The sequence below is a fragment of the Ranitomeya imitator genome, chromosome 5 (genome assembly GCF_032444005.1).
Source record: "Ranitomeya imitator isolate aRanImi1 chromosome 5, aRanImi1.pri, whole genome shotgun sequence".
NCBI lineage: Eukaryota > Metazoa > Chordata > Amphibia > Anura > Dendrobatidae > Ranitomeya > Ranitomeya imitator.
In genome coordinates this window covers 360,016,681-360,088,769 of record NC_091286.1, presented here as the reverse complement: position 1 = coordinate 360,088,769, position 72,089 = coordinate 360,016,681, and the positions used below count along the sequence as shown (strand labels likewise).

Sequence of the window (72,089 nt, the reverse complement as noted above, 5' to 3'; positions counted from 1 at the left end):
GGAGGTCCTCACGCCATCTTTGGTACCCAGACCACATATGAACCTTATCATTGACACATGTAGAATTGCTGGCAGCATACAGCTCCTTGGAAGTCTATGGACGTTATGTAGCTTGGCACTGGTCAGTGACTGCTTTAGACTTTAAAACACACATATAGATCGCCACTTCTACATACCTTTTTGATGTTTCAAAGGAGGAGAAGGCCTCAGTTTTGTGCCCTATATGACCTTCCTATAATCAAGACATGGCATCCATCACCTCCAGCAGTTTATGGTAATGTTCTGGTATTATCCAAATGCCTTTAGGTTCTCTATGGTAGTTTGTAAAGACCTATTTTGGGGCTTGTGCCACAGTATACAAGCCTGTAATATATTATATCTTCTTCTTTCTTCATTATTTTTTTTATGTAGTGCTAACATACAGGGGTTGGACCAAATAATGGAAACACCTGGAAACATCAACAAAAGTTAGTTTAATATGGTGTAGGTCCACCTTTTGCGGTAATTACAGCCTTAATTCTCCGAGGTATGGATTCATACAAGGTGTTAATTGTTTCCAAAGGAATTTTAGCCCATTCTGCAATTAAAACACCCTCCAGTTTTTGAGCGATGATGGTGGCGGAAATCGACGTCTAACTTGAATCTCTAAAATTGACCATAAATGCTCAATAATGTTGAGGTCTGGGGATTGTGGGGGCCAAATGAGATGCCCAACTTCATTAGAATGTTCCTCGTGCCATGCTTTAACGATTCTAGCTGTATGAATTGGTGCATTATCATCCTAAAAGATGGCGTTCCCCTCCGGGAACAGTGCTTGAACAATTGGTTGCACTTGGTCGCCCCAAAATGCCTAAATAATCTTGGCTGTTAATTCTTCCATGAAGGGATAGCATTGGCCCAGCGGATCTCCATAGCACCCCAGATCATCACAGAACCTCCGTCATGTTTACGGTTAGGAGAAGGCAGTCTGGATGGAATGCTTCTTTCGGCTGTCTCCAAACGTACACTCGGCCGGAGGTTTCCACTGCTCGAGGGACCAATTCTGGAGGTTTCTTTACCACTCTAAACGCTTGGAAACATTAGTCATTGAGAGCAGTGGTTTTCTAATTGCAGCTCTTCCGTGGAGTCCAGATTTGTGCAGCTCCTGATGAACAGTTTTCGTGGCAACTGGGTTCTGTAGGTGTTCATTGAGCTCGGCAGTGATTTTCGGAGCCGTGGTCTTGCGATCCTCTCTCACAAGTCGCTTTAGAGTCCGACGGTCTCTCTCAGTCGACTTCGACTTTCGGCTGGACCTGTGCTTTGCCGCGGACGTTTTTCCTTCTCTTTCAAACGTAGTCATTACTTTGGAGACAGTACCTCTTGACACGCCAAGCATTCGTGCACTTTGTGTTACACTAGTGCCTGCCATACGAGCACCAACAATTTGGCTTCTTTGAAAATCCGAGAGGTCTGCCATTGGTATCAGGTTCTCATCAATGTTCTTACAATTATGCAAAACAAACAGTTAATTTACATACACATATGACAAAACACAAATAATCAACTACAAGACATTACCATATGTCACGGTTTGCATGTTTATCACATATTCGAAGATTATGATGCCAAAACGTTAGGTGTTTCCATTATTTTGTCCAACCCCTGTATTCCGCAGTGCTTTACAGTTTGCACGCATTATCATCGCTGTCCCCGATGGGGCTCACAATCCCTAGAATCCCTATCAGTATGTTTTAGCTCTTTCTTCAGCTATTCTCCATTCCAAAACTAGGGAGCAGATGTGGATGTTTCCAAACACCTTGACCCAGTCTTGAATATATGAGCAATAGTATAATTTATTACATTATACATCTATTAATAGATATTATTTGATATATTCCCAAGGCTGATGACTACATTCAACTCCAGTTGTATTTGCATTGAGTACCACATAGGATGCTACAATACATGGTTTCACTGCAGGAAGCATAAAGACAAAAGTGACTGGTGGTGGACAAAAGAAACTTCTGCCTGACACTTTGTGTGCCATTGTACTTGCTGTAAGGTGTCCAGCACCAGTTTCAGCTGTCACAGGGCTGGACTTCACACCGCAGCGGGTTTAAAAGGCAGCAAGTCTGAAGATGCTTCACTTTAACATTTTGGGATTAAGGGGACACAGTGTACTTGGCATTGTGCAGTAAAGGTCAGGATGGATCTGTTACAGCTTCCCACGCTGAGACTTTCTGTCCTCCTGTCCATATTTATGGTTATCTGTGATGGCAGGTAGGTCTAAATAGTATTCTGCAATTGTATTTTTCAGTATTGTTTTGTTTTGAGCTATTTCATGACTGGAAACAGTTATTAGTAACAATCCAAATGTCTGTCTGTCTATCTATCCATTCATATATATTGGTATTAGATACAAAAATGGTATAGGCATGTTTGATAAGTAATAGGTTTAGGGTTCCTTCAGAGGAAGAAACGCCTTGTCATGGCTGATGGGCTCTCTTGCATTGGCCTATTTGTGCAGGAAGTACCTTCATTTTATAAGAATATTCTATATAGCAGTAATTATTTGTATCTATCTTCTATCTATCTATCTATCTATCTATCTATCTATCTATCTATCTATCTATCTATCTATCTATCTAATATCTATCTATCTATTATCTATCTATCTATCTATCTATCTATCTATCTATCTATCTATCTATCTAATATCTATCTATCTATCTATCTATCCCATATCTATCTATCTATTTATCTATCTATTTATCTATCTTTCTATCTATCTTTCTATCTATCTATCTATCTATCTATCTATCTATCTATCTATCTATCTATCTATCTATCTATCTATCTATCTATCCATATCAATAATTCATCTATGTATCATCTGAACATCCATCCCCCCACACACACTTTAAAACTAAAGGCAACCATCTATTGCTCTATAGCTGATTACTGTACATTTGGGAATATACTGTAGCACAGTGTGACTGTTATTAAAGCCACATTTACTTGTCACAATTGATTAATTCACTGCCAATCAACTGTTTGAAAAATTTGTACAAGAATTGCTTCTCATCTTCTATAGAAATTAACATTTCAATTTAATATTTTCTTAAATAATAATGATTTATCTGTATGAATTCTAATGTTGAACTGATAATTGTATACAATAGCTTTTGTTGTTGTTTGTTGTTCTTACACTGACCAGAAGAATCATGACATCAATCACTGCACATGAATCCACCTTAGGCTACGTTCACATTAGCGTTGTGCGCCGCTGCGTCGGCGACGCAACACACAACGCACGCAAAAACGCACCAGAACGCACGCAAAAACGCTGCGTTTTGCGACGCATGCGTCGTTTTTTGCCGAAATTTGGACGTAAGAAAAATGCAACTTGTTGCGTTTTCTTGGTCCGACGCTTGCGGCAAAAAAGACGCATGCGTCGCACAACGCAACAAACAAAAACGCATGCGTCCCCCATGTTAAATATAGGGGCGCATGACGCATGCGTCGCCGCTGCGTCGCCCGACGCAAACCCGACGCAAACTAGCATAACGCTAGTGTGAACGTAGCCTAAGTGGTAATCCTCCCCAAAAATCAGCACTCAGCTTTAACCATCCAACCTACCCCTACTGTTTTCTTTAACAGAGAGGGGAAGGAGGGCCACATATACAGTATGTACTCCAAGGCCCTCAGTCACCTGTGAGCTTAGACCAATTACTCAGATGCTAGTTCGTACCTCTTCTCATTAAATCCTAGAATGGGGTCCACAGTCAAGAATATTTTGGATAATTGAAAGTTGTCAGTACAAAGCTCATTTCAAACAGGGTAACTGTGAGTCTGTAATTATGCATGTGATAATGGAAGTTCATGATCAATTAGAATAATTTTCATCTTTGCCTTACAGACCATCGTATTACATTACAGCACCAAGTTACATTATCCCCGGTGAGAACACAACATTGGCGGTCCACTGGTTTGGGGGCAAGTATTCTGAAATGATAGTGTCTGCAGGAATTATGACCACTACTACTATATTGGTGAATGTAAGCAAAGAATTCCACAATGGTGAGTGTAAAACAGATTCTGATTTCACATCATGTATTTTATTCACAGACATAATTGTTTTATGCTGTGTGACTGACTTGGATATTTTTTACCTTTATTTAGATGATATTGGAACAATCAGCATACCCGCTGTAAGTACAAGATATGCTATGTAACTAATGCAATTTGCATTTGTAAGTAATTATATATATATAGAGAGAGTAGTGTCCATAGTATAAAAAAGACTGAACTTATCTTAGGCCATGTTCACACGTTTAGTTTTTGATCCTTATTTGGTCAGTATTTTACCTCAGTATTTGTAAGCCAAAACCAGGAGTGGAACAGTCAGAGGAAAAGTATAATAGAAACATATGCCCCACTTCTGTATTTCTCACCACTCCTGGATTTGGCTTACAAAAACTGAGGTAAAATACTGACCAAATACCCAATGTGTAACTGTTGCCTTACTGCTTGATTACTGTCATCATTTTGCCCTAATATGGCTGCCGTCACACTAGCAGTATTTGGTCAGTATTTTACCTCAGTATTTGTAAGCCAAAACCAGGAGTAGAAGAGTCAGAGGAAAAGTATAATAGAAACACGTCACCACTTCTGTATTGCTCACCACTTCTGGATTTGGCTTACCAAAACTGAGGTAAAATACCGACCAAATACTGAATGTTTGACTGTTGCCTTATTGTCATCATTTTGCCCTAATATGAGAGTACTTCTGCCCAAGACAGACTGCATAGAGGTATTATTGGAGTTATTTTAGGCTTAATATGGATATAATATTCCTAAAACATCACTTCCTGTCTAGTTGCATACTAACTCCAAATCATGGTCTGAAATGGTCAAAATATAACAGGATATATTTGTACTTACTTTGTGATGACCTGTTCAGTATTCAACACAATTCAGACTATATGCTAGGGAGTTAAGTATTACATGGTCATGGTCCCAATGTAGGCTGTGCGATGGATGACCTTTGGCAAGGTTACAGAGAGTGTAGAGCATGCGCTGTGTGATTCTCCCCACACTATGTCCTGGCCTAGCACCTGAGTACTATGGTGGTAATTTGTAGGTGCCTCTGAAGACTGAGCTCATAGCGCCTACAAATTGGAAGTAGAGTACATAGGCACTGTAAGCACTCATGTGCAGGATTTTGGAAGCCTAGACATACTGACGAGGGGACCAGGGCCGGCTTGAAGGACCAAACATGGGTGTAGATGGACATGCATCTCAGCAATTTATTAGCATATGCAGGACGAGGAGACAAGCAGCATATATTCGGTGGACTACTTAGAGCTGTGTCGCGCACTAGCTTTCACAAGCTTATCAGGTACAAAAGCGCAACAATAAAAATTACATTTACAGAAAAAGCTTACTAAGCCCTATTTCAGGAATACATTACTCGGATCATCAAAAATAAACCTCACATTACCTTAAATTAAAACAAGGGTGAGAAAGAATCAGGATAGAAATTAGAAGTATAACCTAAAGCTATGAGTTATGAGAAGAGTTTCATATGAGGATTTAACATATGAAACCCAATATTACCTTTTGGGCAGATACCAGCAGACCCTTCGACCACTTCCTATACACTGGCTGTGATTGGCTGCGGTGACAATACATTAGCATTTTCTCAGCGAATACAAGTGAAGATGCAGATGAAGAACACATCGATATTCATACAAACGGACAAAGCTAGGTACAAACCTGGAGAAAGCGTCAGAATCCGAGTCATCTCTGTAAATCCTCACCTGAGACCCCATACAGGAGACGTGGACATTATCATCGAGGTACGTCTTATTGTTTCCCAAGCAGAAAGCACAGATAACGTGATTTTGGAATCAGTGTGAATGTTTCTGTTGTTTTAAGAGGAAGATTTAACCCCTTCATAAGTGGGCGAGTTTACATTTCGTGCACTTTCGTTTTTTCCGCCCATTCTCCCAAGAGCCAAGACTTTTACATTTTTTTCTCCGACATAGACACATGAAGGGCTTGAAATTTGTGGGACGAGTTGTAGTTTTGAATTCTTCATTCATTTTACCATAGAATGTATTGGAGAATGGAAAAAATGACAAAAAGGGTAGGTTTATTATGTGGCAAAAATGACCTGGAAACATGATTCTTCAGGAACAATGACAGAAATAACAATGTTGTAAACTTTTTATATAAGTAGTAGAAAATTCAGTAATTTGTGAAAAAGAAAATTGGTTTGCGTCACCAATTTCTGAGACCCATAACATTTTATGTTTTCCCATCGATAGAGCTATTTGAAGCTCATTTTTCACGAGGTGAGCTGATGCTTTTATTGCTACAATTTTGGGAACCATATAATAGTTTTATCTCTTTTTATTGCATTTTTGTGTAGCAGAAACTACAAATGGCAATTCTTGACGTTTGCTTTGTTTACTATTCAGTATTTACATTATGTTATGTTTATTTTTTTCCATTGTATTATATCTTTATCGAAAGGATCCACAAAATAATATTGTGAAGCAGTGGCTAAAAGTGAAGCCAGTCTTGGGAATTATTTCAAAAGTTTTCTTGCTGTCGGACAAAGTTTTACTAGGTGACTGGAAGATACAAACTTTGTCAAATGTAAGTAAAAATATGAATTAACCCAGTCATGCTATAGATGAGTAATTAAAAATATCACATAAACTTGTCCTTAAAGGGGTGGTCCCCTTTCAGAATTTTTTTTGCTTCAGCTCTGTTAGTGGTAAAAAAAACATGTTATTTACTCCCCTTTCCCCAGGCCCAGCACTGAGTCTCTGTTGCTGTTCCCACTGTCTGTTGTTACCTACAATACTGACGTCACATCATAAGAGCGACAGACAATCAGTCTGCTCAGCGGCCGAAGACATAACAGAAGCAGAGACTCAGCTCGGGACCAGAGGAGGGTTAATAAGGCCATTAATTATTGTTTGTTTGTTTTTGTTTTTTTGCAATAAATAGAACTTATAGGAAAAAACTTTTCTGAAAGGGGACAACCTCTTTAAATAACCTCAAAGACCTGAGGAGGGTGAGTAAAAGACACCTAATGGAGCTTTCAGGAAAAATAATTCTTAAAGGGGACAACCCCTTTAAATAAACTAGTCTTTGTTGCTTTTTTCATATATAATATGTGAAGTGTTTCATATTTGCATTGATCAGGTTAGGGTATACTCACATGCAGCAGATTTGGTGCTGATGTGTTTTAACCTTAATGGGTTTTTCAGAAATCAATGCTGAAGAAAAAAAAAAGCTTTTCAAAAGGGCAGATTTTCCATCACAAAAATTTCTTCTAAAAATTTGTCTCTCCAGTGGGTCGACACAACATAACATTCACCAGAAAGTGATAGTCTAGAGTTACCATTGGAAAATAGGATAAATGGCGTGGGCACTTTAAGAAGAGAAAAATCAAATTTGCTGTTTATTCAGAGGATATGTTTGATTCATTGCATCAAATGTTTGCTACAGTCATTAGTTATTTTTACTTTTGTGCTCCGCAGGGTCATCAACAGTCTGCTAACTTTTCCATAGCTGAACATGGTATGTTTTACTACTTTTATTTATTGTAATGGAACAATAGAAACTTTCAGGGGAACCATTTCACTGGACATATCAGGGCATGTGTAAACTTTATGACTGCAGTGTTGATGAATTTGTTGATTATTACTAACAGTAACACTGCTTTGTAACTTATCGGATCTCAGACCTAATTACATATTCCTATTTGTGATTATAAATTTCTCATAAACTTTTATGTGTTTCATGTTTTGCAGCTTCTCCAAAGTTTAATGTAATCCTAGATATTCCAACTTTCTACATAGACTCAGAGAAGTTCATCCTCACCGGTACAGTCACAGCAAAGTACGTCTGTCTCATATACAAGTATTTTATATGCTATCTAAATCTATCTATCTATCTATCTATCTATCTATCTATCTATCTATCTATCTATCTAAATCTATCTATCTATCTATCTATCTATCTATCTAAATCTATCTATCTATCTATCTATCTATCTATCTATCTATCTATCTATCTATCTATCTAAATCTATCTATCTATCTATCTATCTATCTATCTATCACTTATCTATCCCATTATCTATCTATCTATCTATCATTTATCTATTCCATTATCTATCTAACTATCTCATATCTATCTATCTATCTATCTATCTATCTATCTATCACATATCTTTATATCTATCTATCCCATATCTATCTATCTCATTATCTATCTATCTATCTATTCCATATCTATCTTTCTATCTATCTACCTATCTATCTATCTATCTATCTAATATCTATCTGTCTATCTCTCTATCCCATTATCTATCTATCTATCTATCTATCTATCTATCTATCTATCTATCTATCATGTATCAGCAGGTTTTTCTCTATAATCTGAGAGCAGAATAATGTAGGAGCAGAGTCCCTGATTACAGGGATGTTCCATTTACTGGGCTCTGTTGCTGTTTTAATAAAATCAATGTTTTATCAGCAGGAGTTTTGTCACTACAGGACTACTTGGCAAGTGCAGGGTAGTCCAGCCACGCCCCCAGCACTGATTAGCAGCTCTCTGCCACTATACACTGTACACAGAAAGCTGCGGTGTGGGCCGGTTATACACAGAACAACAACTGAGCTCTGCTCAATCTATAGCAGAGAAACCTGTGACTCTACCCGAACTGCTGCACCCAGTAAACTAAGTGCTATATTACTGGAATTGGGGTCTTTGTCCCTATCCCATGCACATAGCAAAGGCCCTGCTGACAGATTCACTTTAATATTATTTTAAATTCTAGGTACATCTCAAATACACCAGTCAAAGGAAATGTAACAATATCAGTGAAACCAATGAATATTTTGGAAAGTTCCAATGACGTCACTAAAACATATGAGGTATGTATGTTGTGTCTTTTATCAAGTATTATGATTAGTGATTTTTTGCCAAACGATCCCTTTTACTCACTTTTCTGACGTACAACATGTGCAGCATGGCACTAAGTAGGAATCTGACTACTTGAATTTCATCGTATTGGATGATATGGTCTCCCTTCAAAGAAACAACGCAATAAGTGTTAAAACATTATTGTTGCTGATGCCATAGGAATTATATGCCCATTTGGCGGTAACCAGGTGATCTTCACACAGTGGGCATTGTTTATTTTGTAATGTGATACCATTCTGTGAGGAACAACTAGTCTGGGGAAAACAATGCTCCATGGACTAGTTAGAGGGATAATTAGCATAGGAAAAGTGAACTTTACAAAAACTCTTACTAAACATGTATTTTGGGGATAATCAACAGAAAAGGCTGGTTTGGCAAATACACACATGCTGGTGGGTTGGAGGGCACGGGGGACCCCTCAGGTTCCCTTTAGCATTTAGTGACTATTTTTCAGGCAGTTTCCAGGTTGAATATGCCTCTAAAAGATGTTGTGTGCACATTCCCTTATAACTGGGATTATGAGACTGAATAATAATTATTTTATTTCTATAGCGCCAACATATTCTGCAGCACTTTACATTTTAGAGGGGGCTTGTACAGACAAAAGATGTCATGCGAAAGAAAGGCCATGAGGTTTCTTCCTCTCTTTTAAATATGTTTTATCTATGCCTGCACTGAAGGATTGGATTTTATTAGGACGGTTGTGCTGAGAATTACCGTCCTTTCAAGTCTTCGGTAACCAACCAGTATGTGTAAAAGTACAGACACAGAGGGCTATTAATTCCATGAAGGGTGTGAGAACAGATGATACGAGGGTCCTGGTTTTGAAGAAAATTTTGTATGGGAAAAACAGGGATAGTTACAAAAGTATCTTAAGACAATAGGCCACTCTTCAGAAATGCATTTTTAAAAGTGTGGGTATTGGGGATTAATCTAAGTGTTCTCGGTAATACATTCCAGAGAATTGGTGCAGCACATGAGGTCTTGGAGATGGGAGTGGGCGGTTCGCATTATTGACTTAAAGAAGCACTCCCATCCAAATTATGACACTGTGTATTTACAATTGCTCATTTTGCCTTTCTACCCAGCTAATTCTTCTCTTTTCCATTAGGTCTATGATGTCATGTGATTAAAAATTGACATGCTGAATCCTTCTAAGCTCTATGTAGAAACAGGAAGTCAGTTTTCCCTGTATGACTCATCAGTCATTGCAAAAGTCCCTGGAAGCAGGGAGGAGGGAGCAGCTGGGTCAGGAGTTGAAGAGGGAAATGATTTCTGCAGGGAAAAGAGACTTCCTGTTTCTACATAGAAAAGAGAAAACAGAAGATGTAACTGGGTAGAAAGGCAAATTGAACAATTGTAAGTGCACAGTGCTATAAAATATGATGATTGCAATATATTAAGATAATAAAAACTTTGCTAGGAGTGCATCTTTAAAAAAAGCCTTCATGATACCAGTTATTTTAAGAAACTGTGGATTGAGAGTCCCATTGTTTCAAGGATTGGTTAAGTGCATTCCCTGCACCATGATGTAATAAAAAATGCTAATAACAGTGGTGAATATGTATTAGTGCTATATGCTGAATACTTTTTTTTGTAGCTCTCAGGATCCATGAACTTCAGTTTCACTCAAACAGAACTACAAAATGTGGTAAACCGAGAAGGAATGAATGTGACGGTTTCAGTAACTGAAGAACTTAAAGGTAAAGTTAATATCAGTCTAATTAAAAAAAAGCAAGACAGTTCACTCAAGAAGAGTAAAGTAAAATAGCCTAGCCTTAAAATGGCTTCCAAACTAAGATTAGGCTACAAAGCGACGTGTTGCGATTTCAGTGCGGCACACCATCGGATGTAATAATTTCCTATGGTGACATAACTACACAGATCTATTATTTATCCAGAGGATCGGTTATGTAGCCCAGGATACCTGTTTAACCATGCATGTAATATCAGCAGTTTTTTCTTATTATTGAGGATCCCTTACTTGATTTCCCAATACTTTAGGAGCATACGGTATAGATAATAAGTGTAAAGGTTCATTAATAGGGACTGATCAATGACAATAAATGACTGCTGATCATCGGTGGTTTAGTAATCTGCTTACACTGGCTGACCACTCATCAGATGCTCACTGAACAATCAGTAATAGATTGCTCAGTGCGGGCTGACATTGTTCTCAGCAGAGTGATTTCTGCTTACACAGGATGATGTGTTGCCGAGTACAATCAAAAGATCATAGGGCAAGTTAGGTTAGGCTATGGGTTGAACTAGATGGACTTAAAGTCTTCCTTCAACCTTAATAACTATGTAACTATGTAACTATATCACTTGGTGAACAAGCATTTTGCCTATTTGTTAAGTAATCAGCTGCCTGTTCAGATTTGATGAATATATTGAAATGAGCTTACCTAGGAATGCTTGTTCATGATTTTCCTCAGTATTACACTGGGATGCCAAGGGCCACCTATAAGGCCGGGATCACACATACGCGAGATACGGCCGAGTCTCGCAGGTTAAAACCCTCCTCTGGCACCGGCACTCCGGAGCAGAGCGTGCAGCCGCACAGCAATACATGGAGCTGCACGCTTCTTTCCGGAGTGCCGGCGCCAGAGGAGGGTTTTCACCTGCGAGACTCGGCCGTATCTCACGTATGTGTGATCCCAGCCTAACAATGACTCTGGTGGTCCAGTGTTTGGCATACATGCAAATATTAGATTACCTTCACTCGCAGATATAATTTTGATATATATATAATGATAAACTAAGCAGTTTTTCGAATGTATAGTGAGCATAAATGAGCTAGGTCCTGTGAAAGTTTAGGTTCTGGTTCCAGACCGAATTTTAGTCCAAAGTTCAGTTCGGGTACCAGAACTGTAACCAAACTTGAACCTGAACTCTATTGAAATCAACTTTGGAGCTGGAAAATCTCTATCTCCCTCCTCCTCCCCCTCAGATTCCTCTCCTCCATCAGACTCCTTCTCCTTCACCCCCTCAGACTTCTCTTCCCTGTCAGACTCCTCCTCCTCCCGCCCTCGGATTCCTCCTCCTCCTTCTCCTCCTCCTCCTCTTACTCCCCCTCGGACTCTAAACTTGAACCTGAACCTGAACTCTATTGAAATCAACTTTGGAGCTGGAAAATCTCTATCTCCCTCCTCCTCTCCCTCAGATTCCTCTCCTCAAACAGATACTTCTCCTTCGCCCCCTCAGACTTCTCTCCCCTGCCAGACTCCTCCTCCTCCCCCCCTCGGATTCCTCCTCCTCCTTCTCCTCCTCCTCCTCTTACTCCCCCTCGGACTCCAAACTTGAACCTGAACCTGAACTCTATTGAAATCAATTTTGAAGCTGGAAAATCTCTATCTCCCTCCTCCTCCCCCTCAGATTCCTCTCCTCAAACAGACTCTTTCTCCATCACCCCCTCAGACTTCTCTCCCCTGTCAGACTCCTCCTCCTGCTCCCTCAGATTCCTCCTCCTCCTTCTCCTCAGACTCCTCTTACTCACCTCCGACTCCTCCTCCAGATTTCCAGGAGGTCTATGTTCGGAGTTCAGCATTGCACACTAGGTGTCCAGTATGAACCACAAACTTTACAGTTTCGGCTTTGCTTATCTCTAAAGTTAAGATATCACTTTTGTATGTGTATTGTATATTAGATGTATATTTCTAATACTGCCCATTTTAGTGGGATGTTTCTTACTCCTTCACAAGGGCCCAGTGGTGGATTCACTCGTTCCCCCGTGGGCCAGTCCAAAACTTTATTATTCTAAACGATTGCTGACATAATCTAATATTATCCATTAGGTATTGAAGTAAAGACAGAATCATACATATTAAATGAAAGTTCTAAGTACAGACTGGATCTCATCAGCCTGCAACCAGCTTTTGGTCCTGGACTCAATGTCACAGCTAAGGTAGGCTACAGTTATAACACAGAATCTGTAACAATAGTAGATTACATGGATCACTTACTGTCGGTCTAGTAACTTACCGGTAACTGAAAACATGATTCATGTTTGTTATCATCTTGCAAACACAGGAAAATATGGAGTATCTTTGCAGTACTGTACATTCTACATTCTGCAGCCAGCATCAGAGTATCTTTGTAGTTCTGTATATATCCACCGCTGGACTCCACGTCTGCAGCACTACAGCAGGGCTGCGCCCATACCTGAGTATTCTAACCAGTGCCTTCCCTTACAGGGCAATTAGCACTATAGTCTGTTAAACAGAGCTAACACTTACTTCACCAGCAATCACTTTACGTAACTGATGAAGGTCATGTGTTTATGACCGAAACGTTTGCTGTTACTGCACTTCCGCTTGGAATAATAAAATATCACCTATATAAAGTTGAGTGCCAGGTTTTTCTTATATGTATCACTATGGTTTTGGAACCTACCTGGGCACCTTCATATAGAGCTGTGCACACGTTTTTTGTTGATACTGTATTCTGCTGCTAGCATCAGAGGAGTATAGTTGTAGTGCTAGATATATTCGTCTGTTTTCTGCTGCCAGCACTGGAGGAGTATCATTGTAGTACTGTATATATCTACATCTGTATTCTGCTGCCAGCATCAGGGTGAGTATCATTGTAGTATGTATATATCTTTGTCGGTATTCTGCTGCCGGCATCGGAGGAGTATCTTTGAAGCACTATATATACATCTGTATTCTGCTGCCAGCATCGGAGGAGTATCGTTGTAGTATGTATATATCTTTGTCGGTATTCTGCTGCCGGCATCTGAGGAGTATCTTTGAAGCACTATATATACATCTGTATTCTGCTGCCATCATCGGAGGAGTATCGTTGTAGTATGTATATATCTTTGTCGGTATTCTGCTGCCGGCATCGGAGGAGTATCTTTGTAGTACTGTATATATCTACATTTGTATTCTGCTGCCAGCATCGGAGGAGTATCATTGTAGTACTGTATATATCTACATTTGTATTCTGCTGCCAGCATCGGAGGAGTATCGTTGTAGTACTGTATATATCTACATCTGTATTCTGCTGCCAGCATCGGAGGAGTATCGTTGTAGTACTGTATATATCTACATCTGTATTCTGCTGCCAGCATCGGAGGAGTATCATTGTAATATGTATATATCTTTGTCGGTATTCTGCTGCCAGCATCGGAGGAGTATCGTTGTAGTATGTATATATCTTTGTCGGTATTCTGCTGCTGGCATCTGAGGAGTATCTTTGAAGCACTATATATACATCTGTATTCTGCTGCCATCATCAGAGGAGTATCGTTGTAGTATGTATATATCTTTGTCGGTATTCTGCTGCCGGCATCTGAGGAGTATCTTTGAAGCACTATATATACATCTGTATTCTGCTGCCATCATCGGAGGAGTATCGTTGTAGTATGTATATATCTTTGTCGGTATTCTGCTGCCGGCATCTGAGGAATATCTTTGAAGCACTATATATACATCTGTATTCTGCTGCCATCATCGGAGGAGTATCGTTGTAGTATGTATATATCTTTGTCGGTATTCTGCTGCCAGCATCGGAGGAGTATCTTTGTAGTACTGTATATATCTACATTTGTATTCTGCTGCCAGCATCGGAGGAGTATCATTGTAGTACTGTATATATCTACATTTGTATTCTGCTGCCAGCATCGGAGGAGTATCGTTGTAGTATTGTATATATCTACATCTGTATTCTGCTGCCAGCATCGGAGGAGTATCGTTGTAGTACTGTATATATCTACATCTGTATTCTGCTGCCAGCATCGGAGGAGTATCATTGTAATATGTATATATCTTTGTCGGTATTCTGCTGCCAGCATCGGAGGAGTATCGTTGTAGTATGTATATATCTTTGTCGGTATTCTGCTGCCGGCATCTGAGGAGTATCTTTGAAGCACTATATATACATCTGTATTCTGCTGCCATCATCAGAGGAGTATCGTTGTAGTATGTATATATCTTTGTCGGTATTCTGCTGCCGGCATCGGAGGAATATCTTTGAAGCACTATATATACATCTGTATTCTGCTGCCATCATCGGAGGAGTATCGTTGTAGTATCATACGTATCTATGTCTGTATTTTTCTGCCAGCATCAGGGTGATGAGTGCAACTGCAGTAGGAATTGATGTGCTTGTAAGAGATAATTATTAAAAATACAATATATTGGTACCTTGGTCATAATGCAGTAGATGCAATTTTGCTACCATTTTTCCACAATTATAGTCATGGATTTAAGGTATAAACTTACATTATAAAAGAGTGTTAGTATTTGGATACAAATAGACACATGTAGACGATTGAGACTAACAGCACAATATATGTGTATAAATGTATATTAAATACATGTGTATACTTGCAGGTTCAGGTGCAACGAGTTGATAAAAAACCCTTACAGGAAGAGGAGAGGGATGAAACAGTTACTGTCATGATTACGCAGTGGAGAGACTCGTCAGACAGCTCCACCACAGTGCGACAATATGCCATTTCGGAATCTGGTATCATTGATGTGGAGTTTCCTGTTTTACAGTCCATTCTCTGGATGACAATTAATGTGAGTAGAAATCAATTAGGGAATTTCATCTTACAGTGTAATGTATTTATGATTTTTTTATATTATAATTGTTAATACAACACGCTCATTCTCTCATTCTTTGTTTAGGTTGAATATCAAAATGTCAGTGAAATTTTCAGTTCGGATTTAGTATATACAAGTAATCCTTTTATAAACATCCAGATCCCAAATTCATCATTGAAGGTAATAGAAATATGGGACACAATTAATTTACACCATTCCATTTATTTTTTTTGTCTGTTAAAGATGCCGTACTGCATTGTATATGACTCTCCCTGTTGCCTCACTAGGGGCTGATGGTAACATCCAATGCAAGGGACATGCTAGTCACACAAATGATCATAGTGATGAGGCAGGGGTTAAATTCATTAAAGGGTGTATGCCACTTATATCACCTAAAAAAAACCTGCAAATTTTATTGTAAATTTTGACTAATTTTCAAAAATGGTGAGAAAGAGGGAGCTCTGAGCTTCTCCAGAGTATTTATTAGGGAGCTTGAAGTGGCTAGGTTGTGTTGTGAAAAGTAATTGAAAGAACAAATAGCACTTCTAAAACATTTGACAATGAATATAATAATAAATATTATACTACAGTTAAAGTATATATGTATTCATGTGTTTAAATGCAGGTTGGAGAAGAATTTAACATACAGGTTACAACCCACCTGAAGATAATGGAAATTTATTATGTGGTATGTAGTGACTACAATTCAATTCTAAAACTGTCTTTATACCATAATGAACCCCCATGTTTATACTATATAGAGTGTTTATATAAGGAATAGTGTACCCCCTGTATATAACTAGAGAATTTACCCTTCCTGATGAGTACCAAGAATATATAAAGCTGCTGGTCTGGTGTATTTATACAGGTCTCAAAATTCTGAGGAACTTCTAATTTTCGCAACAATTTGTAGTAGGGAGTAAATGATCTAAAATACTTTTCTCAATATGATGTCAAAGTGATTCAATACCTTTCCTAAATGTGTTAAATCCAATCCGTTGTGCTTGAACAAGTGAATCTTAAAAGGGTTGTCCACTACTAGGACAACCCATTCTTGTTCTAAATGTTTGACGTCAATAAAATAAAAAAAGGATACTCCCCTACTGTGCCGGTGCTGTTACAGCGATTGTTATGACACATGAGCCTGGCTCTCAATCAGCGCTGGCATCACTGCCCCTGCCTTTATAAGTATTAAACATCAAGAAGAAGTCAGGGCAGCAGCTGCTCTCTCAATTCTTCTTGATGTTCAATATGTCTGAAAGTGGGAACAGTAATGCCAACACTGATTGGGCACCAGGCTCACATGTCATAACAACCACATGAGAACCGTTGGAACACAACTCTCGACACCGCTGGAATGGCGTGACATGGGAAGTGAGTATGAGCTTTTTTTATTTTATTGGTGCCAAACATTTAGATCAAGAATGAGTTTGTCTTAGTAGTGGACAACCCCTTTAATAGGAATATCAGTCATAGTTTCAGAATCATAACTTAAAGGGAAAATAACGCTATTAACCTGCAGATATTAGAAAACAGCTAGAAGAGTATAACCCAATAAGATAAAACATAACTTTTACTCATACTATTAAAACATGGACAAAACAATACAACAAACAATAGTGCTCACGCCGAAAACTGTGCTCTAATAAAAAACTGGTTTGGTCTCACCAATTATGGACGCAGGGTACCCATACCGATGAAGAAAGGTCCCTGGGAGGGTCCAATAGATGTAGGGTAAAACAACAAGAGGGACGGGGGACCTTCTTACTAAACCCCTGTCGTGCCCCAGCAATGACTCCTGTCCTCACAAGGACAGGCCCAAATGTGCCCTACTATGGACTCCCCCCACCATATATAATGTAGTACTTCTCCTCTCACATTATATATGGTGGGGGGAGTCCATAGTAGGGCACATTTGGGCCTGTCCTTGTAAGGACAGGAGTCATTGCTGGGGCATGACAGGGGTTTAGTAAGAAGGTCCCCTGTCCCTCTTGTTGTTTTACCCTACATCTATTGGACCCTCCCAGGGACCTTTCTTCATCGGTATGGGTACCCTGCGTCCATAATTGGTGAGACCAAACCAGTTTTTTATTAGAGCACAGTTTTCGGCGTGAGCACTATTGTTTGTTGTATTGTTTTGTCCATGTTTTAATAGTATGAGTAAAAGTTACGTTTTATCTTATTGGGTTATACTCCTCTAGCTGTTTTCTATTATCTACCTCAAGAGTTGTGCAACAGCTTGGTTATTCTAAGCTGTAGCTGCTATATAACCTGCAGATATGCAGTTAATCAGCATGCTAATAGCGTTGTTATGCTGACCGCTGCCTACACGTAGCTGAATGCAGCAGGGAGAAAATGAACTTTATTCTCCCCGCTAGCATTCCATTTCAGTCACGAGGTTGGGGTGCCACTGGGTCAGTCATTGCTCTGAGAATACAGAGCGGCCACTGTAACCATGCCCCGTTCCTGACTGACTGCCAGCCTCAATGCAAAGCGAGTGTCAGTCAGGGCTGGGGCGCAGTTACAGCAGTCGCTCTTTATTCTCAGAGCGATGGCTGAACCAGTGATGCCCCACCCCCATGACTGAAACCAAATGCTGACGCGGAGAATAAAGTTCAATTTCTCCCCACAGCATTCGGCTATGTGTAGGTTCCGGACAGCATAGCTTTATTTCTGGTGATAGGTTCCCTTTAAAGTTCATGATCCCCTATGCAAAATCTCAGACAGGGCTCCCAATTATCATTATTAATAGCATTGGTCTTCTCATATCTCTTTTACGCTCTGAGTCCAGGTGAGAGTTCAATCCCTGCATGGTTTTTAGTTTATATATAACTTTGATTATACTGTATAGTTAATGTAACCTAACCTGCACAAATATAAATAAACTTATAATACTCCATATTAGAAATGTTATATTTCTGTAACAATGCATGATGTGCTAAATTGTATTTCTTTGTAGGTGATCTCCAGAGGCTTGGTTGTGTTCACTGGGAGGAACAGTACAAATTTTAGCCTTATTCCAGAAGCTTCTTGGGCACCATCAGCTCAACTAACTGTTTATTGGCTTAATAACAGTGTTAATTTTGGTGATATTATGCAAATATCAAAAACATTATCTATTAAAGGAACATTGAACAACAAGGTAATGTTTCTAATAAAAAAAATGTTCGAAAAGTTTATAATACACACTCCTTAACATTGAAACTACAACACCTATAGGGAAAAGTTGTGGAATTACAGTAATCACAGGATTGAAAGCCATGATAAACGATAAAAAATTGTAAAAAAAAAAAGAAGTCAAAACATCTTGAAATATTCATTATAGAGTATGAGCACAACATGCAGAAATACAAGCAATTACAGACTTTGGCATGTTATCCAGGAGGTTATTAATGGTTGAGGAATCTACTGCAAACAGAATTCACTTGCTCATACAAATCACCAAGATCCGCTGCTGGCAGCACCCTTTGCAATTGTTGACCAATTATTTCCCAGAAGTGCTTGAGGGGAGACAAGTCCAGAGATGCTGCAAGCCATGGTAGAACGTTTAGGCCATGCAGGCTGCTCACAGTAACATGTGTAACATGCGTCATATCTTTGTCATGTTGAAAAACAGCTCCTGTGACACTTTGGAGAAATGTCCATTCTGCTAGTTTCATGACTAAATCGTAAAGCACCATGAAATAAATGTCGCTATAATAATAAATAATAGTAATAATTATAATGCTTAGCATTTAATGTACCTGAATGAAGACTTATAGGGCCTGGCTACAGGACTGCCCTTCACTATAATCCTGGGGTAGCACTGATGTCATGTTCCTTCCTGAAGGTCTTTTGCTAAACAGGACAGACCTCCATTCCAGCCTCCAATGCCATCTTGCTATGCACCATGATTGTTTTTGACAGTGGTGGCATAAGGTCATGAAGATGGCTTCATAAGGGTACGTCACAATGGATCTACTCCCGGTATTATGGTGTGCGGTAGCATAGCGTATGGTAGCTGGACCTTTTTAAATTTTAGTCCAGGTACACTAACAATGCAGTGGTACAGTTGTAAAGTTATTTCTCCAATCTGTCGCAGGAGCTGTTTTTCAATCCACAAATCAGGCTGTGCATTATTTTGCTACTGTGATCAGCCTGCATGGTCTAAACTTGATTGGCAGAATATTCCTCAGACAACCATTAATAACCTCACTGACAGCATGCTAAGGCATAAATGCATGTGACGCTCATTTTCAACACTGAATAAATTGAGATGTTAAAATTTTTTAGTTTCTATTGTTTTCATGATTTTCATATAATTCCTATGTCTATCGATCTTGTTATTGACATAATACCATGACAAGGGTTGGACTGGCGAACCAGAGAACCGGAGAATCCTCCGGTGGGCTCTGGCTTCTCCTTCAGGAGAGTTCATAGTGCAAACCTTGCAGCTGCTAAGGGGCTCTTCAGTGGGAGAGAAAGGTGGGCCCTCAGAATCAAATCCTCCAATGGGCCCAATGCACTTTTACATCAGACCCACAAAATAGACACAAAGGCCTCGATTCAGCAAAGCAAATTTGTGAGAATTCTGACATAAATTTCTTTGAAAAGTCGCAGAATGTTGTCGCAATTCGTTGTGATGGGGCGTGACTCCATGGCTTGCCTAATTCATGATGAGCTGTGACGTTACTTACGCTAGAAATCTTATTTCAGTCTGGGACTGGAGTAAGATTTCCAGCATGGCGTACGGAGGCACACTCCTCTAGTCAGGCGCTCCCGATTCATGAAGACTCGTGCCCTTCTTCATGAATCAGGAGTGGCTGACTTCAACATGCTGCCTCATCATGATCGGCGAGAAGTTTGCTGGTCCTGATGAATCGGGCCATTATATTTTATCTTTTTAGCAGTAGAGACTTACATGTTTTCCCCGTTAGCATTTCATTATTATTTCCTGATTACTTCCTACGGTACACCAAATACAGCGGTGGTGACTTTTCATATCTGAATCTTTTAGGTTTCTCTGTCATGGAGTAAAAGTACGGCACATCCATTAGAACACATGTGCTTATCTGTTAATGTCAATGAACCCCATTCCTTGGTTGGTCTGAGAGTCAGTGAAAAAAGTTCATTGCTTCTGGGAGATGGAAGTGATCTGACGACAAACAAAGTAAGTATAGGTGGCGAGTGAATATTGAAGAGTGATAGTTAGTGATGTGGGAATTTATATTTTATCAAATGTTTCTTTCCACTGCACCTACAAAGTTTTTCCATGTGGCTATTTTACAGTACATTCTTTTGATAGTGATTATTTTTTACATAATTTATGCACTTGGATGTTGGATATCAATAGACTGTTAAAAAAAAATATGCAATGAACTTATAAGCCTTTACAGTCCATTTCTTTAAATACCCAGAGGTAACGCATGGCAGCATACAGAGCGCCGATGGGTACTCATGATAATTTGTCATGCTTTATTTTGATACTGTGGCACTTTACCTTTTTTTTTTTATAAAAATGAAATAAAAATATTGTCTATAGGACACTTATTAACTCTGACATTTACAGTTAAGTTGTCTTAATGCTTTCTTTAGCTCTCACTAATGTAACATTTCCTTACATTTTTAGATTTATGATGAACTGATGTCTTACTATCAGGTATCTAAAGTACTTGTTATTATCTGATATTTTTGAAAAACACACAAACTGTAATAAGGGGGTCACTTGTCAGAGTGTACACATGTTTTCAATGGGTGAGAGAGGAATTAGCCCTTGCCAAGACAAAGGGATCGGACATTAAAAGTTAACCTATAAGAGAAAGCAAATCCTTAAAGAAATGACACCCAAGAATTAAATTGTACGCTAGTCTCCAAAGTATTGCGACCCAGGAGAAATGGGTGGAGCAACCAAACTCCCAATATTGATATTTAAAATGTGTTTATTTTATTGAAATTCCTTAAAATAAAAGACAATATTTGGAAAAGCAACGTCACTCCAGGAAAGAGACATAGGATAATCCAGACAAATAAAAAAATAATTCATTTAATCATACAATATTGAAATACATAGTCTAAATATAAATATGCAGCCATCAGTATTAGTAGTAAAACACAAACATATTACATTTTGCATTGGTGTAGTTCTAAACAAGCAAAAGATGATGAGGTATTGCCCACTAGTATGTGAAAAAATGCAACCTCAGTATTATCAAGAAATAACATGTTCAGCATACTTAACATACAGTACTTAGTCTTTGCCTGGATTAGGTGTCCGTGTGTCCCAATGCATGTTTCATCCTGCTCCCTCAGGGGAGCCTAATGAATTAGTGTTTGTTTGTCTGGATTATCATCTGTCCCTTTCCTGGATTAACTTTGCTTTTTAAATATTGTCTTGCACTTTAACGAATTTCAATAAAATAAACACATTTTAAAAATCAATTTACGAAGTTTGGTTGCCCCATCTGTTTCTTTTGCGTTGCTATACGTACTAGAATAGCGTACAATGACATTTAATATGCCTGATCAATGGCAAAACTTGAAACTTTTGGGCCTCAATGCAAATTCTCCAACAAGTCTCCTAACTCTCATGGGTTTGTAATAGTATCAGTCTACTAATATTGGCTAAAGAGTCATTTGGGCCCCTTATCCACAAATTCATGAGTGAGGCTGCAAACCCTGCACTTATTATTCTTATACCCCTGTGCCTGACTAATCTTTTCTGCCATGTCATCATTTGTGGAGAGAAATCAAATCCTGCAACAATATTAAAAAGTCAGCATTTTACAATGTGTGGTTTAAATAATCTGTATTCTGTTGACAAATGTCGTATTTTTTTAGTGCACGACATGCTTTGATTCTGTAAACATATACTGTATGTAAGCACATATTTTTACAACATCAATGAACTTTATTTTATTAAAATCATTCAGCAAAATGCGGTTTTCATTTTTCTAATCAGGGCCCTCCGGCAAGCATGACTGATGCTGTGATCCAAAATAAATACGGTACGTCTGAGTGCATTTTCTAAGGACATCTGGGGATGTCAAAAATTTGACTTTGATTCTCCAGTAGAATGCTTGCACATGTTGACAAACAATGGAATTTCTGATTTAATCTATTACTTTAGAATATCATACAGTAACAATGATAAAATGGTAATTTACTGCATGCAAATTTACTATCGAATTCAATGTTCAATGTATTAATCTAAATGCAGTACAATGTGCACGCTATTGGTTGCTGCAGAATTGTATTTTTAGGGTTCATTCAGAAAAACGTACAATCGGTCCTTATGTTTTCTATATGCAAAACAGATAACATATAGATAGCACACTGATCAATGCAAGTCAATGGGGTAGTTCATAAGACTGCTTTTACACAAGGACCGATGGTCTACTTGTTAAAAATGGCAGCATCTACTGGATCAGACTCATCCATTATAAGTCAATAAAAACTAGATCATGTGTGGGTTACTATCCATATATAATGCGTTTTTTATGGATCCATTATAATTATTAAGTAAATAAATTTTTACCTTTATTATTTATGAAATTATTCAAGCAATAATCAGATGCCATTGGGATATAAAAACAGACACACCAATGTAAAAAAACATATCCCAAAGGAATGTAAAAAAGGACATAAAGGTGTAGAAAATGGCCATACGGATTACGTATGGGTCACATTACGGATGACAAATCGTCTTTGTTTTCTAGATGAAAAACAGACAATTTTGCATACGCTCATTTGCACCCGGCCTTATGACTACTGCAAGGTTGTAAGTGAGTTAGAGTTCTGTATTGAAAACTAAGATCGATAGTTTACTTTCCTTACCCTAAAAATGAATGAAAAAAATTAATAAGTAAAAAAAGAACAAAACACTAAACTTTATTGTGGTGAGAAATGGCCCATGGCCTAGATGATGCCCAGGGTCTTAAAAAAACAAAAACAAAATAGACACACAGAGTCTATATAGTTTTATACTTTGTGTACCACCACATGTGCATGAGCCGCTGATAATATATCAAACAGAAATGTAATGTTTCTAAAGTTTATTTTTCACAAAGTCCTGAGTACTTATACACTTACCTCATACTATTAATGTATTTATTTTAATGTAATTATTAACAATAATTACATTTCACTGCATGTCCAAATAATACACCTCTCAGCAATGTTACTGCTTCATCATTTTTTTTACATTTCTTGCAGAATACATTCCTCCTAGTAGACAACGCTCTGTGTTGCCTTTAAGACATGCAGAAATTCCTATACCAGAGGTCTGGATCTGGCAGGAAAATAATATAAGGTTGGTTAAAAATGTTAATTAATGCAAATTAAATATTCTTAGGATTTCAGTTTACACTTAATGTCATATAGCAATGATGACTTATATTGGATGCCACATCTAGGAAACAATTGGAATTGATGTAGAATAGGAAATGGTGCATGTACCTGTGCATCTCCGGCTGTCACTAAATGTCTAGCAAGAGTTGATACCTGAAATATTTATATTAAAAGCTTTCCAAGTTACAACCCGCTCCTGTGTTTCAGTGTTAGTTCTATGCCTGTCAATAATTGGTTTTTATAGGATATTTGCCATTATATAATACTTACACAATAGTGAAACACAAATATATATTGTATATATTCTGATACAGGTTGATACTTTCTACTTGTCGATGCCTACAATAGACATTTCTGAAGTGCCCATTAGACCATAGACCTATTATGTTGATTAGAAATAAAATAAAGAGATTTACAAAGAGATTTCATATAAAGTAATTGTGTTTACAGTGTGTCCTAAGTAAGTAGAAAAGTAAAAGGGTAAAGTCATATTTACTAGACATGCTATAGGATCAAAGTGAGGAAACACCTTAGCTCCGGTCTACCCCCTCCCCAAGGGTGGTACAAACCCTGGGCACCTATAACTTGCCAAATCACTTCATGAATAATCCAAGTAATACACATGATGAAATTAATTCACAGCTCAAGTTTAACAGAAAATTTTAATGTGACGGTACCTGACAAGAACACATCATGGGTGGCCACTGCGTTTGTTATTTCTGAGCGACTTGGTCTTGGAGTAGTGGAAGAACCTGTGGAGGTAATATTTGTTTGGCATCTTTTCCATTTTTATAAAGTAAAAGGAAACAATATTAATCTTTAATATTATTTTGCTTTTATTTTGTCACAAGTGCTAAGCAACACAATCATGTATACAATATATCTATTTTTCTAATTTATTGTGAATAAATGTGAATATTTGTAAATCTCAAAATGTGTTATCAAAATGTGTTTTTTTCTCTAGATTTCAGCAGTTAAACCATTTTTAGTGTCATTAAACCTGCCATATTCGGTTACAAGAGGTGAACAGTTTATTTTGGAAGTCATCCTGTCCAGTTCCTTATCCAAGAACTTGGAGGTATGTTTAATCTATTATAGTAGGAGAACATATTAAAAGTCATTTAAAAACTGAATTAATTTTACAGCATTTTGTTTATTCTGTTATTGCTTTACCTGCCTAATTTGCTATCAATAAGAGTGAAATAACATATTATAAGTAGAGATGAATAGAGTTGAGCAAATTTGTTCGGATTCGGTCGCCGTATCTGAATTTGCCATATTCGTGCAATATTGGTACCCTATTCGTGCCAAATGTATGTTTGATGATCGGTTCCGAACATATTAAGTACTGTAGTTTCTACTCCCATTGACTCTAATGACATTCGGCTGTGTTCAACGAATATTGCAAAAACGATATTCGCTGCCGATCGTATTCGGAGCCAAATCCGAACAAATTCGCTCAACTCTAGAGATGAAAGGATCATTCAAAATTCGAATTCGCCTGTTAGTGCAGATTTTCAGGGATATTCAATGTTCATTAGTATGCCCTGAGCTCTTTGCAGACCCCAGGACATAATAAATGTAATGTGTAAGAAAAAAATAATCCTAATACTCACCTCTCCAATCACTGCTCTGCCCCTCTGCTCCTCGCCATCACTTGTTTGATCCTCTTTGATTGCCACCACTCACGCTGAAATCCCTGAGACTTCTGGCTTTGATGAAGCCTGGGAGGGTCCGTGCATACATGTACAAGGACACGTCGCCAAAATGTCATGAGACCATGACCTTTCTCGCCTCTCAGGCCTTATTAGGTCCTAGTTTGGAGAGTTTATCGTAAGCAGTGGCAATCTGAAGATGTGGCAAGGACTGAATGGATGACGCAGAGGGGCAAGAGAGTTGAACGGTAAAGTGAGTATAATTGATTACTATTACTTTAACATTTTGAGGACATTTTACAGTTCAGAAAAATGGTAGGCAGTGAATTTTGGCAAATGTCAATTTGTGAAAAATGTGAGTAGAATTCAATTACCGTATTCAATTCCACTCAAATATATTGGTTCATCCTTAATTATAAGGTATATGGTACACTCATACATGACCTGTGTTGAAGATCTGAGTTTAGAAGCCATAACTGCTGGGGGTTTGTTTATCAGCATGATTTTAGACACGGTGGATATATGCAATCTCTTCTTCTAACAGCAAGATAATATAAAAATTGCACTGGAATGGGACAGATTAAAAACAGTCAGCTTTAATAGAGTCACATGAAATCATGTAGGAGAATAGAGAACATTTTTTCAATGCATTCATTTTTGGCTTTCAGGTTTTGGTTTCTTTGGAACTTAATGACTCATTTGAAATATTTGTACCAAGAAGAATCTATATGGGCAGTGTGGCAAGCCAACATAGCGTAACTGTTCCCAGTCAGGGATTAACGAGAGTCTTATTCCCAATAAGACCAAAGAAACTGGGCAGCCTCCCAATCACTGTGAAAGCGATGTCAAATGTGGTTACTGATGTTGTAACGAAAACAGTACTGGTAAAGGTGAGTGATACGTACTAATAAAATAAAGGGATACGAAAACTAAAAAGAACAACTTATGAGAAAGAAACTGTATAAATTATAATTATTCATAGTTATTACTATTATTATTATTAATTTATATAGCACCATTAATTCCATTGTGCTGTACATGAGAAAAGGGGTTACATACAGGGTTATAGATATCATTTACAGTAGACAAATTTACAATGATTGACTGGTACAGAGGGGATAGGACCCTGTCCTTGCGGACTTACATTCGAGTTAAGTATACCTGTATAAGTACACATTTGTCAAAGTTATCAAAGCAGGAAATAAGTGAGTAGTGATCCCATTGACTAACAGTGCAAAAATGTAAAATTTACAGATGCACTTGTTTCTCCAACAGGCTGAAGGGGTGAAGTACTCGCATTCACAGACGGTTGTGTTTGAGCTCATTGGTGAGGGAAATACATCGAAAACTATATCAAACAACATTTCATTTACTTTCCCTAATGATGTGGTACCTGGCAGTGAAGAAGTGTATATCACTGTTACTGGTAGGAACACTTTTTTTTACAATTATGCACTGTCATACATTGGTTGTCTGTGACCTTAAGTACTCCTGTACAGATACATTTGTATCTGCATAGTGAATGTTGAGAATATATGCAAGGGCCTTCATGTTCCCTATGAGAAATTGTGTAAATTGTGCAGGATATAAAGCACTCATGAGAGGTTTACCTAGGTAATAAGAATGAAAGTGGCCATAGTGAAGAAACCCTCTAAGATTTGACAGGCTCAGTATCAGGAATAGGGACTATGTGGTTCATGGTCCTCTTTTGGGAAAGTATGGATGGTTAATGCCCACCCATTTAAGTCTTTTGGATATAGTTAATTTAGGCATCCTAAAAAAAAATTTCAATTCTTTAAAATTGATGATCTATATTTAGGCTACTCATCAAGATAAAATAGTGGAGCTGTCTCTGAAGCCTACGATAATCAGCTCTTTAAAGAGGTTGTGACTCTCTATCAATCATCAAGTCTCTATTGGTTACATTGTTGGTACAGCATAGTGCCCTTCTTTTAGTAATGGCTGGTATTACAGCTCAGTCTCATTCTCCTAAATGAGATAACTCTGTAGTGCATTGTTCACTATAACTCACAAAATCTTTTTTCATTCAGTTGAATAAGACAAGGTGGTAATACCTGTCACAGCCACTACTAGCAGTAGTGAGCCATGCCTGGTAAACAATAATAGGAGGCAGGGAGTCCCTTTCAAATCAAATGTAATCTTACTAAGAAGCTGTTGGTGTGATTATAACAGGAAATATGCCAAAGGCTCCCCAGGAAATTGGTCACAGCATTATGTCATGCCATCCTCAGAAGAGCGAAGAGCTAGTGCTGACAATGCTGAAATTGCACCAGCATTGGTGCTGAATATAAGTATTAGTATTTTACTGGGGGGGAAGCATAGAGATTCAGAAGGGGTTGCCCGATTAATGAACATCCCCTTTAATACTTTTTTTTATGTCCAATATGAAACATTGATAAATTAGTTTGACTCAAAACAAACTCATTTTTCCCCACATCAAGCAATCTTATCTTTAGGTAGCTGTATAATTCATCCCAAATTTGCAACTAATTATAAAGACTTCTAGCTTATCAGCATTTAGGGTAATACAATGCAAAACCCATATGCGCATCATTTATCAGACATGTCTAGTAAAAAAAAGACCCTACTGCCAATCACAGCTCAGCTCAGATCTGACACAAGTTTGACACAATGTCATAGTATTGGTAAAATGTATCAGTCTGCTGTTGAGCGCACAGGGTTCTGTGTAGACTGGAGGCAGGTAGAAAAGTCAGAGCTGTGAAGTGCGCCAGGTCGGAATTGGTTTCCAGCCACTGGGTAGAAACAAGAATGTTCTCAAGAATGTTCAAATTATGTCTAGAATATAGAAATCGATCAATTAGTATGTGCCGTTGTTATTATTATTATTAGCAATGATTATCTGAATAAACAGTGGATATTATTTCACACTAAGTCAATATATCCAAATCTTTTTACATAACCTATGTCTCTATGAATGTTTTAACAGGAGATCTCCTTGGGCCTTCAATAAATGGTCTTGAATCACTTATCGAGATGCCATATGGATGTGGAGAGCAAAACATGATCAACTTTGCACCGAACATTTATATTCTGCAATATCTAATAGCGACTAATAAGATAAACAGCGATATCAAAGAAAGGGCCATAAGCTTTATGGAACAAGGTAACTTTTGAGATACAAATCTGCATCACGCATACTTACAGGCAAATTATTAGTTCCCTGTGTGATCATTTACTGGGCAAATAATAGATCAGAATATGTTCAGATTTAACCGATGATTGTAATAACGACCAGTGACTAGAGGTGACATTTACAATGTAGTTATAATCACAATGTATATTTTATGTTTAGGCTATCAGAAGGAGCTAACCTATAAGCGATTTGATGGATCTTTTAGTGCATTTGGAAATGCAGATTCCTCTGGAAGTACCTGGTGAGCAAATCCAATATGTCATTAACTTATTATATAAACTGTTAAGTCATTTTGACAGTCCTCAATTCCATAAAGTCATCCCAAGTCAATGTCAATGTAAAGATGTAACATAGTAACATAGTAACATAGTAACATAGTTAGTAAGGCCGAAAAAAGACATTTGTCCATCCAGTTCAGCCTATATTCCATCATAATAAATACCCAGATCTACGTCCTTCTACAGAGCCTAATAATTGTATGATACAATATTGTTCTGCTCCAGGAAGACATCGAGGCCTCTCTTGAACCCCTCGACTGAGTTCGCCATCACCACCTCCTCAGGCAAGCAATTCCAGATTCTCACTGCCCTAACAGTAAAGAATCCTCTTCTATGTTGGTGGAAAAACCTTCTCTCCTCCAGACGCAAAGAATGCCCCCTTGTGCCCGTCACCTTCCTTGGTATAAACAGATCCTCAGCGAGATATTTGTATTGTCCCCTTATATACTTATACATGGTTATTAGATCGCCCCTCAGTCGTCTTTTTTCTAGACTAAATAATCCTAATTTCGCTAATCTATCTGGGTATTGTAGTTCTCCCATCCCCTTTATTAATTTTGTTGCCCTCCTTTGTACTCTCTCTAGTTCCATTATATCCTTCCTGAGCACCGGTGCCCAAAACTGGACACAGTACTCCATGTGCGGTCTAACTAGGGATTTGTACAGAGGCAGTATAATGCTCTCATCATGTGTATCCAGACCTCTTTTAATGCACCCCATGATCCTGTTTGCCTTGGCAGCTGCTGCCTGGCACTGGCTGCTCCAGGTAAGTTTATCATTAACTAGGATCCCCAAGTCCTTCTCCCTGTCAGATTTACCCAGTGGTTTCCCGTTCAGTGTGTAATGGTGATATTGATTCCCTCTTCCCATGTGTATAACCTTACATTTATCATTGTTAAACCTCATCTGCCACCTTTCAGCCCAAGTTTCCAACTTATCCAGATCCATCTGTAGCAGAATACTATCTTCTCTTGTATTAACTGCTTTACATAGTTTTGTATCATCTGCAAATATCGATATTTTACTGTGTAAACCTTCTACCAGATCATTAATGAATATGTTGAAGAGAACAGGTCCCAATACTGACCCCTGCGGTACCCCACTGGTCACAGCGACCCAGTTAGAGACTATACCATTTATAACCACCCTCTGCTTTCTATCACTAAGCCAGTTACTAACCCATTTACACACATTTTCCCCCAGACCAAGCATTCTCATTTTGTGTACCAACCTCTTGTGCGGCACGGTATCAAACGCTTTGGAAAAATCGAGATATACCACGTCCAATGACTCACCGTGGTCCAGTCTATAGCTTACCTCTTCATAAAAACTGATTAGATTGGTTTGACAGGAGCGATTTCTCATAAACCCATGCTGATATGGAGTTAAACAGTTATTCTCATTGAGATAATCCAGAATAACATCCCTCAGAAACCCTTCAAATATTTTACCAACAATAGAGGTTAGACTTACTGGCCTATAATTTCCAGGTTCACTTTTAGAGCCCTTTTTGAATATTGGCACCACATTTGCTATGCGCCAATCCTGCGGAACAGACCCTGTCTCTATAGAGTCCCTAAAAATAAGAAATAATGGTTTATCTATTACATTACTTAGTTCTCTTAGTACTCGTGGGTGTATGCCATCCGGACCCGGAGATTTATCTATTTTAATCTTATTTAGCCGGTTTCGCACCTCTTCTTGGGTTAGATTGGTGACCCTTAATATAGGGTTTTCATTGTTTCTTGGGATTTCACCTAGCATTTCATTTTCCACCGTGAATACCGTGGAGAAGAAGGTGTTTAATATGTTAGCTTTTTCCTCGTCATCTACAACCATTCTTTCCTCACTATTTTTTAAGGGGCCTACATTTTCAGTTTTTATTCTTTTACTATTGATATAGTTGAAGAACAGTTTGGGATTAGTTTTACTCTCCTTAGCAATGTGCTTCTCTGTTTCCTTTTTGGCAGCTTTAATTAGTTTTTTAGATAAAGTATTTTTCTCCCTATAGTTTTTTAGAGCTTCAATGGTGCCATCCTGCTTTAGTAGTGCAAATGCTTTCTTTTTACTGTTAATTGCCTGTCTTACTTCTTTGTTTAGCCACATTGGGTTTTTCCTATTTCTAGTCCTTTTATTCCCACAAGGTATAAACCGCTTACACTGCCTATTTAGGATGTTCTTAAACATTTCCCATTTATTATCTGTATTCTCATTTCTGAGGATATTGTCCCAGTCTACCAGATTAAGGGCATCTCTAAGCTGTTCAAACTTTGCCTTCCTAAAGTTCAGTGTTTTTGTGACTCCCTGACAAGTCCCCCTAGTGAAAGACAGGTGAAACTGCACAATATTGTGGTCGCTATTTCCTAGATGCCCAACCACCTGCAGATTTGTTATTCTGTCAGGTCTATTAGATAGTATTAGGTCTAAAAGTGCTGCTCCTCTGGTTGGATTCTGCACCAATTGTGAAAGATAATTTTTCTTGGTTATTAGCAGAAACCTGTTGCCTTTATGGGTTTCACAGGTTTCTGTTTCCCAGTTAATATCCGGGTAGTTAAAGTCCCCCATAACCAGGACCTCATTATGGGTTGCAGCTTCATCTATCTGCTTTAGAAGTAGACTTTCCATGCTTTCTGTTATATTTGGGGGTTTGTAACAGACCCCAATGAGAATTTTGTTACCATTTTTCCCTCCATGAATTTCAACCCATATGGACTCGACATCCTCATTCCCTTCGCTAATATCCTCCCTTAAAGTGGACTTTAGACAAGACTTTACATAGAGACAAACCCCTCCTCCTCTCCGATTTTTACGATCCTTTCTAAACAGACTGTAACCCTGTAAGTTAACTGCCCAGTCATAGCTTTCATCTAACCATGTCTCGGTTATTCCCACTATGTCAAAGTTACCTGTAGATATTTCTGCTTCTAGTTCTTCCATCTTGTTTGTCAGGCTTCTGGCGTTTGCGAGCATGCAGTTTAGAGGATTTTGTTTTGTTCCAATCTCCTCACTGTGGATTGTTTTAGAAATGTTCTTACCTCCCTTCTGAGTATGTTTTCCTGGGTCGTCTTTGTTCGAGTCTAATGTTTTTCTTCCCGTCCCCTCTTCTTCTAGTTTAACGCCCTCCTGATGAGTGTAGCGAGTCTTCTGGCGAATGTGTGTTTCCCAGGTTTGTTGAGGTGTAGTCCGTCTCTGGCGAGGAGTCCATCATACCAGTAATTCACACCGTGGTCCAGGAATCCAAATCCTTGTTGTCTGCACCATCGTCTTAGCCAGTTGTTTGCATCAAGGATCCTGTTCCATCTCCTGGTGCCATGCCCGTCATAATGTCATAAGACTGGGCTAAATGATGACAGTCTGATATTATACGGAGAAAAGCTCATCACTCAGGGTCTGAGCAGTAGAATTATGACAGTTTTATTTAAGCAATCCATTCTGGACCTTGATAAGAATGCTATGGATTGATGTGGCTGTGGTAGTTCAGCATGAAAGGGAAACATGACCATAGTTGTATGTGCAGAGGTGCTATCAAAACAAGAGAGTCAGAGTCCTTTTTGAATGAACGAGCCCTTTGTTCCTTTTGCGCACATACTGAAATGCCACAGCCATGTCAATTCGGTGCATTCTGATGAAAGTTTATCCCAAAACCTCAAATACATATTGCAACTGGATTGCTTAACTAAACTGTCATAGTTCTACTGCCTAAACCCTGATTGCTGAATATTTCGCTGTATATATTTACAGGACTGAATTCCTACTCAGGCACCCCTCCGCTGAAGGAGTGACGTACAGTACTGTATAACAGTAACACTAAATCCAAATTCATAGTGTGACCCTTACCAATTGCTTGGTCACTATGTTTACCTCCATATATCACAATACAAAAATAGGAGAAAACCATGGAGTTTGTTTAAAAATCGTACAAAATTCCTTTAATAACACATACGAAAAAATAATATATATACACTGAAATAACAGACAGACAATGAAAAATAATGTGTAGATACCTAAAATATACAGCGAGCCACATATCCATATAGTACCATAACAAATAATATGCGGTAACAGGTGAGAGACACCACCCACCTTATAACTCCAAAAGCAAATCAAAGATCACCCCCTCTGATAAAGTGGTCAGTGCTCTATTGCAGTAAACATAGCCCCTCCCGTTTAGGGCCTGTCAATGTAGTAAACCATATTATCAACCACAGAGGTAGGGAGATAAAAGGTGAGGGGAGAAGGAGGGAGGTAAAGATGTCTCCTCACCACATATGGCTGCGCTGACAGAACGTCCCCGACGCGCGTTTCGCCGCTTCTTAGCCCTGCTTTTCTCAAGGGGACGTTCGGTCAGCGCAGCCACATGTGGTGAGGAGACATCTTTACCTCCCTCCTTCCCTTCTCCTTGGTATGGTACTATATGGATATGTGGCTCGCTGTATATTTTAGGTATCTACACATTATTTTTTATTGTCTGTCTGTTATTTCAGTGTATATATATTTTTTTGTATGTGTTATTAAAGGAATTTTGTACGATTTTTAAACAAACTCCATGGTTTTCTCCTATTTTAGTACTGTATAACAGTATGATATTATTTATGGTAGATTAGAGCAATGCATGTCTTGTTATAAGAAAAGATCCAAATGGAATACAAATAGCCATTTTGTTTCTACCATATTATTTACTTTTCTCTGTTTATATTGGTAAAGGATACCTAAAATATTGCTTGTGTTTTTGGATCCTGCCAGAAGGTCAGATACTGTAGTTCTTTTATGAAGGCAACTGTGCCATGCCTGAAACCTCTCTTGTTTCTATGCAGGAGAGTATTTGGGTATGATGGAGTTGCCCTGATATCTGTACTAACCACTTTGCCACCTGTGCGCATAATGTCCAATTAAAAATTCTAGCAGAAGTCTGGAATATGGGAGTTAACTCTTGCCCTTCTACTCTACAAATGGAAACTCAAAAATGTACATTTAATGAAAATTTTGTAATGTATAAAAATAATTCAGCTCTTAAAGTACAAAAATTCTATTTGTCCTTCAGGTTGTCAGCATTTGTTTTCAGATGCCTTCTCCAAGCCCGCACATTTCTATACATAGATCCAACCATCTTAAATAAAACAATTGAATGGATGGTGCAGTACCAAGACCCAAACACTGGAATATTCTCTGAGCCGGGACATGTTATCCATGTGGAAATTCAGGGAGGACAGAATGGTCCCATCACCCTCACTGCCTATATACTAACTGCACTGCTAGAAGATCAGTACTACAGGGTAAATATGATACCGCGTGTAGGAGTTTATTAAAAAAATTCATTGTAACTTGAATTGTACTTATAGAAATGTGAATGAGGCTTTTTGCAACTTCAATTGAAATCTATAAAACTTGCATAACCCATGCGTTATCTTGTTTTTAAAGGAAAACTATAATGATAAAATGACTTGTTTTTTATTTTTTTTAAACTTTTGGCAATGTTTTATTTTCTACAAATCACAATATGTATTAAAACTAAAAATATAGAATTTTTCACACTGGCCACTGGGACCTTTTTAGACACTAACTTCCTGATGTTTCAGGAAACAGCACACTGACAGACCCCGGCCCCATTGTTTGTATTCGGGGGTCTAATGGTCAAGGTCAGCTGTGACATCACATATTGTGATTGGTAGATCCTGTTTTACCAGCTGTGTGTAAAGATGTGTCCTCTCATTGTAATCCTGCCTCTGAAGATAAGCCTTGCTGAAAACCCTTCCTGAAGGGACAGAAACTGTGGGTCTGATTCACTAAGACTGGCATTTCTAACATCAGTCTTAATAAAGTGCTTGCTGTAGTACGATATGTAACATTCATTAAGACGCGCGCATCAATTCATGAATTTGCCACAAATTCTCTATGACGTGCTACTGTACACCTTGCCAGAAATGTTACTCCAGTCTGAGACTGGAGTAGCATTTCTGGAGTAACAAAAACTCTGTCAATTTTTATTAATTTGACTGGATGGCATAGTCATAGCCCATCCCAGCCTGACTCCTGCCGATATCCCTCATTTTGGCAGAGCTGCTACAATCACCAAATATCTCTCTGCATTGCCCAGAAATTGTTCAACTTTTCAAAGCATTTCATGGCAGTTTTTTGGCATAAAAAACCAAAGAAAAACAGGATTCATAAAAAATAACCTTTATTAATATATACTACTAAAAAACTCTAATCATTAAAACACAATAGCATTGGGCATTGTTTTGGGGATAAGATTTTGATCGAGTACTGCTTTTGTCATCTCCTTATCATCATCTCCTACGGCGTTACCCGGATTTCGGGATCTCGTGCCGCAGCTCACAGATGAGTATCTTTGATCTTACTGTGCTAATCATTGAATTACCATGCTGCTGTGACTAATTGTTTCTGTACCCTTTATTATTAAGGGTTAAGTCTGAGTCAGTACGGGGCTTTTTGTGACGATAACTCTGCTATAATTATCGGTCCTATGCCCTTTATCATTTTGGCACTTTGCACTTTATTATTGCCGTTTGTACTTGTATGATTGGAGATTGATGTAATAGCCTATTTTTTTGTCCATATAAGGGGGCTTTCTGGTTTTTTGAGCTTCAAAGGGTTCTAGAGTATATATTTTTTTGGTGGTTTTTTCTCTCAGTTTTTTGGCATAAAAGTTTTGATGAATTTGCCCTTAAGTAAATCTAAAAATCCCCAATGGCCAGTTTGAATATTGTAATTCATGATATGTAAACTATGTAAACTACTGTTATAGTATGTAAATTACCGTGTTAAGGAAGTTGAGACCTAAAACAAAGAACAGCTGAAAATTGATAACAAAGGAGCTAGCGAATGACTCTTTGGATTACCAAATGTTTGAAAATGCATGTCAATTAAACCAAATTAATGCAATTTATAAAAAAGAATGTGAGCTGAATGCTTCATAATGTTCTGTAAAATAGCACATTCTGCATTCAAAATTAATATTTTCTTTTTAATTTTAGAATCTCTACGCATCCAGAGTTCAGAAAGCTGTGCAATATCTTGAAAAGAAATTTGATGAAGGAATTGTTAGCAATTATACTCTTTCAATAGTAGCATATGCTATGTCATTGGCCAATAGCTCCAAGGCACATGATGCTCTTACTCTGCTCAATTCAAGGGCAGAGTCAGGCACCACAGGTTAGTATATAATTATTCCTCCAATTCCATGCTTTAAGGAAAATCTCAGAACGTCAGTATTAGTTAAAGGGATTATCATGGATTATTATTTTTTTTACTAAGGGTCCAAGAACGAACAGGCAGGTAGATTCTAACCACTCCTTTCAGCAACTCTGCAGCTTCCGATGACTTCACATTGACAGCAGCTGCTTTTCTTCTGGTCCTCTCTGTTGATGGGGTGTTAATGCCAATGTCATGCTGCTTGACAGTTGGCTCCCCGCTGCCTAACTGCGGAGACCTGGCTGTCAATCAGCATGACACCGGCCATCATGCCCCATCAACAGTACAGCTCAAGAGAGGAAGAGCTATTCTGTTGACATAAAGCAGCAGAATCGAGAAGAGGAGGAGTCTATGACCGCTCTGAGCCGGTGCCATGTTGAACCAGCAGGTAGTTAGCAACTACCTGCCTGTTAGTTCTTAGACCCATAGTAAAAAAAATAACATAGACCCAGAAAAAAGTTATAGAAGAAGCTAGTACAACCTGTATACATTTATCAAATTAAGAATAAGGCTACTCAATCACGTTTTGATACACTCTCAAGCTATGATAGTAAATCTGGCTGTGCAGAAATCCAGGATGTTTGGTTTCTGATGACTATTGAGCTATGGTCATGATAATTTGTAACAAAACAACCATGTCCTGTCATTAGTCGCAGTGTAGCAGCATGACATACAGTAAGTACATATACAGTATATACATTTACAAAATATAAATACATTAATATCATTTTTGCATCATTTTATTTCATAATAAGGAACCAAGTTTTGGTCTTCTCCAACTGAAGTGTCAAACTATTACTGGCAGCCAAGAACAGTAGACATAGAAACTGCAGCATATGCCCTGCTTTCCCACTACCAGCTGGGAAGAATTGAGGATGGTATTCCGGTTATGAAATGGCTGAGTGAACAAAGAAATCGTTTTGGAGGATATTCATCCACTCAGGTAAAACAGAGAAAACAATGCCATTCAGAAAACCCATCTTGAAATACCCTATTACTATCTGAAGGTCTCCCATTTAGTAGTCTCATCAAGTAATCCAAGTGGAGAGCAGCTAATAAGAGAATGCCACTCTAGCAGTTCAATACATTGTGCAGATAGCCTCTTGATATTCAGATAACCGATTAGTTTATTTTAGGTAAAAAGTTGAGAGTTTCCCATTCAAGATCTTCATTTGTTATCCAGAGTGTATGTCACTCTGTAGGACCTGGCATGTCTATACTTCATGCAGCTCATTGATTTAATGGGAACTGCGTAATTCTTTTTTTTTCCTGTGGAATCGCTGCAGGAAAACTTACACATATTGCCAGGTTGCCATACAGAGTTTAGATGATTGTTTAAATGGTCTAAAAAGTTTGTATCTAGTCGATAATTCAACACAATTTATAGGATATCTCATAAATTGTTGATGACTGGAGCTACGACTGCTTAGATGTCCACTGATCCCCAGAGCAAGTCTTTGCAGAACCCCATTGGAATGGAAATGCAATATACACACCACCACTCAATTTATTGTCCTTGTAACTGCTTGGCTATCTATGAGAAAATAAACGGGATAGAAATGCCCATGCTCAACAACCACTCCGTTCAGATGGGGTCTGCCCCCTTTTTTTGGGATTTGTTGACATAACAGTACATACTGTGATTTATTTTACATATATTTTCTTAGGACTCTTATAACACAAAAAACTATAGAAGGCAGACAACACCATTATTGAAAACAATTCAGCTGATAGGTAATGATGAGTACAAATGTGTCTCTGCAGCAATAGCATGCTTTCATACATGCACCAGTTTATCTGTTTGGCTGATGTTCATTCACCACATTGACACTCATCACTGTGTATCTTTTCTGTAAAATATACATTAAAGCTGACTGCATCAATTTTTGTTGAGTTAATATTAAAACACTTTTTTGTTTTTTTTACTCACAAGGATACAATAATAGCTCTACAAGCACTGTCAAAGTTTTTGCTCTTGGCTCCAACTCATGAAACATCTCTTACATTGGTTGTTACTGGCCCATACTTGTCTAAAGTTTTTCACGTCAACAGTGAAAATCTTCCAGTCTTACAAAGTCAACAGGTAAATATACTTTATAAACTAATTTGATTATATACAATATACAGACATATAGTATGGTAAATATAGGTGGTTAGCTAGCATTTTCTATTGGAGCATTACCAGCCAGAAACCTTGTGATGCCTGGGACAAGTCCATATTAAAGTTAAAAATTCTACCAGATTTATATTTCACTTGTCTCTTTATTCCAGCAGAACATTACAATGATCACAAAAGGTGTCACATATGTTACTAACCCAGAGATACCTAGAAATTGTGAAAGGCCAGATGATGTAGAGAGCAAGGAAGGCCCACTTGGGCCACATGATTTTTAAAATAAAAATCGTTGTCATTACAGTACTGATTCATCCCAGTCGGCCAGTCCACAATTGTCTGAGGGGCACTTTAATGGACCAATGTCTAGTGATACAGTATTTGTGTGTTTGGGCAGCTTACAAGCATAGATAGCAAGGGAAGGAGCTTTGTATTCTTCAGTACAGTTAGAAAACATTTTTACGCAGTGTTAATGATATCGACTGATGCCGCGGGCTGTCAGTCTAATTTGTATGGGGGACCCAACAGATAATGCCGAGGAGATAAGTATATGGCATGTCTAATTTCAAATGTAACAGTGCTACTCACTTGGGAGTGAGATGAGGTATCACAAGAACCATTTCTATTTAAAAGTCTGTCTGTTTTTTTTCACTCCTAATAAACCGCATTACAAGAAATTTCAAATAAAGCACTTGTCCGGCACAAAGTTAAACATAAAGTAAAAATTCCATACAATAGTGCAAATTCACCTGCTTGAGTTAGAGTAGAGCTTTCAAGTCCTTTAGCAATGGCACACAATCCTGGAGGTCTATACACCTTCACACACAGTCCATGTGTGAGACAAACAGGCCCCATTTTACAATGTGAGCCACACCCAGAGGTGGAGATATAGTGAGCAGCCCCAACTCTTCAGCTGCTCACAATGAATCCGGCCCTGTCATGGTCGATTAACCCCTCTTAGTACTATGTGTGCTAGAACATTACTCCAGGTTTACATCACATAGGACATTTACTTCTGTGATCCATATCTCCTATCCACTATGTGTCCCGCAGCCACCTTAAACAGATTACTGATCCTTTTGATTTTAAGCGATAAGCTGCCACCAGAAATAGCTTGGGTTCATCTGCTTGAGTTGTAGTTCAGCTTCCTAGTCCTTTAGCAAAGGCACACAATCCTGGAGGTCTGCAAGCCTCCACACAAATCATGTGTGAGATCCTATTTTACAATTTGAACCACCAGCTGATCCCATGCCAACTTTTCAGCTGCTCACATTAAACCACGTCCTGTCATGGCCGATTAACCCCTTTTAGTACTATGTATACTAGAGCATTACTCCAGGTTGACATCACACAGTACATCCACCTTTGTGATACATATCTCCCATCCACTATGTGACCGGCAGCCACCTTACATACCTTCCCACTCTGCATAAAGCTGTGACTCTAGTCTTGGCACCTTCTACCAATAGACATGGGATTCTCAAGAGAGCTTCGGCATTATTATTTAACATAGTAACATAGTAACATAGTAATATAGTTAGTAAGGCCGAAAAAAGACATTTGTCCATCCAGTTCAGCCTATATTCCATCATAATAAATAAATACCCAGATCTACGTCCTTCTACAGAACCTAATAATTGTATGATACAATATTGTTCTGCTCCAGGAAGACATCCAGGCCTCTCTTGAACCCCTCGACTGAGTTCGCCATCACCACCTCCTCAGGCAAGCAATTCCAGATTCTCACTGCCCTAACAGTAAAGAATCCTCTTCTATGTTGGTGGAAAAACCTTCTCTCCTCCAGACGCAAAGAATGCCCCCTTGTGCCCGTCACCTTCCTTGGTATAAACAGATCCTCAGCGAGATATTTGTATTGTCCCCTTATATACTTATACATGGTTATTAGATCGCCCCTCAGTCGTCTTTTTTCTAGACTAAATAATCCTAATTTCGCTAATCTATCTGGGTATTGTAGTTCTCCCATCCCCTTTATTAATTTTGTTGCCCTCCTTTGTACTCTCTCTAGTTCCATTATATCCTTCCTGAGCACCGGTGCCCAAAACTGGACACAGTACTCCATGTGCGGTCTAACTAGGGATTTGTACAGAGGCAGTATAATGCTCTCATCATGTGTATCCAGACCTCTTTTAATGCACCCCATGATCCTGTTTGCCTTGGCAGCTGCTGCCTGGCACTGGCTGCTCCAGGTAAGTTTATCATTAACTAGGATCCCCAAGTCCTTCTCCCTGTCAGATTTACCCAGTGGTTTCCCGTTCAGTGTGTAATGGTGATATTGATTCCCTCTTCCCATGTGTATAACCTTACATTTATCATTGTTAAACCTCATCTGCCACCTTTCAGCCCAAGTTTCCAACTTATCCAGATCCATCTGTAGCAGAATACTATCTTCTCTTGTATTAACTGCTTTACATAGTTTTGTATCATCTGCAAATATCGATATTTTACTGTGTAAACCTTCTACCAGATCATTAATGAATATGTTGAAGAGAACAGGTCCCAATACTGACCCCTGCGGTACCCCACTTGTAACAGCGACCCAGTTAGAGACTATACCATTTATAACCACCCTCTGCTTTCTATCACTAAGCCAGTTACTAACCCATTTACACACATTTTCCCCCAGACCAAGCATTCTCATTTTGTGTACCAACCTCTTGTGCGGCACGGTATCAAACGCTTTGGAAAAATCGAGATATACCACGTCCAATGACTCACCGTGGTCCAGCCTATAGCTTACCTCTTCATAAAAACTGATTAGATTGGTTTGACAGGAGCGATTTCTCATAAACCCATGCTGATATGGAGTTAAACAGTTATTCTCATTGAGATAATCCAGAATAACATCCCTCAGAAACCCTTCAAATATTTTACCAACAATAGAGGTTAGACTTACTGGCCTATAATTTCCAGGTTCACTTTTAGAGCCCTTTTTGAATATTGGCACCACATTTGCTATGCGCCAGTCCTGCGGAACAGACCCTGTCGCTATAGAGTCACTAAAAATAAGAAATAATGGTTTATCTATTACATTACTTAGTTCTCTTAGTACTCGTGGGTGTATGCCATCCGGACCCGGAGATTTATCTATTTTAATCTTATTTAGCCGGTTTTGCACCTCTTCTTGGGTTAGATTGGTGACCCTTAATATAGGGTTTTCATTGTTTCTTGGGATTTCACCTAGCATTTCATTTTCCACCGTGAATACCGTGGAGAAGAAGGTGTTTAATATGTTAGCTTTTTCCTCGTCATCTACAACCATTCTTTCCTCACTATTTTTTAAGGGGCCTACATTTTCAATTTTTATTCTTTTACTATTGATATAGTTGAAGAACAGTTTGGGATTAGTTTTACTCTCCTTAGCAATGTGCTTCTCTGTTTCCTTTTTGGCAGCTTTAATTAGTTTTTTAGATAAAGTTTTTTTCTCCCTATAGTTTTTTAGAGCTTCAATGGTGCCATCCTGCTTTAGCAGTGCAAATGCTTTCTTTTTACTGTTAATTGCCTGTCTTACTTCTTTGTTTAGCCACATTGGGTTTTTCCTATTTCTAGTCCTTTTATTCCCACAAGGTATAAACCGCTTACACTGCCTATTTAGGATGTTCTTAAACATTTCCCATTTATTATCTGTATTCTCATTTCTGAGGATATTGTCCCAGTCTACCAGATTAAGGGCATCTCTAAGCTGTTCAAACTTTGCCTTCCTAAAGTTCAATGTTTTTGTGACTCCCTGACAAGTCCCCCTAGTGAAAGACAGGTGAAACTGCACAATATTGTGGTCGCTATTTCCTAAATGCCCAACCACCTGCAGATTTGTTATTCTGTCAGGTCTATTAGATAGTATTAGGTCTAAAAGTGCTGCTCCTCTGGTTGGATTCTACACCAATTGTGAAAGATAATTTTTCTTGGTTATTAGCAGAAACCTGTTGCCTTTATGGGTTTCACAGGTTTCTGTTTCCCAGTTAATATCCGGGTAGTTAAAGTCCCCCATAACCAGGACCTCATTATGGGTTGCAGCTTCATCTATCTGCTTTAGAAGTAGACTTTCCATGCTTTCTGTTATATTTGGTTATATAACTTCCTGGTTTAATGTTCCGCATGGAAGCGGAAACCTTGCAGGGCTAGAAACCAGGGGGTGACACAAGCATTTTTCCCCCTTTTCTTCCTCATCCACCTAAGTGAGGCATGGTCTGACACTAATTTATATTTTTTCCCTAACATATAGTATTGCAATGTGTCTGCAACCCCCTTTATGGTCATGCATTCCTCTTCTATGATGAAATCATTTTTATCCCATGCCAACAGTTTCCTATTCAAGTAGAGAGCAGGATGCTCCTTTCCGTCCAACTCCTGAGAAAGGACCACTGCTAATGGGACCTCTGAGGCTTCCATCTGGATTTCAAATTCTTTCTTATAGTCAGTGGCTACCAGGATGGGCTTCTTGCAGAGCCATTTTCAGTTTTTGAAAGGTCGTCTCCATCTCCGATTTCCATTTGGCCATAACTGATTTTATCCACTTAGGATGGTCATTCACAGGTGTGTCCACCGTGGCAAAGTTTGGAATGCACCTTTGGTAGTAGTCTACGATTCCCAGAAATGTCCTACCCTGATTTTTTGACAGTGGTTGTGGCCAGTCCTGGATTGCATCCACTTTATTGATATGGGGTTTAATTTCACCTCTACCTACTAAATATCCACGATATTTGGTCTCCTCTTTCCCCATGGCACTTTTTTTGAATTATGATATCGTCCAGGTATACCACAGCATAATTCTTATGGGGTGCGAGAATCCGATCCATGGTCCTCCAGAAGGTGGCCAGAGCTCCATACAGTCTGAATGGCATCTGGATGTATTGGAAGCATCCATCGGGCATGGAGAAAGCAGTTTTCTCCCTGGCTTTTGGGGACATGGGGATTTGCCAATATTCCTTCGTTAGATTCAAGGTGTTAGATACCTTGCTGGGCCAAGTCTCTCGATCAGTTCATCAACACACGGCAACGGATATGCATTGAACTTGGAGACTTTGTTCAGCTCCCAATAATCATTACAAAGTCTCCGTTCACCATCGAGTTTTCGAAGAAGGTGGACATTCGGACTAGACCACCCTATGTTAAATTCCTCAATGACTCCGCTAAATATGGCGCCAGAACTTTCGCCCACAGCTCTGGGGTGGAGTTTCTCCCTATCGGAGACCTTTCAAAAATGGTTGAAAAGGCCTCTTTGTTGTCACCCGTGGTCACTTTCTGCAAGGCTCTCCTCACCACCTTCCAGACAAATAAGCCATCAGCTGACCTTGGAGTCGGAGCTGCTGCCGTGCCATGCCTCTGTGAGTAATTCATTCTGCTGTTGCTGTTGTCACTGCTGCAGCTGGAGTTGTTGCATAAGCAGCTTATTTGTCTCCTGTTGTGCCAGCTGTTGTTGCTGCTGCAGCTGCTGCTGTTGGGATTGCACCAGGTGTTTAACCCTGCTGTTCTGTTCGGTCTGGGGAGACCTATTTTGAACTTTGGTATTTTTTGGGGTGTTCAAGATGCGGTTCTGAAACTTGTGGTTGATTGACTTAAATGAGGATGAGTCGGTCGGCCACGGGTTTCAGAGCCGCATCTTGAATATTTTAAAGAATATTGAAGTTCAAAGTCGGTCATTTTTGACCAACAGAACAGCAGGGTTAATAAAGTCCTCCATACTGTCTGATGTTGCTAACTGGCTTATAGCCAACTTCACTCATACTTGCAGCACTTCTGTAGCAGTCACATATGTTTCCTGGGAACGCTGCCCTCACTTCTAACACCAAATGTAACAATTCAACTCTCTAGGGAATGAGATGAGGTATCACAGGAATAGTTTCTGTTTAAAAGTACATCTGGTTTATTTCACTCCTCATAAACTGCATCACAGGAAAACTCAAATACAACCATTGTAGGGCACAAAGTGAAATATAAAGTAAAAAGTTCATACAATAGTGTGGGTTCGCCCGCTTGAGTTAGAGTGCCGCTTCCTAGTCCTTCAGCAAAGGCACACAATCCTCGAGGTCTACAAACCTTCACACACAAACCATGTCAGAAACAAATAGGCCCAAGTTTACAATGTGAACAACACCCAGGTATAGAAATTTGGTGATCAGCCATCTCACCCCAACTTTTCAGGTGCTCACATTAAACTTGGCCCTGTCATCGCCGATTAACCCCTCTTAATACTATGTATACTAGAGCATTACTCCACGTTTACATCACAAAGGACATTCACTTCTGTGATACATATCTCCCATCCACTATGTGTCTGGCAGTCACCTTATACAGACTTCTGATCTTTTTGTTCTTTAAGTGATAAGCTACCATCTGAAGTGTTGGTGGCGGTTCTCTCAAAGAGAACACAGGAGCACTCGGCCCAGTGAGTACTCCTATGAATGGGAAAGTCGGATTAGATACGGTTTTCTGAACACTAGCTATAGTGTATGGTGGGTTTTAGTATAACGACCCCCACAATTAATTTTGCATTGACGTTAATCTGCAAGTAATATCTGATTTATATTTCTGTTTTATTATCAGATTAAGGTCTTTCAGCCTTTGCTAGTTAACGCTACTGCAGTTGGAAGAGGATTGGCTACCCTTCAGGTAAAAATCAAGTGTTTAAGAGTTTTTGTTCTTATTCTTGATGTCTCTGTATATTTCACAGGTAATTAATCATTTCTAAAATAACACAATGACAACTGGTTATTTCATGAGATTTTAATGCTGTTCCATTTTCTAAATCTGTCAAGCTCAAATGTTTCTGTACAAACCAGATCTACTGTATAAGACAGCTGCCAATATAAACTTGAGCTGTTGCCCAGAGGAACCAATCAGTTTTTTTCAATGCAGACTAGAAACTGAAACAGTGGTCTGATTAGTGGCTAAGAAGAACGTGGATAGGTTGTTCTAGAGTTTTACTATTTTTACTCTTTAGAAATTACTATTGTTTTCCACTGACATTTTTACAGAAAGAAAACAAAGGGAATTGTTTTTCAACAGTTTTTCAATACATTTTCGATTTTCATCATAATTTAGGCATCCACTTTTACACATTGCAACGCATTTTGTTTTTTAATGTATAAATGTTTATTTTAAAAAATAATAAAGAAAACATACTATTAGAGCATAAAATACCAAAAACTGTATTTTATGGTCTTTTCTTAATTAGCTTCAATTCTGCTTCATGTTTTTCACTGTTTTCAGGATCATAGCTATACTTAGGGGTAGATATAGCAGTCATACTTGGATCTTTGGTGCAAGATGTGTCACAAAAACCCCTTTGCCACATAAAAAGACTACAATATTCTTTTTTATTTGAAAAAGCATATACAAAGTTAGAGGGTGGTCTGCTACTTTAATATTGATTAATGGCCTCTGTTAGGTTATCAATATAAGATCGGTAAGGGTATGACACCTGATATACTCCCACAAATCAGCTGTTCCTTTACTAGCAGTGGCCGGATGTGATCAGTTGCAGAGTTGTAAAGCACAACGCCACCAACTACGACGTGACCGCAGTAGTGTACTGCAGATTCATCCTATTTGTTACAATAGGGGCAGATGTGCAGTAACTGACCGTGGCCACTATCCAGTTGACCGAGTCGTGCAGATCCGTAATTGATCACATCTGGTTGCTACCAGCACCAAGAACAGCTAATCTTCATAATCTGATATTGATGCACAGATTTGTAATTTAATGGAAAATGCAGCATATTATATCAAAATATACTTTGATTACTAAGACATAATATGTTTTTTCTCTATAGCTTAATGTAATATATAATCGGAAGTTCCCATTAAGGCGAAGAAAAATCACTGTGCCTGTGCCTGAAGCTTTCCGATTAGATGTGACAGTGAAGGAAGAGACGAATAACATTCATAGACTCTCTGTGGATATATGTATGCGGTAAGTAAGACTACAGTTCATATTCCATGTTCTCTTATAAGAGTTGTTTGTAATTTTGGATCTATTCTTTTATTAATATGTTTTTCTCTCACCAATGCTGTGGGCTTTGTTTTTAGCTTTCAGGGTAAGGGGAATGAGAGCGGCATGGCATTGTTAGATGTTGGCTACCTGAGTGGATTCACTTTGAGCCCGGGAGGAATTATTAGACTTGGATCTCTAAAACTGGTTGAGCCAAAAGAAGGAAACGTTTATCTTTACTTTGATTCTGTAAGTCAAAAGATTGTGTTACAAAGAATGTTTGATCTACGAATAGTTTCATATTACATAGACGTCAGTAATATTACATGTTGGTTGGCTATAAACACTATGTTGACTAATAAGCTTATGTATATGGAAGCAATTGAATGTAGTGTAAACAACGGATTACATTAGAATATGTCATCTATTGAGCCTGTCTCAAACTGTATTCCCACTTAGCAGTTGAATCGTGGTTTTGTAATGTGTCTTCATATTTTCTCTCTTAATTTATTAGGTGACCAAAGAGGAGCTATGTATATCTATTCCAATGGTTCGTTCTGCAAAGGTAGCAAATTCTCAAGCTGCTGTTGTGAAAGTCTATGATTACTACAATCCAGGTAAGGAACACAAATTACTCATTTGCTTTTTCTTGCACAAAATAAAAGCTGAGTAGAGCTAAAAAATGGCAACTGTGGATTAAATGACTTCACAAAACAATGTATCATTTATCAAATATATGAGGCATAGAAACAATAAAAACATACTAATATAATAGGAGAACAAATCATTGGCATGGGATGAGCTTTAATATATCAGATCGATTTGCAGGACCAGCGTCCAGGTCAGTGGTACCTGATGACTAGATAGGAGGCCTGCCAATCTTTTACCTTCCGGCATTCCTCCACGTGGCTTTTTGATAAGCCAGGGTTGGCCCAACATCATTTGTGTGTCATGCTTCAGAGATGACGTCACACAAGGTCTGACAAAGCAAATGCCATGCTGGGAATGCCAGAAGTTAAGAGATTTGTGGGCCTTTCATCTACCAACTGAATTGGAGTCCTGCAAAATGATCCACTAGTCTCTATGATTAACCTGTCAGATATAGGGTTAAATTAAAGATAACTAGCTTTTAAATAATGTCTGTTGGTCTTACAGGAGCAGCAGCTGCAGGGAGAAAATTAAGTTTTATTCTCCCTGCAGCTGCTCTCTTCCATTCACTGGAGCGGTGCAGGGAACGGTTACCTTTAAATGAGACACATTTATATGCTCAATGCAGCTGTAATCACTCGCCGTCACTTTGATTGACAACCTTCTCCACAGCATATGTGTGCAGAGCATTTTGCCAATCAATGTCATAGTCATCTTTCAGCCTAAGCCAGGGGCAAACATATCATTGGTGTAACCTGTGCAGCCGCACAGGGGCCCAAGAGGTAAGCGGATACTTTTTTACCTCAATTATGCATTATGATAAGCTATTTGATGGCAATGAATACATATATTGTTCTTGCACATGAGCCCTTTTCTGTCTGTGTACACCAGTGCTCTAAGCTCGACACTTTGTATTTTGTACTTTCTATTTTGCTTTACTAAATTCCATTCCATTCTTGATCGCTCAACTTACAGTAAGCACTGGTCATAGCTGGACTACACAGACAATTTTTTTAGATTCTGTAGCAGTGTTCACACCTTAGGTTTCTGGTGTGATTTTTGTGGTATTTTAGGAAAATCTAATAAATACATGGCTATTTGACTGCGTTTTTACAATATCATGTTAAAAAAATCTAATTGAGAATGAATTGTGCGAGCTAGACATCAAGGATAAACGTCCTAAAGGTCCTGGTCTGCAGAAGTCTTTGACTATGTATAGTTTTTGCTTCTGGCCCATAAAAAGCTCAGTCTGCTATATAGAATGGGATCCGGTTGTGTAAAGGAATTGCTTAGGAGCCTGGGTTCAGATGGCCATATTTAAGAACAGGCCGGTCTCTTCTGCAAATTGTGGATGAGTCTTGGCTCTGTGTTCAGCTCTGTGTGCTCTTCCACATTGTAGATGAGGAGCAAAGCTGTCTTTATATTGCATGCACTATTCTTACCCATAAAACTCACCAAAAATAGCGCAGCCTGTGAATTAGCATGCTTACTATCATTAGTCCCTATATATATTCAGCACAAGGATATTATATATATGGATACATTATGGAGAAATGTATATTATGTAGAAAAGTATATATTTATAGTTGAAAATATGTTTGGTATTGTGGACATTACTTTTTATCTGTACTGTTTATTTCTTGCAAAAGGTTTAACATTTCCCTTTTTCTTTACAGAAATGTCTGCTTCCCGTACATATAATTCTTTGATCATGAAACGAATATCTACTTGTGATTACTGTGGACCCAACTGCACAATGTGTATGTCAAATGCACTAATGTTACCTCTGAGCAGCCAGGCGACTCTGCCGACGAGCAGCCTCTTATGGTTCTGCATAATTGTTTTAGGTTATTTTATGTAAATGGCTACCTGCCTTAAAGGGAATCTGTCACCATGAAATTGCAGCCCTGTGTGCTAGTGCCATGAAATAGAGCAGGAGGAGCTGAGCAGATTGATATATAGTTTTGTGAGATCAGATTCAGTATAACCTGTGTTTTATTCTTTTAATCCTCATCCTTCCTGCGATTTTTGGTCCAGTGGTCGGTCCTATCAGTGACTGAAGCATGCAGTGCATACAGTGTACAGGGATAGCTGTCAGTCACTGATAGGACCACCCACTGGACCAAAAATCCCAAAAAGGCCTGAGGAACAAATTAGTAAAATTCAGGTTATTCTGAGTCTTTTCTCACAAAGCTGTATACAGTATGAATGTACTCAGCATCCATTAATCTATAACATGCTGCCTGCAGACTTTGATGGTGACAGGTTCCCTCTTATCATTTTCTAATGACTGGCAGACTACATGTAATGTTGAATTCTTCACCTGCTACCATCATTGTATGCAGGGTGTCAATATTCCATATTGTAATAATAATAATTATTTGGCAAATAATTAGCAGCGCTGCAAAATAATTTTGTGCCTGTGTAATAGTAGGTATTTAAATTTTTATTTTAGCTTCACATTATGGAAAAATATTTTTTTAAGATTTTTTGTATTTATATTGATGTACATTTCTTGTCTAGTAAATGTGTTGTAAATAAATGTCTTATCAGAAATTGAATTAAATCAATTAAATACTTAAAAAGTAAGATGCTCCTCGTAAGCAATTATTTCGGAAGCTTATCTATTGTTACAAACTTTTTCAATAATCAGTAGTAAAGGTGAAATATGAAATTTGTATGTATTATATTTAGGAGAAAATGACATCTTTATCAGTATGCAATAATATAAAAGGAACATATAGGATCTTGTTCAAAGTGTTTTACATTTGGTTATTATTTAACAAAAAACATTATAGTAGAAGAAGCTTCTTTGGTTGCAGATTAGTTCTTACATTTGATTGTGTTGTGCATGTTACAACATTTTTTTTTTGTCGGGTTATGTAAGTCTACAAGATGACTCTTTATAGAAATGTTTACAGTTTGAGAAACACTATACAGTAGTATCCAAGAGGGTTGGGGGATAAAGACAAGTATATTGACATGCAGACACCTATTTATGTTTCCTGATGGCTTTCTCATTGCTTTAACATCTATGTGAGTTTCTTAAGAGGCTGTACATTGCGCAAACAAATCAGTTAATTCTTAAACTTTAGCATTTAGCTGGAAATAGATCAGAACACATGATTGCCAATGAAGTCAATGAAACAACATTATTCCTCTGAAGGCTCCTGCATATTTCACTTCAAGTACAAACCTTTCATCATTCAATAATATAAACACTATGTATAATATGAAAAGCAGAGGGCCTTTTACAGAGATATTCTTATAAAGGTGACAGTTGATCATTGTTTTGCCTAATTGTAATCTTTTATAGTTTATCAGACACATTTTTTTAGTATTTAACTTAAATCCTTATTCATACTTCTGAAGATCAATCCAAAATTCCGTGCCAAGTCTAATATATAAATGTTTTCTTAGATATGCCAAATTACACAATGGTGACATCATGTTCTAGTGATATCCCTAGGGTCAAAGCATGAATGTGGACCCAGAGTACAATAGCACTAATTTCAAGTTGGGTAGTCATTAGTGATGAGCGAGCATGCTCGGCACTGTTCGGTACTCGAGCGAGCATCCTGGTGCTCGAGACATTCGATACTCGATTGAGTATCCAGGTACTTGGGTGCCATGCTTGATTCGCGACTAATCATGTTTCACAGCAAATTTTCAGCCACTAAATATGTGGTTTGCCTGCCAATTTCGTTTATGCTGTAGCCATTTTGGCTACTAGCATTACTGTGATTGACTCATAGCATAGCGTCATCTTGTCTATATAAGACCCGGAGATGCCATGTTTGGCGCATTGTACCCAGAAATAGTGTAGGAGTGGAGTTTCTGCTACAGAAGGGACAATGTGTTATATAGCATTACAGTACCAGCTGATGCAACATTGAACCAAAAAGTCCTTTTCCTGGCTAATTCAAATAGATTCTATTCTACAATACCGCTCATAGCTGCAATTAGTGTAAGATTGGCTGCTCGAGTAGGAATAGTGTATTAAGGTACCTTCACACATAACGATATCGTTAACGATATCATTGCTTTTTGTGACGTAGCAACGATATCGTTAAGGAAATCGTTCTGTGTGACAGCGACCAACGATCAGGCCCCTGCTGGGAGATCGTTGGTCGCTGAGGAAAGTCCAGAACTTTATTTCGTCGCTGGACTCCCTGCAGACATTGCTGGATGGGCGTGTGTGACACCGATCCAGCGATGTCTTCACTGGTAACCAGGGTAAACATCGAGTTACTAAGCGCAGGGCCGCGCTTAGTAACCCGATGTTTACCCTGGTTACCAGCGTAAAAGTAAAAAAAACAAACACTACATACTTACCTACCGCTGTCTGTCCTCGGCGCTCAGCTTCTCTGCACTCCTCCTGCACTGGCTGTGAGCGTCGGTCAGCCGGAAAGCAGAGCGGTGACGTCACCGCTCTGCTTTCCGGCCGCTGTGCTCACAGCCAGTGCAGGAGGAGTGCAGAGAAGCAGAGCGCCGGGGACAGACAGCGGTAGGTATGTATGCAGTGTTTGTTTTTTTTACTTTTACGCTGGTAACCAGGGTAAACATCGGGTTACTAAGCGCGGCCCTGCGCTTAGTAACCCGATGTTTACCCTGGTTACCCGGGGACCTCGGGATCGTTGGTCACTGGAGAGCTGTCTGTGTGACAGCTCTCCAGCGACCAAACAGCGACGCTGAGTGTGAAGGTACCTTTAGGGGTATTTAGGCAGGGTTCATTGTGTTACAATCCTTGATGCTGCCACGTACAACCAAAGTGCTTTCAGAGCCAATTTAAATAGATTCTGTTTTCTAATAATACCGCTCTTACCTGCAACTCATGTAGGGTTAGCTGACGGAGTAGAGATAGTGTATTAGAGGCATTTAGGTAGAGTTAATTGCGTTACAGTCCTTGGTGCTGCCACATAAAACTAAATGTCCTTTCAGTGCCAATTAAAAATACATTCTATTTTCTAATAATAATTAACTTTAGTGCAGGGTTAACTCCTGGATTAGGGAGAGCATATTAGAGGCATCTAGTCAGGGATTATTGCCTTACAGTCCTTGCTGCTGCAACCTACAACTAACAGTCCCTATCAGGGGTGCATCTTTTCTATTCACTATTAACACTGCTTTCAGCTTCAATTAGTGTAGGGGTAGGTGCTGAAGGAGAGATGCTTTTGGATTAGAGCAGGAGGAGGATAAGAAAAAGAAACCATGAACTGTATATCTATTTTTGGTTGGGAAGGGGTGCATGGGAATACACCAGGAAAAAAATAAACATTTGAATTGGATTTATGTTCCCCTGCTGTCATTTGGTGGGGTTGAGAAGTCTGGGCTAATCCAGGCCTTGTTCATTTTGATAAGAGTCAGCCTGTCAGCATTTTCAGTTGACAGGCAGATGCGTCTATCAGTTACTATGCCCACTGTGGTACTAAAAACCCGCACTGACAAAACGTTTGCAGTAGGGCTGGCCAGCACCTCCAAGGAATAGAGGGACAGTTCATGTTATGTGTCCAGCTTGGAAACCCAACAATTGTATGTCACAGAGGAATCACGAAGGAGGCTGGCATAGTCGGCTAGGTACTCCTTAACAATCTTCAAAAACTTTCCTTTCCTTGTCAGACTACCCAGGGCATCATGACCTGGATGCTTGGAGGGTCTAATGAGACTGTCCCAGATATTTGATAGTGTTCCCCTGCTTCTCATGGATCTGGTGTGTATCCCTCATCTTTCCTCCCTGGTTGCCCAAGAATCTGGATCTATGACCTCTGCCACCAACATTGTCACATGGGAATTTTTGTGCTAAGTGTTTTTCGACTAGGGCCTTCTGATAGTGCACCATTTTACTATCCCTCTCTGCTGGAGGAAGGAGAGATAGGAATTTTTCCTTGTAACGTGTGTCAAGAAGGGTGAATAACCAGCGGTCATTGTTCACCAAAAATCATATAACGTGAGTGTTACAGGAAAAGCAGAGGGACATAAAGTCTGCTATGTGTGCAAGACTCCCCACAAGCAGGACTCTTGTCACCACCAGGGTATCACCCTGTGTACTTTCTTCCTCCATCTCCACCTGGTCCACATGCAAAGCTTCTTCTTTATTTGTGAGCAGCAAATGAGTAAACACAGAAGCAGGATGATTACACTAATTATGGTGTTGTCGCTACTCACCATCTTGGCTGATTCCTCAAAGTTTTTTAGAACCTCACCAGATGTTAGACATCCATGCCTACTCATCGGTTATGTGCGGAGGCTTACTGGAATACCGACGGGCATATTGTAACTGGTATTCAACTACTGCACTCTGTTGCTCACAAAGCCTTGCCAAAATATGTAATGTGGAGTTTCTGCATGTTGGTAAGTAGCAAACCAGTTGGTGAGGTGCACTTGCAACCGCTGCTGCAGCACTGCCAAACCGTCAGCAGCTGTAGCTGACTTGCAGAAATGGTAGCAAAAGTGGCGTGCCTTCACAAGTAGCTCAGGTAAATCTGGGTAGGTTTTCAGAAACCATTGAATCACCAGGTTGAACCAAGCATTATACATGTGCGAGGTTGCCAAGCTTAAGAGCCGCCAACAGGTTGCTGCCATTATCACACACAACCATACCTGATTGTGGGCTCAGAAATGAGAGCCACAGATCTGGACTGTTATAACATTCCATAACTATGTGGCAGTGTGCTATTTGTCACCTAAACAAATTAGTGTCAGCAGAGCCTGTTGCCGCTTTACTGAGGCAGTGCTTTAGTTCTTCCAGCTTGCGACTGGTACGGATGACATACTCCGAGATGACAATTCAGAGATGAAGGATGAAGAGGAGGAGGGAATGCAGGAACTGGTGTGGGAGGTTGAGGAAACCATGATGGAAGCCCACAATCCTCTGCGATGGTAGCATGTGTGCCTTCTCAGGGTCCAACTCTGTCCTGGCCTCCACAAGGTTCACCCAGTGTGCCATGAGGGAAATGTAGTATCCCTGGCCACAATGTCAGTCATTCAGTGGACCATCACAGTAACTACTTTGGTCAGGGCATGGGTGGGGAAAAGCGATTATGGCACACCAGGAAAAAAGGTAGCTGGGGATCGAATACCGGGGGGTTGGCAGCTGCCATGAGATTGCGGAAAACTTCAGTGTCCACAAGCTTGACAAGCAAGTGCAAGCAGTCAGGAAATTAATTTAGCATGAGGGACACCTACTGACGCTCCCCAATTTTTGCATAAGGGCCGCCTGATGGCTCTCCAAAATTTATGACTGAGGACCGCCAGATGGTCCTAAAAGAGGAAAAGGGGAGGGACGCCTGATGGCCTTACAAAATTTGTGACTGAGAGCCCCCTGATGGCCCTGCAAAATGCATGAGTTAGGGCTACCTGATGGCCCTCCAAAATCTATGACTGATGGCCCTTCAAAATGTGTGACTGAGGGCTGCTTGATGGTCTCAAAAAATTTAGAGCAAGGGCCACATGATAACCCTGTTGATATGGTGTAGTAGGGGTATTACAAGAAAAATAATAAACCATGAACCTTATAATTTTTTTTGGGGGGAAGGGTGCATGGCAATAAACCAGAATAAAAAAAATATTGCAGTTATGACCCGCTGCTGCCATCTGGTGGGGTTGAGATGTCCTGGCCAATCTAGGCCTTGTTCATTTTGAGAACAGGCATCCTGTCAGCATTTTCAGTTGATGGGTGACTGTGCTTAATAGTTATTTTGCCCCCGGCGGAAATAAACATCCACGGAATCAACTTAAGCAGGTAGGGGTCTGTGACTGTGCCCTGCGAGCATCAAATCTGCCTTAACTCCGTGTAAAATAAAAATAAAGATGCATTCATACAATTGGAGAAAGGCCCAAATGGAGCTGCATGTGTGGGGCTGTGTGTGTGCGGGCAGTGGAGCTGTATGTGTGCGTGCGCAGGCAGCGGAGCTGTATGTGTGTGTGTGGAGCTGTATGTATGTGTGTGTCTGTGCGGTGCTGTATGTGTGTGTGTGGGTGCGCGAAGCTGTATCTATGTGTGTGTCTGTGCAGTGGTGTGTGTGTGCGGAGCTGCATGTGTGGGGCTGTGTGTGTACGGGCAGCAGAGCTGTATGTGTGTGTGCGTGGGCAGCAGAACTGTATGTGAGTGTGTGCGCAGAGCTGTATGTGTGTCTGTGCGGCGCTGTATGTGTGTGTGCAGAGCTGTGTGTGTGTGTGGAACTTTATGTATGTGTGTGTCTGTGCAGTGCTGTATGTGTGTGGGGCTGTATGTGTGTGTGTGGGCAGTGGAGCTGTATGTGTGTGTGTGCAGAGCTGTGTGTGTGCACGGAGCTGTATGTGTGTGCGGAGCTGTGTGTTTGTGTACGGAGCTGTATGTGTGTGTGTCTATGCAGTGCTGCATGTGTGTGTGCGGAGCTGTATGTGTGTTTGTGTAGAGCTGTATGTGTGTGTGTGTGGCGCTGTATGCTTGTGGAGCTGTATGTGTGTGTGTGTGCGGCACTGTATGTGTGTGTGGAGCTGTATGTATGTGTGTGTCTGTGGGGTGCTGTATGTGTGTGTGTGGTGCTGTATGTGTGTGTGGAGCTGTATGTGTGTGTGTGGCGCTGTATGCTTGTGGAGCTGTATGTGTGTGTGCAGCGCTGTATGTGTGTGTGTGGCGCTGTATGCTTGTGGAGCTGTGTGTGTGTGTGCAGAGCTGTATGTATGTGTGTGTGTCTGTGGGGTGCTGTATGTGTGTGTGTGTGTGTGTGTGTGTGGAGCTGCATGTGTGTGCGGAGCTGTCAGTGCCAGTGTGTTGCCTCATCCCGGACCAACTTTTTACTATTGATGCTGCCTATGCAGCATCAATAGTAAAAAGATAAAATGTTAAAAATAATTAAAAAAAAAAAAATTGTGCTATTCTCACCTTCCTCCGTCCACCAATGCGCGCGATGCTGCCGTCAGCTTCCGTTCCCAGTGATGCATTGCAAAAGTACCCAGATGACTTAGCGGTCTAGACCGGAGGGTGAGTATATAACTATTTTTTATTTTATTTCTTTTTTTAACAAGGATATGGTTCCCACACTGCTATATACTACGTGGGCTGTGTTATTTTCTACGTGGGCTGTGTTATATACTGCGTGGGCTGTGTTATATAGTGCCTGGCTGCTATATAGTATGTGGGCAGTGTTATATACTGCATGAGCTGTGTTATATACTGCGTGGGCTGTGCTATATATTACGTGGGCTGAGTTATATACTGCGTGGGCTGTGCTATATACTACGTGGCTGCTATATACTACGTGGCTCCTATATACTACGTGGCTGCTATATACTACGTGGCTCTTATATACTATGTGGCTGTGCTATGTACTATGTGGCTGTGTTATATACTATATAATATGGCACTGAGGGGGTATAGAGCTGGAGTAACAGATCTACTCCCTCATTTGTATGCAAACCGATTTCAGATGAATTGACTGAACATGTAAAACTATTGCTGGAATTGTCTTTGAAAGAGCTACATGGGCATATACATAGATTTGGACCCATTACTGATTCCTTATGGGACTTGCGAACATGTGCAGCACTTGCGGTTTTACACTTAAGATGAGACAAAAAAACACTGCTAGCAGCGTTTTATTTCCATTGCTGCAAGTACCGCATTTACTGGATCGCGGAAAAACCGCAAGTGCGGCACATGTCTGCAAGTCCCACAGGGAATGAATGAGACCGAACGCAGTGTTGCCGTAAGTGATGCGTTACATGGCAGATGTAGAAAAACTGCCAGATCTGCCGTGAATGGTAAAAATCGCTGATGTAAAAGTAGCCTAAGTCACTGCTGACAGTGTCTGCATTAGTCATACTCACCAATGGGGGAGGTAGCACGAAAAGTGCCTAGGGCAGCATAAACTCTAAATACGGCCCTGTTGAAACCCTGGCTTCAATCTATTTGAAACCTCAGGGCTGCCTGATGCCCTGAGCCAGCACTGGAGGAACCTTCTCCTACCTTAGCTGGAGCAAAATCGGAGTCGGATGCCTGAAAGTCCTTGTTGTCCCAGCTGTACCCTGAGTAATGGCCTCAAATCTGGGACTCCTTGCTGTTGGCCACAGAAGTCCCACTCCTTCGAAATGTAAATGTTTTCTGAGGCCATACTTTAAAGGGAACCTGTCCCTTCCCCCGGCATTTTTAACTAAAAGAGCCACCTTGTGCAGTACTAATGATACATTCTGTCAAGGTGGCTCTTTTAGTTCGGGTCCCTTCAAACGCTGAAATAATCACTTTTATAATGTGCCCCTCATACCTGAATTTGTCAGGTGGGCATGTCTTTTCCCCCTGACATAAACGCCTCCCAGCTGTCACTGAGGGCCTCTGTGCGCAGGGCGCTGCCTCCATTTCCTTCCTGAATGTCCCCGGCGCCTGCGCTGTAAGTTTGAAGGGCAGCGCAAACTGCGCATGCCCGAAAAAAACTGCATGCATGCCGTGTGAACAGAGGCCTACAGTTTACAGAGCCATCTTGGTCCAACTGCACCCTGCAAGATGAAGTGCAAAAAAACATATCAATGTATGTTATCTTGCAAGGTGCAGTTGGACCAAGATGGCTCTGTAAACTGTGGCCTCTGTTCGCACAGGATGCGTTTTGTAGCACTGGGCAGCCCGCCTGTATGTGCCTTAGTAATAGGCTGTAAACCAGATGCTCTGCATAGCCTGTGTGAATAGTGCCACATACAGACTAGTATCTTTTATCTTTTTGTGCACTAAAATAAAACAACAGCCAACACTGGATTGAAAGTGGTTGTTTCATCAGTATTGTTGCACCTGTGTTTCTGCCATCATTAATCGGGTCCGCTGCACCCTGCCAGTGCATTTGTTTTGGAGGACTGAGCAGTTAATCATCTCTGCTTTTTTCTCTTTGACTTTTTTCAAATTTTGGGAGGATCTTTTAAGTCCTCTTTTTGTGTCTGTGAGCTCAGTCTAGGAGTCTCAAGGCTTTCAAATGAGGAAAAAATGTTTCCTGAGCCTATCCTCTTTTTTTTTCCTCTTTTTTAATTTATCTTATGTACAAGTCATTACACTAGAAAGAAAGTTTCCTAACCTTTTTTCCTGTAAAATCCATTTTATCTTCAGTTTTGGATGATTTACGGTATATTTAGTACATAAAAGAGGTGCAATACTTTGGCAGCATTCTTCCCAGCAGCAATCTGTGAGTCAAAGATGCATTCAGGCGGCTTCTCCATGCTGTTCCCATTTCATTTGAGCACTTTATCCACCAGTTTCAGTGATTTTAGTGCCTCCCAGACCTCCTTGGAGGGTCTGCTGGAAAAATGCCTGAGTTTCCCATTGACTTCCATTATACTCGAGCATTTTAGTGCTTGCTCATCAATATAGTTATATACGAGGGTATACCGAAAAAGAAAAGACATTGTCTTCAGAAGGGCAGGATGCTTGTAGTATGGGCTTCTGTCTCTAGGTGTATGTTGGAGGAACCCTTTTGAGCCAGTACACCAGCCAATGTTGTTGGGTAAGATTGTGCTTGATTGCGATGATTTTTTTTCCATCAAGTTGTTCAATCTTTCACTTTTATTGTGTTGGTTGATCCACATAAACTATATGTGGTGCGGTATAACTTTTGTGTAGGATCACCTTTGTCAGGGTAATTGGTATGGCATCGTCTGCTTGTGGCACACAATTAGAAATCTTGAAGCAGCAATACGTTTAAACTAATATCTTTGTCAGTTTAAGAGCCATGTTGTCTGTGGCTATTAGTGATGCCACTGCTTGTTCAGTGTTTTTCTAATTGTACTATTGTGCATAAATATGACTATTTAATATTTTACTTGAGGCTGTAGCTCTTGCTTTATTTTCTAATTTTTCTGAGCATTGCGTACTCTGACCTTGTAATGAATTTCATGGGATATCCAATCCTGGGAAAATTGTCAACTCTTTAGAATGTTTTTTACTTGTGAATCTTTCTCACTGTAGAATGAAGGACTTCAAGTTGTTTGGGGATGACCGTGTAACCTTTCCCATACTAATCTTCTGTAAAAATTGCTTCTCATTGCTGTTGTCTTTCTTCCTTGGCATTGTAAGTACACATATGTATAACACAATAGACATATGGTGTGCATTTACCAAACTATCAAACCTATAATATAATGCACAACTCATGAAAATATAAAGAATATAATTTTATTAATCATACAAAATCACAAGACATATGATAAATAAAAGGGAAAAAACAAAATAAGTGGAAAAAAGGTACGGGGATACACTAGGACCAAAGTAACATGTATAGTATAATCAAAATGAAGACAAAGAATATCCACATAAATGAGAATAATAATTACAACACTGGTATCCACGGGATGTAAAATTAGCAATATAGTCTATAACAGAAATACCAACTATCATAGGTCATATAGATGACAGTAATGTCACAGGGTATACCATTCAAAAAAAAAAAAAAAAAAAAAAAAAACCTGGTAATACCAGGTTTTTTTTTTTTTTTTTTTTTTTTTGAATGGTATACCCTGTGACATTACTGTCATCTATATGACCTATGATAGTTGGTATTTCTGTTATAGACTATATTGCTAATTTTACATCCCGTGGATACCAGTGTTGTAATTATTATTCTCATTTATGTGGATATTCTTTGTCTTCATTTTGATTATACTATACATGTTACTTTGGTCCTAGTGTTACCCCGTACCTTTTTTCCACTTATTTTGTTTTTTCCCTTTTATTTATCATATGTCTTGTGATTTTGTATGATTAATAAAATTCGATTCCTTGGCATTGTGCTAAAACATGCCTGACAGATCAACACGAGAAAACTATCAAATCTTATGCTTTTAAAGCTCATTCAGACATCCTTGATTCTGGTGTGTAAAAACATAAACAGTAATTGCAGTGTTTTGGATCTGAGTTTCATCCGCGTTTGGTCAGTGTTTAGTTTTTACCATCAGTGTTACAGCAGTGCAATGTAAAAATAAATGAATAGTAGGGTTGAGCGAAACGGATCGGACAAATTCAAAAATCGCCAACTTTCGGCAAAGTTGGGTTTCATGAAACCCGACTCGATCCTAGTGTGGGATCGGCCATGAGGTCGGCGATCTTCGCGCCAAAATCACGTTTCGTATGACGCTTTCAGTGCCATTTTTCAGCCAATGAAGGAGGACGCAGAGTGTGGGCAGCGTGATGACATAGGTCTCGGTCCCCACCATCTTAGAGAAGGGCACGACAGTGATTGGCTTGCTTTCTGCAGCATCACAGGGGCTATAAAGGGGCGTGCATGCCGACCGCCATCTTACTTCTGCCGATCGTAGCATAGGGAGAGGTTGCCGCAGCTTCATCAGAAGAAGGGATATAGTTAGGGAGGGAAGATTAAGCCCCAAAAATGCTTGTGCTGTAGCGATTTCCACTGTCCAACACCACCATTTGTTTGCAGAGACAGTGGAGGCTATATTTTTGTGCATCAGCTCTGTAGCTTATTAGGCTGCCTTATAAGGCTCCCTGATAGCTGCATTGCTGTTTGTACGCCGCTGTGCAAACCAACTGCTTTTTTAAAGCAAAAATCCTGTTGCTCCTTTCTGCACAGTTATCTTGTTTATTTGTCCACACTTTTGAGTGCAGCAGTCCTTTTTATTGCTGCCATACTTTTCCTGAGATCATTGTAGGGAGATTGAAATTGTACTACAGTCCTTGTATTTTTTCATATATCTTCCAGCCTCCTTCTGCCACTTAGATAGCATTGTTATATACACTGGGCCTAAGTTGTGGTTCAGTCTCCCAAAAAAAAGGGGAGATTCAAATTCTCAAAAAGTGGATATACTTCTGTCCTGTTAGTTTGTCGTATATCAGCCAGCCACTTTCTGTCACTTAGATTGCATTGTTATATACACTGGGCCTAAGTTGTGGTTCAGTCTCCCAAAAAAAAGGGGAGATTCAAATTCTCAAAAAGTGGATATACTTCTGTCCTGTTAGTTTGTCGTATATCAGCCAGCCACTTTCTGTCACTTAGATTGCATTGTTATATACACTGGGCCTAAGTTGTGGTTCAGTCTCCCAAAAAAAAGGGGAGATTCAAATTCTCAAAAAGTGGATATACTTCTGTCCTGTTAGTTTGTCGTATATCAGCCAGCCACTTTCTGTCACTTAGATTGCGTTGTTATATACACTGGGCCTAAGTTGTGGTTCAGTCTCCCAAAAAAAGAGGGAGATTCAAATTCTCACAAAGTGGATATACTTCTGTCCTGTTAGTTTGTCATATGTCAGCCAGCCACTTTCTGCCACTTAGATTGAGTTGTTATATACACTGGGCCTAAGTAGTGGTGCAGTCTCCCCCCCAAAAAAGGGAGATTCAAATTCTCACAAAGTGGAGATACTTCTGTCCTGTTAGTTTGGCGTATATCAGCCAGCCACTTTCTGCCACTTAGATTGCGTTGTTATATACACTGGGCCTAAGTTGTGGTTCAGTCTCCCAAAAAAAAGAGGGAGATTCAAATTCTCACGAAGTGGATATACTTCTGTCCTGTTAGTTTGTCGTATATCAGCCAGCCACTTTCAGCCACTTACATTGTGTTGTTTTTTGCACAGGGCCTGATTTTTTGTTCAGTCTTCCAAAAAAAAAAGGGAGATATAAAATCTCAACACGTTTATATACACCTTCTACCTTGTTTTACAGTACCATATATCGGTTGTTATTTTGGTTAGATTTTCCAAAAAATGAGGAAGTCAGGTGGAAGAAGCCTTGGGTGGTGGTTGCGAGCTGGTACTGATGGTGGTGGTGGAGCATCTGGTGGTAGTGACAAAAGCACAATAGAACCTAAGGCTGGAGGTGTTGAGCTAGCGTCATCATCTGGCTACACAAGGCCTCGAAGGCTCCCTTTCTGGGAGTAGGAAAACGGCTTTTAAAGCCGGAGCAGCAGGAAAAAGTTTTAGCTTTCCTTGCTGACTCAACCTCTAGCTCTTTCGCCTCCTCTTCAGAAAGTTCCAAATATAAAAGCAGCGAGTTGTCAGTGGATGCTCCCGGTCAGGAACAAGACGTTTCCTTGTGTCCTTCACCCAAACCAAATGTGAAGGATGCGTCAGGCGACACTACAGGTTACTCCATGGAGCTCTTTACACATACTGTGCCTGGGTTAGAATGGGAAATTGTTAACTGCACATTACAAGATGAATCGGACATGGAGTGCACTGATGTACAGCCACAGCTAGATTATAATGCTGTTCCATTGACTCAGATCACTACATTGCCCTTGCAGTGTACTGAGCCAGAATCTGACCCTGATGAGACTATGGTGCCCCGTCCCGAACGCTATAGCACCTTACACGGTGACACAGAGGAAGGTGCACATGACATTGAAGAGGAGGTGATAGATGACCCAGTTGTTGACCCAGATTGGCAGCCATTGGGGGAAGAGGGTGCCGCTGCCAGTAGCTCAGAAGTGGAGGAGGATGATCCTCAGCAGCCATCTACATCACAACAGCTGTCATCTGGCAGGCCCGTATCAGGCCAAAAACGTTTGTCAAAAACAAAAACAGTTTTAGGACAGCGTGGCCATCCGGTGAAAGTAGCACAGCGTGCAATGCCTGAAAAGTTATTCCATAGTAGGAAGAGTGCAGTGTGGCAACTTTAACCAAGATCCGAATGATCAGTCAAAAGTTATCTGTATGAAATGCTCAAAGACCTTTAGCAGAGGGAAAAATCTTCAAAATTTAAATACAACGTGCATGCTTAGACATTTAACCAGCATGCACTTGCAAGCCTGGACTAACTACCAAATGTCCCATACCGTTGGTGCACCTGCTCAGAATGAAGGTAGTCAGCAACTCTACATTGCTTCCCTCACTGTCAGCCCAACGGTTAGGACACCACCAGCAGCAAATGTGGAGGTATCATCGCAAGGCCAAAGCAGTCAGGGAATCACAAGGTTATTGGTAGGAAACACTGTATGTAGGCCAACATCAAGAATACCATCACCAACCCTCTCTCAATCCGCCATGTCCACCACCACCACCACCACCGCTAGTTCCACCATATGCACCTCTCCAGTCCAGCTCACCCTACAAGAGACTCTCGTTAGGAAAAGAAAGTACTCATCCTTTCATCCGTGTACACAGGGATTGAACGCCCACATTGCTAGACTAAGCTCATTAGAGATGATGCCCTACCGGTTGGTTGAAAGCGGAGCTTTCAAAGCCCTGATGGCCTACGCACTACCACGCTATGACCTACCCAGTCGACACTTCTTTGCGAGAAAAGCCATCCCAGCCCTCCACCAGCATGTCAAAGACCACATTGTCCATGCACTGAGGCAATCAGTCAGTAGAAAGGTGCACCTCACAACAGATGCATGGCCAAGTAGGCATGGCCAGGGACGTTACGTGTCCATCACGTGTCCACAGGGGACAGCCATAGTGGGACAGTTCTGCCTAGCCCACGGTCTAAAAAACAGTTGGTTGTAGGCATTCGCCACCCCTCCTCCTTCTCCTCCAGAAGCGAAAGCTCTTCCACAGAGCACAGTCGCATGACCACTCCATCCGCAGCTGCCAGTGTCGCACACGAGGTGTCCCATTATCAAACAGCTAGTGGTAAGCTTCAGCAGGCTGTGTTAGAAATGAAGTGTTTGGGCGACAACAGACACACCGTGGAAGTACTGGCCGAGTACTTGCAGCAACAAACTCAGTCATAGCTGGGCAGTGTACATCTTGAGGCAGGCAAGGTAGTCAGTGATAACGGAAGGAATTTTATGGCTGCCATAGCCCTTTCAGAACTTAAACACATACCTTGCCTGGCTCACACCTTGAACCTGGTGGTGCCGTGCTTCCTCAAAAATTATCCGGACTTACTAGCCCTGCTCCTGAAGGTGCGAAGAATTTGCTCGCACATCCGCCGGTCGCCCGTACACTCCAGCCGTATGCTGAACCATCAGCGATCGCTGAATCTTCCCCAGCACCGCCTAATAATCAACGTTGCAACAAGGTGGAGCTCCACACTGCACTTGGTTCAGAGGCTGTGTGAACAGAGGCGTGCTGCAATTAATTTGTGGGATACACATACACGGGCAGGCAGTTGGATGACAGACATGGGGTTGTCTGGTGTGCAGTGGTCGAAGCTCCAAGACCTCTGTCAAGTCCTTCAGTGTTTTGAGGAATGCACATGGCTGGTAAGTGCAGACGACGTCATCATAAGCTTGAGCATCCCACTAATGCGTCTGCTGATGCAAAGTTTGACGCACATTAAGGAGCTGGCGTCTGCAGCCGAGGAGGAGGGAAGCCTTGATGACAGTCAGCCATTGTCTGCTCAGGGAACTCTCCTGGACGAGGTGGCGGATGAAGAGGAGGAGGAGGATGATGGGGTCAGGTACAGGGTTTTTGCGGGACACAAGTGATGTTGATTTGCAAGAAAGTGCTCCTCAACCCAGCACAAGCAGTGAATTGACACCTGGAACATTGGCCCACATGGCTGAGTATGCCTTGCGTATCCTAAAAAGGGACCCCCGCATTATTATCAAAATGATGACCGATGACGATTACTGGTTGGCCTGCCTCCTGGAACCACGATGTAAAGGAAAATTACAAAATATCATGCCACATGAGAACCTTGAGCAAATATTGGCTACCAAAGAAGCAACTCTTGTATACCGTTTGGTTCAGTCATTCCCAGCACACAGCAGCGGTGATGGTTCTCACACGAGCAGTAGGGGGCAACATGGCAGAGGTGTTAGAGGTGCCCAAATCCAAAGTGGCATTGGACAGAGGGGTTTTATGACCAGGTTGTGGTGTGATTTCGCAATGACCGCTGACACGACAGGTAGTGCTGCATCGATTCAAAGTGACAGGAGACAGCATTTGTCCAGTATGGATACAAACTACTTTTCCTCCCTTATCGATGTTCTCCCTCACAGGTCATTCCCCTTTGATTACTGGGCATCTAAAATAGACAAATGGCCTGAATTGGCAGAATATGCATTACAGGAGCTCGCTTGCCCTGCTTCTAGTGTACTATCAGAAAGAGTCATCAGTGCTGCTGGTTTAATACTGACCGAAAAAAGGACACGTCTGGCTACCCAGAATGTTAATGATCTAATCTTCATTAAAATGAACCAATCATGGATTTCAAATTATTTTGCCCCACCTTCTCCTGCTGACACGTAGCTTACCTGAAAAATTTCTTGCTTTTGGCCTCCTCTTACTGACTTCTCCAATTCCGCCATTTGCAGCTGCTGAATGTCCACCATAGGCCATTTTTATACCTCCCTAAATGCGCTTACTCCCCCCACAGGGCCGTGGTCACCACCTGGCGCAAGTACCCGTGCGAGTGCCGTTTGCCTGGACAAGTGGGTGCGCCCACTCTTGGGTGACGGCACTGGCACAGGGTCCCTCATAGTACAATGAAGTGTCTCTGACAGTGGTGGTGCACAACCAACGCCAGACACACCGTCGTAATATGAGGGGCCCTGTGCCAGTACCGCCGCCCATGAGAGAGTGTTCCCCCCAGCTCGAACAGTGCTCTACCACTTGCAATACTTACCTCTCCCTGCTCCACCACTGTGTAATCTGTGCTGTTAAATTTTCCAATGGCACTGCCAATAAAAATTTGTTGAAATAATAGATGATAGTTAAAATATACAGGGGCCCTGGCCTCCATTTTGACCAGTTAATAATTTGCGCCTACTACCACTGTCTGCTACTCAGCAGAGGAGCCCACCCCAGTACCTAGCTATGCCACCTGTTTAGTCCTGTTACCAATTTTGAACTGCTTTTAGCCTACTTTTGTATTTGGGCCTACTAAACGTGTCTGCGCCACTCATTACAGTTGTCCTCCACTGAACAAAGCTAGGCCGCCTGTTTAGTCCTGTTGCCAATTTTGAACTGCATTTAGCCTACTTTTTTATTTTGGACCTACTATCTGTGTCTGCGCCACTCATTACAGTTGTCCTCCACTGAACAAAGCAATGCCGCCTGTTTAGTCCTGTTATCAATTTTGAACTGCATTTAGCCTATTTATTATTGTGGGCCTACAAACTGTGTCTGCGCCACTCATTACAGTTGTCCTCCACTGAACAAAGCAATGCCACCTGTTTAGTCCTGTTACCAATTTTTAACTGAATTTAGCCTACTTTTTTATTTTGGGCCTACTACCTGTGTCTGCGCCACTTATTACAATTGTCCGCCACTTAACAATGCTAGGCCGCCTGTTTAGTCCTGTTACCAATTTTGAACTGAATTTAGCCTACTTTTGTATTTTGGGCCTACTAACTGTGTCTGCGCCACTCGTTACAATTGTCCTCCACTGAACAAAGCAGTGCCGCCTGTTTAGTCCTGTTACCAATTTTGAACTGCTTTTAGCCTACTTTTCTATTTTGGGCCTATATCTGTGTTTCCTCCTCATCCTGCCCATTGCCCAGCCACTGCTAGATGAGTCTGCTGGTACATTGACCCAGACCACTACATTCCCCTTGCACTCTACACAGCCAGAATGTGACCCTGCTGAAAGTCAGGTTCACCTTCCCGCATATTATACCACATTACACGGGGACAAAGAGGAAGGTGCAGATGAAAGTGCAGGTTCCTTCATCAGGTGGGGGGGCATACTCGTTGGCACTGGCACAGGGCCCCTCATAGTACGCAAATGTGTCTTTGGCAGTGGGAGGCGCCACCCGCCATCAAACACACCACCGTACTATGAGGGACCCTGTGCCAGTGCCAACTAGTGGGCCCCCCTGCTTGCTCAGGATCACAGCACTTGCAAAGTTGAAATACTTACCTCTCCCTGCTCCACCGCCGTGACGTATTCCGCATTTCCTGGGCCAACGTAAGTCTTGAGCCAGCCCTACCCCCCACAACTTTAGCAAAATGACCCCCTGTTTTCAATGCCTAACTATTATTATAAAGTAAAATAAGATTGACAAGCTTAAGAAATAAGAATTGATGTTTTTGGCATTAAAATGGGCACTGTAGGTGTTTTCCTGTCCTCCACTCACTGCAGACTTTGATTCCCCATTGACTTGCATTGGGTTTCGTGCTTCGGTCGGCCCCTGACTTTTCGCAATAATCGGACGATTTCACCCGACCCAACTTTTGACAAAGTCGGGTTTCGCGAAACCTGACTCGATCCTAAAAAAGTAAAAGTTGCTCAACTCTAGTCTTGCCTTGTGCTGAGGTGCTGCTTCTGTTCCCTCTTTGCGCAGATCTTCCTCCACTGCCTTGATGCACTGAGCTGTTTTGTAAAACACTAGCAGCACTGCTCTCGGTTGGAATGGAGAACATGATGGAATGCACCAGTGTGTCTTGGTAGTCCCGCATTTTATGCTCCCGGTTCAACGGTGTTATGAGGCTTTTTAAGTTGTCCCATAGCGAGGATCTAGGAGGGTGTACACCCAATAATCAGCCGTGTTGAGAATGTGGGCGATGCGGCGGTTGTTTCTCAGGCACTGCAGCATAAAATAAACCATGTGCTGCAGACTGCCAACTGGCCAAGAAATGCTGTCCCCTGCTTGAGGCGTGATCTCTGCCTGTTCTGTATCACCCCACCCTCGCTCTACATACTGACTACTAGAGCATTGTGTACCTCCCTCCTCTGGACAGATGTCTTCCTCCTCCATTGACTCGTCCTCATCCTCCTCACAAAGTGTTCCCTGCCTAGGCTTTTGTGAGGAACCATGTTGCGCAGACTGTCCAGAAGCAGATGGCATCTGTGACTCCTCATCCTCCACCTCTTCCACAACCTCCTCCCTTAGTGATTGCAGTGTTTTTTCAAGCAGGCAGATAAGGGGGATAATCATGCTGACTACTGCATCATCTGCACTCGCCATCCGTGTGGAATCATCGAAGGCATGCAAAACATGGCAGATGTTCTTCATAGAGGCCCACTCAATGGTGGTGAAGTGTGAACGGCGCGCAGTGCGACTTGTTTGTGCCTGATGCAGCTGGTACTCCATTACTGCTGCCTGCTGCTCACACAACCGCTCCAACATCTGTAAGGCTGAATTCCACCTGGTGGGTAGGTCACATATGATGCGATGTTCCGGAAGGCGGAATCGGCGCTGCAGAGCTGTAATGCGCAATGTTGCCATGCTGGAATGCCGCAAGTGAGCGCACTCTAGGCGGACCTTGTGCAGCAGTGCATCAAGATCCGCATAGTCCCTCAAAAAACTCTGCACGACCAAGTTGAGCACATGTGTCAGACATGGGATGTGAGTGAGGTTGCCTAGGCCCAGAGCTGCCACCAGATTTCGGCCATTGTCACACACTACCATGCCTGGCTGGAGATTTGCTGGCACAAACCACACATCGCTCTCCTGCTTGATGGCATTCCAGAGCTCCTGTGCTGTGTGGCTTCGATTCCCCAAAGAAATTAATTTCAATACGGCCTGTTGACTGTTGGCCACGTCTGTGCTCATATCGGTCGTAACAGGTAAGCGTTCACGGGTCGAGCTGGAGGTAGACCGTGATGGCTCCTGCAGCGATGATTCAGAGGAACTGGAGTATGAGGAGGAGTCAATGTGTACAGACTGGATTCCTGCAATCCTTGGAGTTGGCAGAACATGTACAGCACCACTCTCAAGATCTGTACCGCGCTCCACAACATTTACCCAATCGGCAGTGAGGGAAAGGTATCGTCCCTGTCCATGGTTACTGGTCCACTCATCGGTGGTCAGGTGGACCTTGCTACTGACGGCGTTTAGTAGCGCATGTTTAATGTCTCCCTACACATGCCTTTGCGGGGCAGGGATGGCTTGCCTGCTGAAATAAAAGCGGCTGGGCACGTTGTATTGTGGGACTGCCAATGCCATGAAGTTACGGAAGGTGTCAGTCTCGACCAGCCTAAATGAGAACATTTTATGGGACAGTAGTTTTGCAATGTCAGTATTCAGAGCCTGTGCTCGGGGGTGGTTTGCCGAGAATGGCTGCCTTTTCTCCCATGCCTGTGCTACCGATGGCTGTAGACTGGACTGGGAGTGTGAGGATGACAGGGAACGTGGTGCTGTGGGTGGAATTACACTGGGTCTCTGTACAACAGTGCCAGAGGTTCTTCCATGGCGATCCTGTGAGGAAGCCGAATCAGCTGTGTGTGAGCTGGAGGAAGATGCTACAGCACGAGCTGAAGAGGTGGTAGGTGGCGCTGTAGGTTGGCCTAGGTCTTCAGTGTGTCTTTGTAACTCCACCACGTGCTTGGTCCGCACATGTTTCCACATATTTGTGGTATTGAGGTTGCTGACACTTTTTCCTCTTTTGACTTTCTGATTACACAGCTTGCATTTGACAAAGCAAATGTCATCTGCAACTGTGTCAAAAAATGACCAGGCCCTACAAGTCTTGGAAGCACCCGTTTTGGGTTTTGGAAGAGGCATGCTCCTAATGGGTGCCGAAGTGGAGGCTACAGGCAACCCAGTCTGCCCCCTCCCTCTCCCTCCTTTTTGGGCTTTTCGGGGAATCTCTTCCTCAGAGCTGCTTCCACCACCTTCCTGTACCTCACGCTATGATGGATTAAGGACCTCATCATCTACATTACCCTATTCCAATGAGTGCTTCTCCTGGGTAGTCTCGGCAGCACGGTACGCACCAGAAAGTGGCACCTGAGTCTCATCATCAGATGCGTACTGAGGTGTGCTGACCGTAGGCACTGGCCCACCCGCCTCTTCAGATTCAGAGAGACAAAGCAGTTGCGCATCACTGCATACTGCCTCTTCTTCAATTTCTTGAATGCTGCTTGGCTGGCCCCCTCTTTCCAAGCCAAGAGATTCAGAGAACAGAAGTAGAGATGGCTCCTGTCAAGGGCTCTCTGACTGCCTGGGAAATTTGGCAGGTGGTGAAGAGATGGGTGCTCTTCAGTGCTCTGTGCCTGAGAGGATGTGGCACTAATTGAAGTCGATGTGTTAGCTGCCATCCATCCGACAACGGCTTAAATTTTTTCGTCCCACAGGAGTGGGGTACGGCGAGCTCCTACAAAGCTGAACATAAAGGACTGTTCCCTGGTGAAACTGGGGGATGCTGAGTCACTGGTGCCCGCAGCAGGCACAGAATCCCCATGTCCTCTCCCTGCTGAAACTCCACTCCCACGACCACGTGCCTTACTCCCTGCCTTCTTCATCTTGGTAGACTGATAAAGATAGGCAGAAAAGTACAAAGGGCTTAGTGTTCTTATTCCTGAACAGCTGCTAACAGGTATAAGAAACACTAATTTTATGAAGTGTGAACTAGACTTTAATATGAGCTAATGTGGCCTACACAACTGCAAAGCGGAGCTTTATTAACTTTTTGTTTTTTTCACAAAAAGACACTGGATGTGCCCAAAGATGTTAAACCAATAGTATCACAAACTTTTTGTAGCTATTACGATGCAGAAAAGTAACCTACAATACAATAGATGAGGCTCCAAAAAATACGCTAATACTAATCTGGCTGGGACTGCAGGGCACAAGGCTGCAGAATGGCTCCTCTAGCTACTCCTATATAGTGTCTGCACGCAATCTAGCTGGATACGGATGGAAACACACTGGGAGAAATCAGGAAAAATGTGCAGCTGCACTAATGCAAAAAAGGACAATTGAAGAGTATGAGGCAGTGACGCACGCTGAGCGGACTACAACCAGATGTGGCTGCAGAGCAGACTACAGCGTGAGCTGCAATCACACACAGAGACCTTGCAGACAGCCGTGAACAGCGCTGCAAGGCTGCAGAAAAGCTCCTCTATCTACTCCTATATATTGTGTGCACGCAATCTAGCTGGATACGGATGGAAGCACACTAATAGGAGAAATCAGGAAAAATGTGCAGCTGCACTAATGCAAAAAAGGACAAATGAACAGTGTGAGGCAGTGACGCACGCTGAGCGGACTACAACCTGATGTGTCTGCAGAACAGCCTACAGCGTGAGCTGCATTCACACACAGACACCTTGCAGACAGCTGTGAACAGCGCTGCAAGGCAAAAAAAAGCTTCTCCCACAGCGGATGCTAAAGTAGCTTGGTAAAGCACATTGAAGCAAATCGCCATCTCAAACTGGCCCTCAGTCAGAACAGCAGCGTCCTGTCCCTAACTGAATTCACAGCAGAGTGAACCCAAAATGGCGGCGGCGGCAGCTTTTATAGTGCATCATGACATCATTTCAGCAGCCAATCACAGCCATGCCATTACTTACATGCCTAACATGCATAACAGGATGTGCCCACACTTCTTAGGATTCCTCATTGGCTGAATTAAATTAAATTGGCTCATTGCACTATGAGAACTTCCGATTCCGGTATTCAATATTGCAAAAGTATCGGAACTCCGATACCGCGAATATCGGCCGATACCCGATACTTGCAGTATTGGAATGCTCAACACTAGTAACTACAAGAATTGAGCTTGAAAATAAACCTTCTGAAATCTTCATACGTGCCTCTACAGCTGAGTCAAACTATTTGATGAAATGTCTTTGTGTGAGTACTAGTACAAATAGATATCTATAGAAACAGTCTCAAGCGCACTACACTTGCAGCTTAGTTACGGAGCTAGAATAACAATAAAACAGTGTAGATTTCAGTGTCCAGCAAAAGAATTCAGCACTCAGACATTGAAGGAGAAACTATTTTACTTGGAATATACATCAGCCATTATCATTATCATCACAAGTTTGCATGCGTACCAACTTATACGCCAGTTAATTTTTTTTTCGGTTTAGTTTCAGGTTTCTGCATTTATGGTAATGGCCTCCCTTCATAGTAACATAGTTAGTAAGGCCGAAAAAAGACATTTGTCCATCCAGTTCAGCCTATATTCCATCATAATAAATCCCCAGATCTACGTCCTTCTGCAGAACCTAATTGTATGATACAATATTGTTCTGCTCCAGGAAGACATCCAGGCCTCTCTTGAACCCCTCGACTGAGTTCGCCATCACCACCTCCTCAGGCAAGCAATTCCAGATTCTCACTGCCCTAACAGTAAAGAATCCTCTTCTATGTTGGTGGAAAAACCTTCTCTCCTCCAGACGCAAAGAATGCCCCCTTGTGCCCGTCACCTTCCTTGGTATAAACAGATCCTCAGCGAGATATTTGTATTGTCCACTTATATACTTATACATGGTTATTAGATCGCCCCTCAGTCGTCTTTTTTCTAGACTAAATAATCCTAATTTCGCTAATCTATCTGGGTATTGTAGTTCTCCCATCCCCTTTATTAATTTTGTTGCCCTCCTTTGTACTCTCTCTAGTTCCATTATATCCTTCCTGAGCACCGGTGCCCAAAACTGGACACA

At 40.7% G+C, this 72,089-nt stretch overlaps 1 protein-coding gene across 1 annotated transcript; it reads left to right on the top strand.

Moving 5' to 3' along the window:
• Positions 1-15,344: 15,344 nt before the first annotated feature.
• LOC138637693 (CD109 antigen-like) lies at positions 15,345-49,476 on the top strand. The gene is made up of 23 exons (XM_069726555.1): positions 15,345-15,518; positions 15,627-15,722; positions 16,168-16,230; positions 18,502-18,684; positions 20,539-20,691; positions 21,151-21,180; positions 22,480-22,525; positions 23,733-23,829; positions 24,510-24,627; positions 24,832-24,945; positions 26,191-26,412; positions 26,798-26,948; positions 28,491-28,667; positions 28,857-28,938; positions 34,017-34,248; positions 35,971-36,148; positions 36,943-37,130; positions 38,121-38,270; positions 44,862-44,927; positions 46,091-46,230; positions 46,347-46,497; positions 46,763-46,865; positions 48,573-49,476. The coding sequence occupies exons 1-23, from the start codon at positions 15,393-15,395 to the stop codon at positions 48,755-48,757; spliced, it is 3,051 nt and encodes a 1,016-aa protein (XP_069582656.1). The 5' UTR covers positions 15,345-15,392; the 3' UTR covers positions 48,758-49,476.
• The last annotated feature ends 22,613 nt before the right edge of the window (positions 49,477-72,089 follow it).

Coding starts and splice junctions, on each gene's coding strand:
- LOC138637693 (XM_069726555.1), top strand. CDS start 15,393: ATGATTACGCAGTGGAGAGACTCGTCAGACAGCTCCACCACAGTGCGA. Junction 36,149..36,942: donor GGCAGAGTCAGGCACCACAG/GTTAGTATATAA, acceptor TTTCATAATAAG/GAACCAAGTTTTGGTCTTCT. Junction 46,866..48,572: donor CTATGATTACTACAATCCAG/GTAAGGAACACA, acceptor TTTTCTTTACAG/AAATGTCTGCTTCCCGTACA.